Source organism: Triticum urartu, chromosome 2 (assembly GCF_003073215.2).
Source record: "Triticum urartu cultivar G1812 chromosome 2, Tu2.1, whole genome shotgun sequence".
Taxonomy (NCBI): Eukaryota; Viridiplantae; Streptophyta; class Magnoliopsida; order Poales; family Poaceae; genus Triticum; species Triticum urartu.
The window spans coordinates 80,210,241-80,278,443 of NC_053023.1; the positions used below are offsets into that span (position 1 = coordinate 80,210,241).

General features: G+C 47.1%; 6 protein-coding genes and 1 pseudogene across 7 annotated transcripts; 5 read left to right on the top strand and 2 right to left on the bottom strand.

Annotated features, from left to right (window-relative positions):
* Positions 1-2,172: 2,172 nt before the first annotated feature.
* LOC125541111 lies at positions 2,173-4,337 on the top strand (annotated as a pseudogene).
* Positions 4,338-26,141: 21,804 nt separating this feature from the next.
* LOC125541113 (hydroquinone glucosyltransferase-like) lies at positions 26,142-27,846 on the top strand. The gene has a single exon (XM_048704590.1). The coding sequence runs from the start codon at positions 26,257-26,259 to the stop codon at positions 27,724-27,726; it is 1,470 nt and encodes a 489-aa protein (XP_048560547.1). The 5' UTR covers positions 26,142-26,256; the 3' UTR covers positions 27,727-27,846.
* A 6,065-nt stretch (positions 27,847-33,911) lies between these two features.
* LOC125541114 (hydroquinone glucosyltransferase-like) lies at positions 33,912-35,542 on the top strand. Its single transcript, XM_048704591.1, has one exon. The coding sequence runs from the start codon at positions 33,912-33,914 to the stop codon at positions 35,379-35,381; it is 1,470 nt and encodes a 489-aa protein (XP_048560548.1). The 3' UTR covers positions 35,382-35,542.
* A 1,973-nt stretch (positions 35,543-37,515) lies between these two features.
* LOC125535969 lies at positions 37,516-39,117 on the top strand. Its single transcript, XM_048699050.1, has 3 exons — positions 37,516-37,671; positions 38,594-38,756; positions 38,850-39,117. The coding sequence occupies exons 2-3, from the start codon at positions 38,595-38,597 to the stop codon at positions 38,895-38,897; spliced, it is 210 nt and encodes a 69-aa protein (XP_048555007.1). The 5' UTR covers positions 37,516-37,671; position 38,594; the 3' UTR covers positions 38,898-39,117.
* On the bottom strand, positions 39,018-42,562 carry LOC125535966. Of its 2 annotated transcripts, XM_048699048.1 has the most exons (5): positions 42,065-42,562; positions 41,868-41,953; positions 41,359-41,720; positions 40,486-41,266; positions 39,018-39,839 (listed from the first exon to the last, which is right to left on the bottom strand). In XM_048699048.1, the coding sequence occupies exons 3-5, from the start codon at positions 41,716-41,718 to the stop codon at positions 39,817-39,819; spliced, it is 1,164 nt and encodes a 387-aa protein (XP_048555005.1). In that variant the 5' UTR covers positions 41,719-41,720; positions 41,868-41,953; positions 42,065-42,562; the 3' UTR covers positions 39,018-39,816. The 2 variants fall into 2 exon arrangements, with proteins under 2 accessions (XP_048555005.1, XP_048555004.1); XM_048699047.1 differs by lacking the exon at positions 41,868-41,953.
* A 144-nt stretch (positions 42,563-42,706) lies between these two features.
* On the bottom strand, positions 42,707-48,317 carry LOC125535967 (E3 ubiquitin-protein ligase SP1-like). Its single transcript, XM_048699049.1, has 11 exons — positions 48,079-48,317; positions 47,934-47,986; positions 46,073-46,197; positions 45,890-45,985; positions 45,020-45,157; positions 44,879-44,944; positions 44,658-44,770; positions 44,472-44,582; positions 44,001-44,044; positions 43,819-43,918; positions 42,707-43,209 (listed from the first exon to the last, which is right to left on the bottom strand). The coding sequence occupies exons 1-11, from the start codon at positions 48,153-48,155 to the stop codon at positions 43,107-43,109; spliced, it is 1,026 nt and encodes a 341-aa protein (XP_048555006.1). The 5' UTR covers positions 48,156-48,317; the 3' UTR covers positions 42,707-43,106.
* A 224-nt stretch (positions 48,318-48,541) lies between these two features.
* Positions 48,542-52,263, top strand: LOC125535965 (DEAD-box ATP-dependent RNA helicase 57-like). The gene is made up of 11 exons (XM_048699046.1): positions 48,542-48,883; positions 48,964-49,100; positions 49,386-49,477; positions 49,594-49,690; positions 49,787-49,867; positions 49,946-50,178; positions 50,690-50,884; positions 50,961-51,051; positions 51,335-51,457; positions 51,583-51,733; positions 51,816-52,263. The coding sequence occupies exons 1-11, from the start codon at positions 48,643-48,645 to the stop codon at positions 52,016-52,018; spliced, it is 1,644 nt and encodes a 547-aa protein (XP_048555003.1). The 5' UTR covers positions 48,542-48,642; the 3' UTR covers positions 52,019-52,263.
* The last annotated feature ends 15,940 nt before the right edge of the window (positions 52,264-68,203 follow it).

Genomic DNA, 68,203 nt, shown 5'->3' on the forward strand with positions numbered 1-68,203 from the left:
ACAGTCAGCTGCCATGTGGCCTCTTGACGTTTAGCAAAGCTTTCGGTATGATAATACATGCCAACAAGTGAGCAATAAACAACGTGTTTTTTCTATACTAGGCATGTGAGGCAGAAGAACCGGAAGGGTTTCCATATATGGAGAGAAGTTGAACAGTGCGAAAAGAAGAGAAAAACTGTAAACTAACAAAACGTCATATATTTAGGAACAGAGGGAGTAGGAGCCTGCTACGAAGGGCACAAACATTCTCCATATTCACCATTTAATTTGAAATGTTTTGCATCCGGTTCAAATAAAAATTCGTACGTGTGAGAGTTGGTTTCGCCAGACTATGAGCTCAATATGATTCATTGGATGCCCTTTCTTACTGTGCATAGACACGTGCTGGTGCTGGGAATAGAGAATTTTGGCGGCAACAACACCACCGCACATGCCATGCCCGAGCCATGGACCCCATGTGTTAAACGTGTTGGAAGTAAACCCGACATACCCTCCCAGCTGGCGGTGTTTGGGTCATGTACGAGCATGTATCCAATTAGTATTTGAGTCAGAGTTAGTCTAGGAGTAGTATTACTCTAGATAACTTAGCTTTCGTACTATATATATGTACGTACCCCTGGACTTGTAACACCACCGTGAGATCAATAAAGCAATACACCAGGCTCGAGACGGGCCTGTGGCAATCATCCAAATACTTGTGTGCGTGCGTTTGTTTCCGGCCGGCTGGCCGCCGTGCACGTACGTGTGATTTTGGTGTTGCCTACGGAAAGATTGATTAGGAGCAGACTAGCTAGTACAAGCTAGCTTTGCACTACGGTGTGTATCGACGTAAAGCACTTCGTCGAGATTGTCGGAAAAGTTTGTTCGTCATCGTCCATAGTCGGGTCTGGGCCAACACGGCTGTCTTCATGGTCACTACTCTCGGCCACTGTAGGTTTAGCACTTTGCGACCCTGTCCGCGTCTTGGCGCCTGCCCAGAAGATCTCACTGTTGAGTGGCCGGTCGATTAGGCGGCAGATCGAGCCGTGACACATGACAACTCCACGAGATTTCTAAGCTAGAGATGCCCCTTACGTCGAGTGACCAGTAGATTGGGCGGCCGATCGAGCTCACTGTCAAAGTGTCAAGTGACCAGTCGATTGGGCGGCGGTAAATGCCACACACATGTTTGTCACTTTCTACCTTAAAAATTCTTTGTACGTCAATCGTCGTTAATGCAACAATGATGTGGTACCTGGTTCAATTTTTACCAAGAAGGCAAATTTTACAATAGTATCTCTTAGAGCATCTACAACCGGACCCATCCTCGCTCCAAATGCCCAGATGGGTTGTTAGTGTCTGGACAAAAGATAAGTCATCCAACTGGCTCCCAGAAGATCTACAGCCAGGCACCCAAAACCCTTCATAAATGTCCGGACGGACGGTCCGGCCGATGGCCAGTAAAAAAGCCGGTGTGAGGGTGATGATCGGAGCAGAAGACAAGGGGTACTCAGCCAAAGGATTATGTAAAGCCGAAACGATGGAGAACAACTTAGTGCCACATAAGCAAAATTTGGGGCCAGATATCCACAAGTTGCCTTTATTTAATGAAAATATACCGTGAAACTATTGTTCTACGGTTGGTGCTTCAAAAATAAAATCCACAAGTTGCACATGCTTCAGTAATTCATTGGGGCATGCAGGTGCGGAGGCATGCAAATGCCCAGCCGTGCCGAAAACATGATTGCTTCGTGGTCCGCAAACTCGTTTGGTTTCCTGCATGGTTTTTAAGTTTTACTTTTTAAACCTTGATGAATTTGTCGTCAACTTCCAGCCGTTAAAACTTGGTAAGCTTTTAAAACAACTGTTAAGACGTATTCAAAAATGGTTTATTTCAAAGTTCTCGTCATAACAAACACGAATATACATATGAAACTTTGGGTTTAACAAATATAACCGATTCAAAATTGAAGGTACAAAAAAATGGTGTCGGTGCCTCAAGTCGCCTCCCGCACATGCTTGCCATATATGCTGTCGGTTTGTAAATCGTGTCAGGTTAGCAGCATAGTGTACTCTTGTGATTTGTACTGATCACGATCTCTAATTCATCGCCACCTGATTTCGAGACCGATGACCCATTTATAAATAGAAGAGAAAGCTCAAGGACCAATCACAGCATAGTACATATACGTTTTGTAGCTCCTAGCGCTGAGCTATCGTTGCCAGTACGTGTTCCGGGGTGAGCAAATGGCGCCGGCGGCGACGGCCGGCCGGAGACCAGCCTCGTCTACAACGGCGTCGGAGGCGGAAGCGAAGGACGCCGAGAACCTCCGTCTCATCGAGGAGATGACCTCCAACGTGGACTCCGTGCAAGAGCGAGTCCTGGCCGAGATCCTCTCCCGGAACGCCGCAACGGAGTACCTCAGGGACTGCGGCGGCCCCACCGACCGGGCCACCTTTCGGGACAAGGTGCCGGCGGGACAAGGTGCCGGTGGTGTCGTACGACGCTCTAAAGCCGTACATCCAGCGCATCGCCAACGGAGACAGGTCGCCCATCATGTCGACGCACCCCGTCTCCGACTTCCTCACCAGCTCCGGCACCTCCGGCGGCGAGCGCAAGCTGATTCCCAGCACCGCCGAGGAGGGCCGCCGACGCCAGCTTCCCTTCAGCCTCCTTAAGGCAGTCATGAACTTGTAAGTCCACTGATCTATACTGTAGCCCTCATTTCCATGCAAAAGCAGAGAGTGATGGACGTGCTGAATGTGCAGGCACTTCCCTGGGCTTGACAAGGGAAAGGGGCTCTACTTTCTCTTCGTCAAGTCGGAGAGCAAAACACCGGGCGGGCTCACGGCGTGGCCGATGATGACAAGCATTTACAAGAGCGAGCAGTTCAAGGGCCCCTTGCGCGACCACACGAGCCCGAGGGCGGCCGTGCTCTGCGCCGACACGTCACAAAGCATGTACGCGCAGATGGTGTGCGGCCTGTGCCAGCGCCACGACGTCCTCCGCGTCGGCGCCGCCTTCGCCTCCGGCCTCTTGCGCGCCATCCGCTTCCTCCAGCTCAACTGGGAGCAGCTCCGCGCCGACATCGAGGCACGCACGCTCGCCCCGTGCGTGAGCGGGCGCGGGGGGTCCCCCCCCATCCTCCGCCGCCCGGACCCCGAGCTCGCCCAGCTCGTCCGGGACGAATGCCGCACGGGCGAATGGGCCGGCATCATCCCGCGCATCTGGCCCAACACGAGGTACCTCGATACCATCGTCACCGGCGCCATGGCGCAGTACGTCCCGGCCCTGGAATACTACGGCGGCGGCCTGCCGTTGGTGTCTACCTCCTACGCGTCCTCCGAGTGCTACTTCGGCATCAACCTTCAGCCGTTGTGCAACCCGACCGACGTTTCTTACACCATCATGCCCAACATGGCCTACTTCGAGTTCCTCCCCGTGGACGACACCACCACAGGCGAGGCCGTGGCACCAGAAGGTGACGCGGCCCGGCTGGTAGACCTCGCCCGCGTGGAGGCTGGGCGGGAGTACGAGGTGGTGATCACCACCTACGCCGGGCTCAACCGGTACCGCGTCGGCGACGTGCTCCGCGTGGCGGGCTACCACAACGCCGCTCCGCGGTTCACGTTCGTCCGCCGCAAGAACGTGCTGCTCTCCGTCGAGTCCGACAAAATCGACGAGGTCGAGCTGCAGCGCGCCGTGGAGCGGGCCTCGGAGCTGCTCCGGCCGCACTGCGCGTCCGTGGCGGAGTACACCAGCCACGCGTGCACCAAGCGCATCCCGGGGCACTACGTCATCTACTGGGAGCTGCTGACCACCGGCGACGAGGCTGTGGGCAAGGAGACCCTCGACGGGTGCTGCCTGGAGATGGAGGAGGCCCTGAACGCGGTCTACAGGCAGGAGCGGGTGGCGGATGGGTCGGTCGGGCCGCTCGAGATCCGGGTCGTCCGGCCCGGCACCTTCGAGGAGCTCATGGACTACGCCATCTCTTGCGGCGCGTCCATCAACCAGTACAAGGTGCCCCGCTGCGTCGCTCTCCCGCCCGTCATTGAGCTGCTCGACTCGTGTGTCGTGTCCGCCCACTTCAGCCCTGGCTTACCGCATTGGACCCCAGCACGGCGCAACGACTAGAAGGAGACAGCTCGTCGGGTCATGCTCGCCAATGCTTGGGATGATTGATTTCCTTGGGTATGAAGTGCTTCAGCTGGCCTTGGTCCTAGATTGTTGTTGATCGGATGTGTGGTTTTCACTCCCTTCTTTAATAAATCGTGCTTTGTTTGATATTTCAACTTTGTACGTAGAATTGCTCATACTCAGCTGTCTATGTGTCTCACATTGTTCGTGACGCGGTCTAGGTGTCATGTGCCTCGTCTCCTTGCCTTCCTTGGCTGCAGTTCGAGCTTTTCAACAAAGAGCATTTTTTATTAACTTATAATGTAGCATCAAGCGATATAATCACAACAACACTAGTAGAAAAGGGGGCAAAGGTTCAGGCGGGTAAGCCCATTAGTCCCGGTTCAGTCTAGAACCGGGGACAATGGGTGCATTGGACGGTCGTGAGCCCAGGGGGCCGGCCGGGCCACGTGGGCCATTGGTCTCGGCTCGTCTGGACCTTTTGTCCCGGTTTGTGGGACGAACCGGGACAATGGTCCTGGCTCCTGGCCCACCACCATTGGCCCCCGGTGGAGGCATGAACCGGGACCAAAGGCCCCCCTTTAGTCCCCGTTCATGCCACCAACCGGGACCAATGGTGGTGCCTATATATACCCCCTCACGCAAGAGCAGAGCACACTCTCTCTTTTTTCTGGCCGAGGGGGAGAGGGCTTGGTGGTGCTCTAGCTCACCTCCTATGCACACAAGGTGTTCGATGGAATGCCCGAGCCACACTACTTAAGCTTTCTCCTCTCCAAGCTCGACCTCCAAGCTCCATTTTCCTCAATATTTGTCTAGGTTTAGCGGTCCGTCACGCCCCGCCCCGTCTTCACCGCCGTCGATCACCCGCGCCGATCTCATCACGCACCACCGTGGTGAGCCTCTTATTCTTATCTTCTTTCTGAAAGGAAAAATATTCTTACTTGTATGTTTAGATAGATACTTGTATCATTTTCTTACTTTTATTATTGCATCTTATATAGTGCGATGGTTTTGGTATCCGCCCCCGTCGGCCCTCGTCCTGTCTATGATTCGGATGTGGTATATATTATCTTTATAACTATTGTTCATTTATTGTTTATGAAAATTATGCCGACCAACGTGACATAGATTTTATTTATCTAGGGTATGTGAACCGGAAATTCCAACCGACCCTATTGTTCAGAGGTTAAATTTAGTTGAAGAAGAAAACAATTTCTTGAAGGAAAAAATAAAAAAAATTGAGGAGGAGAAATGATATTGGAGTTGCATGTTGCGGATGTCGTCGATGATCACAAGATCAAGATGGATGCAATGCGCTGAAGATTAGAAAGATTAGAAAATATGCCATTCATACCTGAGGCTTGGTATCATTATGCCGTTGGATCAATTGTTACCTTGGTTGCGATTATGATCGCATTTGTTCGCATTGAAATGCTTTACATAGTTTCAATATATGGTTTAATTAATTAGATGCTCTAGAGAGCTATATGTTGTTAGATGAGAACTATGTATGTACTTTGGTTTTAATGTGATGATGAACTTATATTAATTTGGTCACTTAATTATCTATTCATGATGTTCTGTAATGGGTTTTGACACACTTAATTATATATAACGCACGCAGATAAACCGGCAATGGATGTATGGTGACAGACACACCTCCGAGTACATTAAGGGCGTGCATGAATTTCTCGAAGCGGCTAAGGCAAACAAGCAGAATGGTTTTATGTGTTGTCCATGCCCTAATTGTGGGAATACGAAGTCTTACTCTGACCGGAAAATCCTTCACACCCACCTGCTTTACAAGGGTTTCATGCCACACTATAATGTTTGGACAAGGCACGGAGAAATAGGGGTTATGATGGAAGACGGCGAAGAAGAAGAGTACGATGACAACTATGTGCCCCCTGAATACGGTGATGCTGCAACGGGGGGAGCTGGTGAAGATCAAGAGGAACCAGACGATGTGCCCAATGATGCTGCAACGGGTGAAGCTGCTGAAGATCAAGAGGAACCAGACGATGTGCCCGATGATGATGATCTCCGCCGGGTCATTGTCGATGCAAGGACGCAATGCGAAAGTCAAAAGGAAAAGCTGAAGTTCGATCGCATGTTAGAGGATCACAAAAAAGGGTTGTACCCCAATTGCGAAGATGGCAACACAAAGCTCGGTACCACTGGAATTGCTGCAGTGGAAGGCAGAGAATGCTGTGGCTGACAAAGGATTTGAGAAGCTACTGAAAATATTGAAGAAGAAGCTTCCAAAGGATAACGAATTGCCCGACAGTACATACGCAGCAAAGAAGGTCGTATGCCCTCTAGGATTGGAGGTGGAGAAGATACATGCATGCCCTAATGACTGCATCCTCTACCGCGGTGCGTACAAGGATCTGAACGCATGCCCGGTATGCGGTGCGTTGCGGTATAAGATCAGACGAGATGACCCTGGTGATGTTGACGGCGAGCCCCCCAGGAAGAGGGTTCCTGCGAAGGTGATGCGGTATGCTCCTATAATACCATGGTTGAAACGTCTGTTCAGAAACGGAGAGCATGCCAAATTGATGCGATGGCACAGTGAGGACCGTAAGAAAGACGGGAAGTTGAGAGCACCCGCTGATGGTCGCAATGGAGAAAAATCGAGAGAAAGTACTGGGATGAGTTTGCAAAGGACCCAAGGAACATATGGTTTGCTTTAAGCGCGGATGGCATTAATCCTTTCGGGGAGCAGAGCAGCAATCACAGCACCTAGCCCGTGACTCTATGTATGTATAACCTTCCTCCTTGGATGTGCATGAAGCGGAAGTTCATTATGATGCCAGTTCTCTTATCCAAGGCCCTAAGCAACCCGGCAATGACATTGATGTGTACCTAAGGCCATTAGTTGAAGAACTTTTACAACTGTGGAATGGAAACGGTGTACGTACGTGGGATGAGCACAAACAAGAGGAATTTAACCTAAAGGTGTTGCTGTTCGTGACCATAAACGATTGGCCCGCTCTCAGTAGCCTTTCAGGACAGACAAACAAGGGATACCACGCATGCACGCACTGTTTGGATGACACCGAAAGTATATACCTGGACAAATGCAGGAAAAATGTGTACCTGGGCCATCGTCGATTTCTCCCGACCAACCATCAATGTCGAAAGAAAGGCAAGCATTTCAAAGGCGAGGCAGATCACCGGAAGAAGCCCGCCATGCGTACCGGTGATCACGTACTTGCTATGGTCAATGATTTACACGTAATCTTTGGAAAGGGTCCCGACGGACTAGCTGTTCCGAATGACGCTGAGGGACGCGCACCCATGTGGAAGAAGAAATCTATATTCTTCGACCTACCCTACTGGAAAGAGCTAGAGGTCTGCTCTTCAATCGACGTGATGCACGTGACGAAGAACCTTTGCGTGAACCTGTTAGGCTTCGTGAGCGTGTATGGGAAGACAAAAGATACACCTGAGGCACGGGAGGACCTGCAACGTTTGCACGAAAAAGACGGCATGCCTCCGAAGCAGTATGAAGGTCCTGCCAGCTACGCTCTTACGAAAGAAGAGAAAGAAATTTTCTTTGAATGCCTGCTCAGTATGAAGGTCCGACTGGATTCTCGTCGAATATAAAGGCAATAATAAATATGCCAGAGAAAAAGTTTCAAAACCTAAAGTCTCATGACTGCCACGTGATTATGACGCAACTGCTTCCGGTTGCATTGAGGGGGCTTCTATCGGAAAACGTCCGATTAGCCATTGTGAAGCTATTGTTGGGGAACGTTGCAGAAAACAAAAATTTTCCTACTCGTTTCACCAAGATCCATCTAGGAGTTCATCTAGCAACGAGTCATCGGATGCATCTACATACCTTTGTAGATCGCGCACGGAAGCGTTCAAAGAACGGTGATGATGTAGTCGAACACGACGTGATCCAAATCACCGATGAACCAAGCGCCGAACGGACGGCACCTCCGCGTTCAACACACGTACGGGACGGGAGACGTCTCCTCCTTCTTGATCCAGCAAGGGGGAGAGGAGAGGTTGATGAAGATCCAGCAGCACGATGGTGTGGTGGTGGATGCAGGGCGTCACAGTAGCAGGGCTTCGCCTATACTACGAGGAGAGACGTAACGGGGAGAGAAGGGAGGCGCCAGGGGCTGGGGTATGAAGTCCCTCCTCTCCCCCACTATATATAGGGGTGCAAGGGGGGGCGCCGACCCTAGTAGATGGATCTACTAGGGGGGGCGGCGGCCAAGGGTGGGGGGCTTGCCCCCCAAGCAAGGGGGCGCCCCCTCTTAGGGTTTCCCCTCAACCCTAGCCGCATGGGCCCTAGGGGAGTGGCGCCCCAGCCCACTTTGGGCTGGGTTCCCTCCTACTTCAGCCCATGGGGGCCCCCCAGGATAGGTGGCCCCACCCGGTGGACCCCCGGCACCCTTTCCGGTGGTCCCGGTACAATACCGGTGACCCCGAAACTTGTCCCGATGGCCGAAACAGCACTTCCTATATATAATTCTTTACCTCTGGACCATTCCAGAACTCCTCGTGACGTCCGAGATCTCATCCGGGACTCCGAACAACATTCGGGTTACTGCATATACATATCTTCACAACCCTAGCGTCACCGAACCTTAAGTGTGTAGACTCCTACGGGTTCGGGAGACAAGCAGAATGACCGAGACGATCTCCGGTCAATAACCAACAGCGGGATCTGGATACCCATGTTGGCTCCCACATGCTCCGATGATCTCATCGGATGAACCACGATGTCGAGGATTCAATCAACCCCGTATGCAATTCCCTTTGTCAATCGATAATGTTACTTGCCCGAGATTCGATCGTCGGTATCCCAATACCTCGTTCAATCTCGTTACCGGCAAGTCACTTTACTCGTACCGTAATGCATGATCCCGTGACCAGACACTTGGTCACTTTGAGCTCATTATGATGATGCATTACCGAGTGGGCCCAGTGATACCTCTCCGTCATACGGAGTGACAAATCCCAGTCTTGATCCATGTCAACCCAACATACACTTTTGGAGATACCCGTAGTCTACCTTTATAGTCACCCAGTTACGTTGTGACGTTTGGTACACCCAAAGCACTCCTACGGTATCCGGGAGTTACACGATCTCATGGTCTAAGGAAAAGATACTTGACATTGGAAAAACTCTAGCAAACGAACTATACGATCTTGTGCTATGTTTAGGATTGGGTCTTGTCCATCACATCATTCTCCTAATGATGTGATCTCGTTATCAATGACATCCAATGTCCATAGTCAGGAAACCATGACTATCTGTTGATCAACGAGCTAGTCAACTAGAGGCTTACTAGGGACATGTTGGTGTCTGTTATTCACACATGTATTACGATTTCCGGATAACACAATTATAGCATGAATAAAGACAATTATCATGAATAAGGAAATATAATAATAATGCTTTTATTATTGCCTCTAGGGCATATTTCCAACAGTCTCCCACTTGCACTAGAGTCAATAATCTAGTTACATTGTGATGAATCGAACACCCATGGAATTCTGGTGTTGATCATGTTTTGCTCTAGGGAGAGGTTTAGTCAACGGATCTGCTACATTCAGGTCCGTATGTACTTTACAAATATCTATGTCTCCATCTTGAACATTTTCACGAATGGAGTTGAAGCGACGCTTGATGTGCCTTGTCTTCTTGTGAAACCTGGGCTCCTTGGCAAGTGCAATAGCTCCAGTGTTGTCACAGAAAAGTTTGATTGGCCCCGACGCATTGGGTATGACTCCTAGGTCGGTGATGAACTCCTTCACCCATATTGCTTCATGTGCTGCCTCCGAGGCTGCCATGTACTCCGCTTCACATGTAGATCCCGCCACGACGCTTTGCTTGCAACTGCACCAGCTTACTGCCCCACCATTCAAAATATACACATATCCGGTTTGTGACTTAGAGTCATCCAGATCTGTGTCGAAGCTAGCGTCGACGTAACCCTTTACGACGACCTCTTCGTCACCTCCATAAACGAGAAACATTTCCTTAGTCCTTTTCAGGTACTTCAGGATATTCTTGACCGCTGTCCAGTGTTCCTTGCCGGGATTACTTTGGTACCTTCCTACCAAACTTACGGCAAGGTTTACATCAGGTCTGGTACACAGCATGGCATACATAATAGAACCTATGGCTGATGCATAGGGGATGACGCTCATCTCTTCTATATCTTCTGCCGTGGTCGGACATTGAGCTGAGCTCAATTTCATACCTTGTAACACAGGCAAGAACCCCTTCTTAGATTGATCCATATTGAACTTCTTCAATATCTTATCAAGGTATGTGCTTTGTGAAAGACCTATGAGGCGTCTCGATCTATCTCTTTAGATTTTGATGCCTAATATATAAGCAGCTTCTCCAAGGTCCTTCATTGAAAAACTCTTATTCAAGTAGGCCTTGATGCTGTCCAAGAGTTCTATATCATTTCCCATCAATAGTATGTCATCCACATATAATATGAGAAATGCTACAGAGCTCTCACTCACTTTCTTGTAAACGCAGGCTTCTCCATAAGTCTGCGTAAACCCAAACGCTTTGATCATCTCATCAAAGCGAATGTTCCAACTCCGAGATGCTTGCACCAGCCCATAAATCGAGCATTGCAGCTTGCACACCTTGTCAGCATTCTTAGGATCGACAAAACCTTCCGGCTGCATCATATACAATTCTTCCTTAAGGAAACCATTAAGGAATGCCGTTTTGACGTCCATTTGCCATATCTCATAATCGTAGAATGCGGCAATTGCCAACATGATTCGGACGGACTTTAGCTTCGCTACCGGTGAGAAAGTCTCATCGTAGTCAACCCCTTGAACTTGTCGATAACCCTTAGCGACAAGTCGAGCTTTATAGATGGTCACATTACCATCCGCGTCTGTCTTCTTCTTAAAGATCCATTTATTTTCTATGGCTCGCCGTTCAACGGGCAAGTCAGTCAAAGTCCATACTTCATTTTCATACATGGATCCTATCTCGGATTTCATGGCTTCTAGCCATTTGTCGGAATCCGGGCCCGCCATCGCTTCTTCATAGTTCGAAGGTTCACCATTGTCTAACAACATGATTTCCAAGACAGGGTTGCCGTACTACTCTGGTGCGGAACGTGTCCTTGTGGACCTTCGAATTTCAGTAGGAGCTTGATCAGAAGTATCTTGATCATTATCATTAACTTCCTCTCTAGTCGGTGCAGGCACCTCAGGAACATTTTCTTGAGTTGCGCCATTTTCCGGTTCAAGAGGTAATACTTCATCAAGCTCTACTTTCCTCCCACTTACTTCTTTCGAGAGAAACTCTTTCTCTAGAAAGGACCCATTCTTGGCAACAAAGATCTTGCCTTCGGATCTGAGGTAGAAGGTGTACCCAATAGTTTCTTTTGGGTATCCTATGAAGACGCATTTTTCCGACTTGGGTTCGAGCTTTTCAGGTTGAAGTTTCTTGACATAAGCATCGCATCCCCAAACTTTTAGAAACGATAGCTTAGGTTTCTTCCCAAACCATAATTCATACGGTGTCGTCTCAACGGATTTCGACGGAGCCCTATTTAAAGTGAATGCGGCAGTCTCTAAAGCATAGCCCCAAAAAGATAGCGGTAAATCGGTAAGAGACATCATAGATCGCACCATATCTAATAGAGTGCGATTACGATGTTCGGACACACCGTTACGCTGAGGTGTTCCAGGCGGCGTGAGTTGTGAAACTATTCCACATTTTCTTAAGTGTGTGCCAAATTCGTGACTCAAGTATTCTCCTCCACGATTTGATCGTAGAAACTTGATTTTCCTGTCACGTTGATTTTCAACCTCACTCTAAAATTCCTTGAACTTTTCAAAGGTTTCAGACTTGTGTTTCATTAAGTAGATATACCCATATCTACTTAAATCATCAGTGAGCGTGAGAACATAACGATAGCCACCGCGAGCCTCAACACTCATTGGACCGCACACATCAGTATGTATGATTTCCAATAAGTTGGTTGCTCGCTCCATTGTTCCTGAGAACGGAGTCTTGGTCATCTTACCCATGAGGCATGGTTCGCACGTGTCAAATGATTCATAATCAAGAGACTCTAAAAGTCCATCTGCATGGAGCTTCTTCATGCGTTTGACACCTATGTGACCAAGGCGGCAGTGCCACAAGTATGTGGGACTATCATTATCAACCTTACATCTTTTGGTACTCACATTATGAACATGTGTAGTATTACGTTCGAGATTCATAAAGAATAAACCATTCACCATAGGAGCATGACCATAAAACATATCTCTCATATAAATAGAACAACCATTATTCTCGGATTTAAATGAGTAGCCATCTCGAATTAAACGAGATCCCGATACAATGTTCATGCTCAAAGCTGGCACTAAATAACAATTATTAAGGTTTAAAACTAATCTCGAAGGTAGATATAGAGGTAGCGTGCCGACGGCGATCACATTGACCTTGGAACCATTCCCGACGCGCATCGTCACCTCGTCCTTTGCCAGTTTCCGCTTATTCCGCAGCCCCTGCTTTGAGTTACAAATGTGAGCAACTGCACCGGTATCAAATACCCAGGAGCTACTACGGACACTAGTAAGGTACACATCAATTACATGTATATCACATATACCTTTTGTTTTGCCGGCCTTCTTGTCTGCTAAGTATTTAGGGCAGTTCCGCTTCCAGTGACCGCTTCCCTTGCAATAAAAGCACTCAGTCTCGGGCTTGGGTCCATTCTTTGGCTTCTTCCCGGCAGCTTGCTTGCCGGGCGCGGCAACCTCCTTGCCGTCCTTCTTGAAGTTCTTCTTACCCTTGCCTTTCTTGAACTTAGTGGCTTTATTGACCATCAACACTTGATGTTCCTTCTTGACTTCTACCTCCGCTGATTTAAGCATTGAGAACAACTCAGGAATGGTCTTTTGCATCCCCTGCATGTTGAAGTTCATCACAAAGCTCTTGTAGCTTGGTGGAAGCGACTGGAGGATTCTGTCAATGACCACATCATCCGGGAGATTAACTCCCAGCTGAGACAAGCGGTTATGTAACCCAGACATAGTGAGTATGTGCTCACTGACAGAACTATTTTCCTCCATCTTACAGCTGAAGAACTTATCGGAGACTTCATATCTCTCGATCCGGGCATGAGCTTGAAAAACCATTTTCAGCTCTTCGAACATCTCATATGCTCCATGTCTCTCAAAACGCTTTTGGAGCCCCGGCTCTAAGCTGTAAAGCATGCCGCACTGAACGAGGGAGTAGTCGTCAACACGTGTCTGCCAAGCGTTCATAACGTCTTGGTTCTGTGGGACGGGAGCTTCACCTAGCGGTGCTTGTAGGACATAATCTTTCTTGGCAGCTATGAGGATGATCCTCAGGTTCCGGACCCAGTCCGTATAGTTGCTGCCATCGTCTTTCAGCTTGGTTTTCTCTAGGAACGCGTTGAAGTTGAGGACTACGTGGGCCATTTGATCTACAAGACATATTGTAAAATATTTTAGACTAAGTTCATGATAATTAAGTTCATCTAATCAAATTATTAATGAACTCCCACTTAGATTAGACATCCCTCTAGTCATCTAAGTATTACATGATCTGAGTTAACTAGGCCGTGTCCGATCATCACGTGAGACGGACTAGTCAACATCGGTGAACATCTTCATGTTGATCGTATCTTCTATACGACTCATGCTCGACCTTTCGGTCTTCTGTGTTCCGAGGCCATGTCTGTACATGCTAGGCTCGTCAAGTCAACCTAAGTGTTTGCATGTGTAAATCTGTCTTACACCCGTTGTATGTGAACGTCTGAATAAAACACCCGATCATCACGTGGTGTTTTGAAACAGCAAACTGTCGCAACGGTGCACAGTTAGGGGGAACACTTCTTGAAATTATTATGAGGGATCATCCTATTTACTACCGTCGTTCTAAGTAAACAAGATGCAAAACATGATAAACATCACATGCAATCAAATAATAAACGTGACATGATATGGCCAATATCACATAGCTCCTTTGATCTCCATCTTGGGGCTCCATGATCATCTTGTCACCGGCTTGACACCATGATCTCCATCATCATGATCTCCATCATCGTGTCTCCATGAAGTTGCTCGCCAACTATTACTTCTACTACTATGGCTAACGCGTTTAGCAATAAAGTAAAGTAATTTACATGGCGTTTCTTAATGACACGCAGGTCATATAAAAGAATAAAGACAACTCCTATGGCTCCTGCCGGTTGTCATACTCATCGACATGCAAGTCGTGATTTCTATTACAATAGCATGAACATCTCATACATCACATATAGATCATTCATCATTCATCACAACTTTGGCCATATCATATCACAAACCACTTGCTGCAAAAAACAAGTTAGACGTCCTCTAATTGATGTTGCAAGTTTTACGTGGCTGAATTTAGGGTTCTAGCAAGAACGACTTCTTACCTACGTTAAAGCCACAACGTGATTTGTCAACTTCTATTTACCCTTCATAAGGACCCTGTTCATCGAATCCGCTCCAACTAAAGTGGGAGAGACAGACACCCGCCAGCCACCTTATGCAACTAGTGCATGTTAGTCGGTGGAACCGGTCTCACGTAAGCGTACGTGTAAGGTTGGTCCGGGCCGCTTCATCCCACAATGCCGCTGAAGCAAGAAAAGACTAGTAGCGGCAAGAAAGTTGAAAAATCTACGCCCACAACAAATTGTGTTCTACTCGCGCAAGAACTACGCATAGACCTAGCTCATGATGCCACTGTTGGGGAACATTGCAGAAAACAAAATTTTCCTACTCGTTTCACCAAGATCCATCTAGGAGTTCATCTAGCAACGAGACATCGGATGCATCTACATACCTTTGTAGATCGCGTGCGGAAGCGTTCAAAGAACGGTGATGATGTAGTCGAACACGACGTGATCCAAATCACCGATGACCAAGCGCCGAACGGACGGCACCTCCGCGTTCAACACACGTACGGGACGGGAGACGTCTCCTCCTTCTTGATCCAGCAAGGGGAAAGGAGAGGTTGATGAAGATCCAGCAGCACGACGGCGTGGTGGTGGATGCAGGGCGTCACAGTAGCAGGGCTTCGCCTATACTACGAGAGAGAGACGTAACGGGGAGAGAGGGAGGCGCCAGGGGCTGGTGTATGAAGTCCCTCCTCTCCCCCACTATATATAGGGGTGCTAGGGGGGGCGCCGGCCCTAGGAGATGGAATCTACTAGGGGGGCGGCGGCCAAGGGTGGGGGGCTTGCCCCCCAAGCAAGGGGGCGCCCCCTTTAGGGTTTCCCCTCAACCCTAGCCGCATGGGCCCTAGGGGAGTGGCGCCCCAGCCCACTTTGGGCTGGGTTCCCTCCCACTTCAGCCCATGGGGCCCCCCGGGATAGGTGGCCCCACCCGGTGGACCCCGGGACCCTTCCGGTGGTCCCGGTACAATACCGGTGACTCCGAAACTTGTCCCGATGGCCGAAACAGCACTTCCTATATATAATTCTTTACCTCCGGACCATTCCAGAACTCCTCGTGACGTCCGGGATCTCATCCGGGACTCCGAACAACATTCAGGTTACTGCATATACATATCTTCACAACCCTAGCGTCACCGAACCTTAAGTGTGTAGACCCTACGGGTTCGGGAGACAAGCATACATGACCGAGACGACTCTCCGGTCAATAACCAACAGCGGGATCTGGATACCCATGTTGGCTCCCACATGCTCCACGATGTCGAGGATTCAATCAACCCCGTATGCAATTCCCTTTGTCAATCGATATGTTACTTGCCCGAGATTCGATCGTCGGTATCCCAATACCTCGTTCAATCTCGTTACCGGCAAGTCACTTTACTCGTACCGTAATGCATGATCCCGTGACCAGACACTTGGTCACTTTGAGCTCATTATGATGATGCATTACCGAGTGGGCCCAGTGATACCTCTCCGTCATACGGAGTGACAAATCCCAGTCTTGGATCCATGTCAACCCAACAGACACTTTCGGAGATACCGTAGTCACCTTTATAGTCACCCAGTTACGTTGTGACGTTTGGTACACCCAAAGCACTCCTACGGTATCCGGGAGTTAACACGATCTCATGGTCTAAAGGAAAAGATACTTGACATTGGAAAAGCTCTAGCAAACGAACTATAACGATCCTTGTGCTATTTAGGATTGGGTCTTGTCCATCACATCATTCTCCTAATGAATGGTGATCTCGTCATCAATGACATCCAATGTCCATAGTCAGGAAACCATGACTATCTGTTTGATCAACGAGCTAGTCAACTAGAGGCTTACTAGGGACATATTATGGTCTATGTATTCACACGTGTATTACGATTTCCGGATAATATAGTTATAGCATGAATAAAGACAATTATCATGAACAAAGAAATATAATAATAATACTTTTATTATTGCCTCTAGGGCATATTTCCAACAATCGCCATTCATCACCAACGCTCCTCTCATCGGGAGGGGGTCAATCTCCATCAACATCTTCACCAGCACCATCTCCTCTCAAACCCTAGTTCATCTCTTGTATCCAATTCTTGTCTCAAGTCTGGGATTGGTACCTGTGGGTTGCTAGTAGTGTTAATTACTCCTGTAGTTGATGCTAGTTGGTTTATTTGGTGGAAGATCATATGTTCAGATCCTATATGCATATTAATACCCCTCTATTATGAACATGAATATGCTTTGTGAGTAGTTACGTTTGTTTCCTGAGGACATGGGAGAAGTCTTGCTATTAGTAGTCATGTGAATTTGGTATTCGTTCGATATTTTGATGAGATGTATGTTGTCTCTCCTCTAGTGGTGTCATGTGAACGTCGACTACATGACACTTCACCATATTTGGGCCTAGAGGAAGGCATTGGGAAGTAATAAGTAGATGATGGGTTGCTAGAGTGACAGAAGCTTAAACCCTAATTTATGCATTGCTTCGTAAGGGGCTGATTTGGATCCATATGTTTCATGCTATGATTATGTTTACCTTAATACTTTTGTTGTAGTTGCGGATGCTTGCAAAAGAGGTTAATCATAAGTGGGATACTTGTCCAAGTAAGGACAGCACCCAAGCATCGGTCCACCCACATACCAAATTATCAAAGTACCGAACGCGAATCATATGAACGTGATGAAAACTAGCTTGACGATATTCCCATGTGTCCTCGGGAGCACTTTTATCTATATAAGAGTTTGTCCAGACTTGTCCTTTGCTACAAAAAGGATTATGCCACCTTGCTGCACTTTATTTACTTTTGTTACTTGTTGCTTGTTACAAATTATCTTATCACAAAACTATTTGTCACCTATAATTTCAGTGCTTGCAGAGAATACCTTACTGAAAACCGCTTATCATTTCCTTCTGCTCCTCATTGGGTTCGACACTCTTACTTATTGAAAGGACTACGATAGATCTCATATACTTGTGGGTCATCATATAACAAGGCGCACGTCGTCCGTGTACGGTTAACATTTGAGAAAGCATAGGCTTTGGTACATCCCCTTATCTAGGCATCTATTTCTGCATCGCGATTCGTGCTAGCACTTTTGTCTTTTTGTTTCTTTCAAATAAAACAACATATGAATTTTAAACTTTGCAGGACAACAAAACATTCTAACTACAATGTGAGAAAAAACTTTTAGATTTTTTCCTGAATCATATATACTAAAAAAATATTTTTTTACTCAAAAGTCTCATTTTCTATATTTATGTCGGACGAAAAGAATCTGAATTCCCTCCCCCCCAGGAACAAACGTAACTACTCACAAAGCATATTCATGTTCATAATTAGAGGAGTATTAATATGCATATAGGATCTGAACATATGATCTTCCACCAAATAAACCAACTAGTATCAATTACAAGGACATGGGAGAAGTCTTGCTATTAGTAGTCATGTAAATTTGGTATTCGTTCGATATTTTGATGAGATGTATGTTTGTCTCTCCTCTAGTGGTGTTATGTGAACGTCGACTACATGACACTTCACCATTATTTAGGCCTAGAGGAAGGCTGGGAAGTAATAAGTAGATGATGGGTTGCTAGAGTGACAGAAGCTTAAACCCTAGTTTATGCGTTGCTTCGTAAGGGGCTGATTTGGATCCATATGTTTCATGTTATGGTTAGGTTTACCTTAATACTTTTTTTGTAGTTGCGGATGCTTGCAATAGAGGTTAATCATAATTGGGATGCTTGTCCAAGTAGGACAGCACCCAAGCATCGGTCCACCCCACATACCAAATTATCAAAGTACCGAACGCGAATCATATGAACGTGATGAAAACTAGCTTGACGATATTCCCATGTGTCCTCGGGAGCACTTTTATCTATATAAGAGTTTGTCCAGACTTGTCCTTTGCTACAAAAAGGATTATGCCACCTTGCTGCACTTTATTTACTTTTGTTACTTGTTGCTTGTTACAAATTATCTTATCACAAAACTATTTGTCACCTATAATTTCAGTGCTTGCAGAGAATACCTTACTGAAAACCGCTTATCATTTCCTTCTGCTCCTCATTGGGTTCGACACTCTTACTTATTGAAAGGACTACGATAGATCTCATATACTTGTGGGTCATCATATAACAAGGCGCACGTCGTCCGTGTACGGTTAACATTTGAGAAAGCATAGGCTTTGGTACATCCCCTTATCTAGGCATCTATTTCTGCATCGCGATTCGTGCTAGCACTTTTGTCTTTTTGTTTCTTTCAAATAAAACAACATATGAATTTTAAACTTTGCAGGACAACAAAACATTCTAACTACAATGTGAGAAAAAACTTTTAGATTTTTTCCTGAATCATATATACTAAAAAAATATTTTTTTACTCAAAAGTCTCATTTTCTATATTTATGTCGGACGAAAAGAATCTGAATTCCCTCCCCCCCCCAGGAACAAACGTAACTACTCACAAAGCATATTCATGTTCATAATTAGAGGAGTATTAATATGCATATAGGATCTGAACATATGATCTTCCACCAAATAAACCAACTAGTATCAATTACAAGGACATGGGAGAAGTCTTGCTATTAGTAGTCATGTAAATTTGGTATTCGTTCGATATTTTGATGAGATGTATGTTTGTCTCTCCTCTAGTGGTGTCATGTGAACGTCGACTACATGACACTTCACCATTATTTAGGCCTAGAGGAAGGCATTGGGAAGTAATAAGTAGATGATGGGTTGCTAGAGTGACAGAAGCTTAAACCCTAATTTATGCATTGCTTCGTAAGGGGCTGATTTGGATCCATATGTTTCATGCTATGATTATGTTTACCTTAATACTTTTGTTGTAGTTGCGGATGCTTGCAAAAGAGGTTAATCATAAGTGGGATACTTGTCCAAGTAAGGACAGCACCCAAGCATCGGTCCACCCACATACCAAATTATCAAAGTACCGAACGCGAATCATATGAACGTGATGAAAACTAGCTTGACGATATTCCCATGTGTCCTCGGGAGCACTTTTATCTATATAAGAGTTTGTCCAGACTTGTCCTTTGCTACAAAAAGGATTATGCCACCTTGCTGCACTTTATTTACTTTTGTTACTTGTTGCTTGTTACAAATTATCTTATCACAAAACTATTTGTCACCTATAATTTCAGTGCTTGCAGAGAATACCTTACTGAAAACCGCTTATCATTTCCTTCTGCTCCTCATTGGGTTCGACACTCTTACTTATTGAAAGGACTACGATAGATCTCATATACTTGTGGGTCATCATATAACAAGGCGCACGTCGTCCGTGTACGGTTAACATTTGAGAAAGCATAGGCTTTGGTACATCCCCTTATCTAGGCATCTATTTCTGCATCGCGATTCGTGCTAGCACTTTTGTCTTTTTGTTTCTTTCAAATAAAACAACATATGAATTTTAAACTTTGCAGGACAACAAAACATTCTAACTACAATGTGAGAAAAAACTTTCAGATTTTTTCCTGAATCATATATACTAAAAAAATATTTTTTTACTCAAAAGTCTCATTTTCTATATTTATGTCGGACGAAAAGAATCTGAATTCCCTCCCCCCCCCCCCATATTGTGATGAGAATGTTTTGTTGTCTTGCAAAATTTGAAGCTCGCATGTTGTTTTGTTTCGAAGAGACAAAAAAAGGAAAAATACATGTAGTAAGTTACTTGTGTAACATAGATTTCAAAGCAATATTATAGGGTAAGGATAAAAGGTGTCCGGAAGCCTGAGCTTCAAAAATCCACGTCCGTCCGTGCACGCTCCTAGGCGAGTGGTCGCCAATGAATAATGATGGAAAACGCGATGCTCGAGGGGCTCCTGATGTGCACGATCGCATCGGCCAGTAGCACACAACCGACAACGCCATAGCAGGGGGCTCCATCATTTACCCGTGCCACTCCATCGGCTACTCGTACGTGCACGATGACACTCGCGGCTCTGCCCCCGCCGCCGGTTTCTCGAGCTTCATCACGAGTCGGCAGTAGCGGCAAGCCATTTACGGGCTCGACGCTATGGTGGTTGAGGCGTTTCCACCATGCAGTACGCGGAGGCCAAGCTGCTGCATGTAGGGCCGCTCAGTGCTGAAGTGGCAGTTATTTATTTGGCCAGTCAGCAATCCGGATCTCCCAATGCAACATCATCAAATTCACTCCTAAAAATGTCTGAAGGTCGAAAAAGGACCGGGATCGGTGTGGTCAGCGATAATACTACACATACTAAACTTTTTACGCAGCTTTACGTAATCCTTCCAACCAATTAATCTTTCCCCCTGATTTTCGAGAGGTGGGGGGCTCTCCCTCTCTCTACACCCAATAATAACCCCCAACGTTGGACAGCCTGTTAGCTTACGTACCTTTTTTTACATAGGTACAGTATTGCCCGTGTGGTTAGAGTACCTACGCAGCCATCTACTCCCTCCGTCTGATGAAGAGTATACGTTTAACTTTAAAATTTGTTCATAAAAATAGTATACTTCTATCTTCTCAATGCATTTTAAAGTAGAAAAAAATGCTTCTCCCTCATCACACGGTAATTAAGACCAATACATCCTACATATGGTCTTCTTAATTTTTACATGCACTTAGGTGGTGTTTCTAGTCCCAACTAAAAAGTCCCTAATCCCTAAAAAGTCCCTCCCGTTTGTTTTTAGAGACTAAAAAGTCCTTAGTATCTTCCTAAACGTTATTAAATGACCATGTTGCCCCTGGTATATAAAAAAAATAACAATCAAACAACACCATGGGGTGGCGGGCCAATGGGTGCATGAAAGAGCATTGTTGGAAAAGTGCCAAAAAGTCCCAAAAAGACTCTCCTTGAGAGTCTTTTTCATTTAGTTCCAAATGCCTAATTTAGTCCCTACACAAAAAAGTCCCTAGAAACAAACACCCCCTTAGCTTATTGGAGGTTGGGTAATTAAAAAGAAAAGATGATGACTTGTACCTTTTCAATGTATTTTTACTTCACTTTATAATTTGTCCTAAAATTCTATATGTATGTACTTTTCACCGGACGAAGAAAAGACGTAAGCCTACGAAGCTTTCCTTCCCACTAATAAAACTTTGCCCACCGGATTTTTAGGATGGGCTCATGTCCTTTTTTTTCAACACAGTACAAATGCAACTATTAATTAAAACTTTGCCCATTGATAAAATATAAACATACACATCTTACCATCAGGACTTGAACCCTGATAAGCTGAGAATACCACAATCCTTCTAATTATTCAATCACAGGTTGGTTCGCGTGGGCTTATGCCCCTGCTAATCATCAATATGACAAGTCTTTCCGTAACCCTTCTCACCTCATAGAAAACCGTAGGTATAAAAGCATCTTCAGCCACGCCTCCAGAAAGGCCTCCCCAAGCATTTTTTCCGCGCCGGCGCATAAAAATCGGCCCAGTCGCGCCCCCAAGAGCCCGATTTTCGCTGGCCTGGGCCGAATTTAGCGCTGGCGGACCCAGACCGAACCCGGCGCGCTGGGGCGCTCGGGGGCGCCGGGGCGAGCGGTTTTGGAGAGCCGCGGGCCCGCTGCGTCAGTGACACCGCGCTTCTTCGTTCTCGAACGCCTCGGTTTCCCGCGGGAAATCAATGGCAAGGCTGCCGCCGGTCAGCCTTACCATTGATTCCTCATGGGCGGCGCGTCACGGGGCGGCGCGCCGACGCCTCCCCTCCCTCGCACGCGTACACACGGGACGGCGCCGCTATATAAGCCGGTGGCCTCCCTCGCCTCTGGCCACACCAGCCACACCAGCCCTAGCCCGCCGTCTACCTTTCCCGAGCGCCGCCACCGAGCCCTCCCTCTCCCGAGCGCCGCCGCCGAGCCCTCCCTCTCCTCCCTCCCTTTCCCGATTCCCCGGAGATGAGGCCGCGACCAACGGCTTCGGCCGCCGCTCGCTCCGCGAACAGGAGTCTTGGCTCCTGTTCCAGACGAACATCCCGGCGCCGCCGGACATGCGCGCCGGGCCAACGGGGTGGAGACTCAGCAACGGGGGAGTGCCTATTCCCCCGTTGCCCGACGCCGTGGCGAAATCGGGCTACTTCACCGACGAGGTCGACGTCGTGCGCGCCTCCCTCACCGACGCCCAGTTCGTCCTCCCCGAGTACGCCGCCGACAACATAGCGGCGTGGACGGCGTACTTCCAGCGCCGGCAACAGCAGAGGATGGCGTCCATCAACAGCGCGCCGGTGGTGGGCGGACCGAAACAAAAAAGAGAAAAAAAATCATGTAATAAGTTAGTTGTGTAATACAGTTCTTAAAGCAATATTGGAGGATAACGATAAGACGTGTCCGGAAATCTAAGCTTCAAAAATCCATGTCTGTCCGTGCACGCTCCTAGGCGCGTGGTTGCCAATGAATAATGATGGAACATGCGCTGCTTGAGGGGATCCTAATGTGCACAACCGCGTCGACCAGTAGCACGCAGCCAACGATACCATAGTAGGGGGCTCCATCATTTACCTGTGCCATTCCATCGACTACTCGTACGCGTACATCGACACTCGCGACTCTGCCCCCGCCGCCGGCTTCTTGAGCTTAATCACAACTCGGCAGTAGTAGCAAGCCATGCACGGGCTCGACGCTATGGTGGTTGAGGCGTTTCCACCATGCAGTGCGCGGAGGCCAAGCTGCTGCATGTGAGACCGCTTAGTGCTGAAGTGGCAGTTATTTATTTTATTTTTTATCTTTTTTGAGAACTAGTGGCAGTTATTTATTTGGTCAGTCAGCAATCCGGATCTCCCAATGCAACATTATCAAATTCACTCCTAAAAACGCCTGAAGGTCGAAAAAGGACCGGGATCGATGTGGTCAGCGATAATACTACACCTACGAAACTTTACGTAATCCTTCCAACCAATTAATCCCCCCCGGGCCGGGCCCTCCCCCTCTCTCTACGCCCAATACTAACCCCACATGTTTAACGTACCTTTTTTACGTATTGCCCGTGTGGTTAGAGTATGTACTTCATGATTCATTTGTATCGCCAAAAATGCTACAGCTACGCAGCCATCTACTCCCTCCGTCCGGTGAAAAGTGTACATTTGACTTTAAAATTTATCCATAAAAAAAGTATATTTCTATCTTCTCAATGCATTTTAAAATAGAAAAAAAATGCTTCTCTCTCATCACACGGTAATTAAGACCAATACATGCTACACATGGTCTTTTTAATCTTTACATGCACTTAGCTCGTTGAAGGTTGGGTAATTAAAAAGAAGAGCGATGATGGCCTGTACTTTTCCAATGCATTTACACTTCACTTCATAATTTGTCCTAAAATTCTATATGTATACTTTTCACTGGACAGAGAGATGACGTAAGCCTACGAAGTTTTCCTTCCCACTAATAAAACTTTGCCCACCAGATTTTTAAGATGGGCTCGTGTCCTTCTTTTCAACACAGTACAGATGCAACCACTAATTAAAACTTTGCCTACTAATAAAACATACACATGCACACCTTACCATCAGGACTTAACCCTGATGAGCTGAGAATACCACAGTCCCTCTAATCATTCAATTACAGGTTGGTTCGCGTGGGCTTATGCCCCTGCTAATCACCAATATGACAAGTCTTTCCGTAACCCTTCTCACCTCATAGAAAATAGTAGGTATAAAAGCATCTCCAGCCGTGCCCCCAGAAAGGCTTCCCAGGCGTTTTTTTCACGCCGGCGCAGAAAAATTGGCCCAGTCGCGCCCCATCAGCCTGATTTTCGCCGCCTGGGCCGAATTTAGCGCCGGCGGACCCAGGCCGAACCCGGCGCGCTGGGGCGCTCGGGGGTGTCGGGGCGAGCGGTTTTGGCGCGAAAGAGCCGCGGGCCCGCCGCGTCAGCGACACCGCGCGTCTTCGTCCCCGAATGCTTCGGTTTCCCGCGGGAAATCAATGGCAAGGCTACCGTCGGTCAGCCTTATCATTGATTCCTCACGGGCGGCGCGTCACGGGGCGGCGCGCCGACGCCTCCCCTCCCTCGCACACATACACTCGCGGCGGCGCCGCTATATAAGCCGGTGGCCTCCCTCGCCTCTGGCCACACCAGCCACACCAGCCCTAGCCCGCCGTCTACCTCTCCCGAGCGCCGCCGCCGAGCCCTCCCTCTCCTCCCTCCCTCTCCCGATAGCCGAGCGATTCCCCGGAGATGAGGCCACGGCCAACGGCTTCGGCCGCCGCTCGCTCCACGAACAGGAGTCTTGGCTCCTGTTCCAGGTGAACATCCCGACGCCGCCGGACATGCACGTCGGGCCAACGGGGTGGAGACTCAGCAACGGGAGAGTGCCCATTCCCCCGTTGCCCGACGCCGTGGCTAAATCGGGCTACTTCGCCGACGAAGTCGACGTCGTGCACGCCTCCCTCATCGACGCCCAGCTTGCCCCCCCCCCCGAGTACGCCGCCGACAACATAGCGGCGTGGACGGCGTACTTCCAGCGCCGGCAGCAGCAGAGGATGGCGTCCATCAACGATGCGCCGGTGGTGGGCGGACCGAAGAACAGCGAGGGACGCCACCTGTGGTGGGGTGTCCCCGGCGGACCCTCGAGGGCGTTCTGACGTACCTCGAGGGCGACAACGACCCGCCGTTGGCATACCCCCGGGAGGGCGGCCCCCACGGCCACGGCTCACCGCCGACGCGACGGGCAATGGTTGCCCAGGAGGTTCGGCGCCTCCTCTTCTTCTTCCTCCTCCCGCTCTTCCTCACACTCGTCCGGCGCTCCGGCGCTACTCGGCGTCAAGGCGGAGCCCGCGGCGGAGACGCCGCTCGGCCAGCGCACTCGCAGCGCCGACATCGTCATCAATGAGGGCGGCCGGCGCGCCCCCTCGTCGGCTCCTCCTCGCTTCGTCAAGCCCAAGACGGAGCCGAGCCTGACGCCGGTGAAGACGGAGCCGGCCTCCCCACGGTGAAGACGGAGCACGGCGGCGACGTCGAGCTCAACGACGACGTGGCCCTAGAATGGGCGCGCGCGGACTCCCTGAAGATGGCGTGGGAGCGCCAGTGCGCCGCCGGGGCCGCGACGAAGGAGGAATCGTCGTCATCGAGGACGACGACGACGACGCCGCGCCGCCGCCACCAGCCCGTATAGGCGACGCCGGTCAGGGGTCCACCAGGGACGGCCGCGTCAAGGAGGAGAAGCCGGACGACAACGACGACGGCGGCGACTACTCCGCTTTTAGCCAGTTCTTTTTTTAATTATATATATTATGTAATAAAAACCCGCTTTTTAAATATAATATATGCCGAACTTCGAACTTTGCTATATTTTTTAATTTTTTTGAACGCGTCTGGGGACGGCCCTGGGGCCGACGGCTAGGACCAACTCAGCTCCAGGCCGATTTTTTGCGTCGGCTCATCTCCGGAGGACGATTTTAGGCGCTCTTGATAAACCAACGGCTGGAGATGCTCTAATACAGCTCTTGCAGCGTGGCTCTCTACAAACTCAAGATTTAAATCAGACTTCCCTCGCAGTGCTGTGACTGCGAGGCTCTGACCAGGCATGTGGGATTAATCCTGGCACCTCCGCAGCACGCTCCCAAAATACTGTATATTACTACCTCGTAAAATGCCGAATGGGATCACACCTTGGATTCCAGATCCACAAGACCACAACCAGCATCCCGCTCACGGACGCACGGTGCACTGCAAGAATTAACCCGTTGGCGGGATGGGGTCGTTGACCAGCACTGGCCCCGCGCCACCCAGAGCGCGGCCGCACGTCGTGCTTCTGGCCAGCCCCGGCGCCGGCCACCTCATTCCAATGGCCGAGCTGGCGCGGCGGCTCGTGGAGCTCCACGGCTTCGCGGCCACGATCGTCACCTTCACCAACCTCTGCGGCCCGGCAGGCCAGCTTCTCCCGCGCCTCCCCACCTCCGTCGCCACCGCCGCGCTCCCCGCCGTCCGGATGGACGACCTCCCCGCCGACGCCCACGACGGGTTCGTGCTCCTGGAGCTCGTCCGCCGCTCCGTCCCCAACATCCGCGCCCTCCTCCGCTCCATCAACGACGGCTCCAGTGCCGCCCCGCTCGCCGCGCTGGTGCCCGACTTCCTCTGCTCCGTGGCGCTGCCCGTCGCCGCCGAGCTCGGCGTCCCGGGGTACCTCTTCATCCCTAGCAACCTGGCCTTGGTCGCCCTCACGCGCCACATCCTCGAGCTCCACGAGGACGCCGCCCCGGGCGAGTACCGCGACCTCCCGGTGCCTCTCGAGCTTCTCGGCGGCGTCTCGCTGTGCCGCGAGGACCTCCCCGACGGGTGCGGCAGTTCCAGGCACCCGGGTTACGAGCAGGTTGTCGAGTTGGGCCGGAGGATCCGCGCTGCCGATGGCATACTGGTTAACACGTTCTACGAGATGGAACCTGGCACCGCGGAAGCGTTCAAGCGGCTGGCCGTGCCAGAGCAAGCTGCGGGCGCGTTCCTCTTCCCGCCGGTGTTCCCGGTGGGGCCATTCGTCCGGGGGCCAGATCCCGACGAAGCCGCCGTGGGCGCGTCGTCGCCATGCTTGGAGTGGCTCGACCGTCAGCCGGTCGGTTCTGTGGTGTACGTCGCCTTCGGGAGCGGCGGGGCACTTTCCGTGGAGCAGACGGCCGAGCTCGCGGGTGGTCTCGAGGCGAGCGGCCAAAGGTTTCTTTGGGTCGTGCGGATGCCAAGAACCGACGGCGGCGACGACGAGGACGATCCATTGGCGTGGCTCCCCGAGGGCTTCTTGGGGAGGACGCGGGGCAGGGGCCTGGCCGTCGCGGCGTGGGCGCCTCAGGTGCGCGTGCTGTCCCACCCCGCGACCGCCGTGTTCGTGTCGCACTGCGGGTGGAACTCAACGCTGGAGAGCGTGGGGTGCGGCGTGCCCATGCTCGCGTGGCCGCTGTATGCAGAGCAGAGGATGAACGCCGTCATTCTGGAAGAGAGGCTTGGAGTGGCATTGCGAGTGGCGCCGGACGTCGGATGCTTGGTGACCCGCCATGAGATCGCCACCGTCGTGAAGGAGCTCGTGGAGGGGGATCAGAAGCTGCGGCGCCGGGCCGAGGACCTGCAGAAAGCGGCAGCACGTGCGTGGTCGCCGGAGGGGCCGTCGCGCCGTGCGCTCGAGGAGGTCGCCATCAAGTGGAAGGCGGCGCTTGGCAAAAAAAAGCAACCCATGTAGTGCACGATCCTCCAAAAATGCTCTCATCGTACTTCATTTTGCTGTTACTTCGTGACTTTGTATAATGGTCATTTGGTGTGAAGTGATCCAACGGCTACTCAGGCCCGCCTTATACGCCTGGTAATTGTCGGTCTAAAAAAAGCAATGCAGAGTGACTCCTCGCACCGACCGGCACCTCTCATATTCAGTCCAAATCTTGAACGGATATGAGGAGGCCCGACGCACTCCAGCGTCTTTGCCATGTCGGACAAGACAGGCAGACTGTACCCCAAATTGCACCAACCCTCCTACCCCCATCTAGCCAATTTCAATTATTTCTCCTCTCTCTTCTTCCTCCTTCTTGCAGGCCACCCTAGCTCTGCCACCATTCTCCGTCGCCGTACTGAGCCCTCAGCACCGCAGTGCCGCCCCAATAGTCCGCCCATCCGTTCTTGCCGCCACGGACTTCATCGTCGGCCCGGATGCAATCAGGGTACATCCAACAACTCTCGGACTGCACCTTGCCCTCTATTGTGTTCGACACATCGTCTGACCAGTGTTTTTAATCGTTTCTTAGGCAAAATGATGAATTCAGATGGTTCATCAGACGAGGAGTATGGGTCGACAGAGCTTGATGAAATGATTCATAATGAGTTATTCAATTCATCGAATTCAGACGAAGAAGCCGAGATGATCATGATCATGAGCATCCAACAGGAAATGAATCAGGAGGTGAAGCACATTCTCAACTTCAAAGGCTTGATCAAAGGGAGAAGAGGTTTGAACCAGGATCGGGTCTTTGGAGCTCGGCTACCGTACAATGACTACTTTGCTCCCAACCCAATATTCACTGGTGATCCATGGTTTCCTCAACGGTTCCTTATGCGTAAACTATTGGTCTTGCGCATGGTGGAGGGAGTGGAGGCACACTATCCCTACTTCAGACTCATCAGGGATTGTTGCGGACAACTATCATTTTCTGCTAAGCAGAAATGCACAACTTCTCTGAGGATGCTTGCACTTGGTGCCGCCATTGATGCCGTTGGTGAGATAGTCTGGATGGGGATAGCACATGACTGAAGACCAATGTCAATTTTTCCCGCACCATGGTGCAGGTGTTTGGACCATAGTATCTGAGAGAACCAAATGTGTAAGATACAGAAAAGTTGTATGATATTGGAGAGGCAAAAGATTTTTCCATGTATGCTCGGTTCAATTGATTGCATGCATTGACGATGGAAAAAATGTCCAAAGGTTTGCGCGAAATATATCAAGGTCACACCAAAAAGGCCATCATCATATTTGAAGCAGTTGCATCACATGATTTGTGGATTTGGCATGCTATCTTTGAAATGCCTAGCTCTCAAAACGGCTTCAGTGTGCTTCAGCGATCTCCCATGTCCAGGAGATTTGTAATGAGGAATCGTCATTGTGTAACTACAATGTCAACGGTCGTGACTATAACATGGGGTACTATCTTGCGATGGTATCTATTCTCAGTAGGCGGCCTTGTGACCATATCCGAACACCAAGGCAACAAACAAAGCCACTTTCCAACAATGCAAGAAGCAGCTAGGAAGGTTGTGGAGAAGGCATTCGGAGTGCTCCAAACTCGTTACGGAATTGTTTGTGAAGCTGCAATGATGGGGAATCAGAGACTTGGTGGCAGCTGATGACATGTTGTGTTAACACGATATGATTGTCGTGGACGAGGGTGACGGGTAGCCCAAACCAATGATTTCGAGACGCCTGGAGAACAAGTCTGCATTCCGGAACAACACGATGCAGATCAACTTATGAATTTTCTGCAAATGCATCAGAATCTTCGAGATCATTAGGTGCATGCGCAACTATGATCTTATGGAGAATATGTGCACCTATAATGAAAAGAAAAAAAAGTTCATTTTACTACCTGAGCAAAGTGGATGGTTCACATAACGCCCTGATCATTTTTCCTGCTCTCTTAAACCCCTGATCTACCCAATACAGTTCAAAAATGGTCTTAGGTGGGTTCATTTAGGCGGTTTGCTGGTGTGGATGAGGTCAAAGTGGTATTTGACCGTGGGGCCATGCCATCGGGTGGGGATTTTGTACGGTGCCGCTGCTGAGAAGAAACTGGAAAATGGGGTGACCCCCCGTCGCCGCCGCTGCGGACATCACCCACCAATCCGTTTGTCGTCGTGTCGCTCGGGATGCTCTGCTGCTGCATGCGCCGTAGTGTAAAGCCATACGGGCTTTAATTTCTCTCCCTGCTGCCTTCTTCGTCTCCGGCAGACGGGCAGAGGACACCCGAGCCCCTCGACCTTATCCTTGCTAGAGACCGCCTTGAGCCATCCTGAACACGTCATTCCTTTCTACTGATCCCCTAGCGCAGCTACACATCATTGAATCACTCATAGACCATTAAAATCGTTGCTGCCGACGGCGGAAGTATCCGGCGATCCTCGGTCGATTCCGAGCTATTTTGTGTGGATTTCTCCAATTGATTTGGCCAGTAGAGCGAATGACATGAGAGGAATGCGAGGGTGTCCTCGAAGCAAAGCTTTGCGAGTTGTGGCGTCGGTATCGACCTCGCGCGCCCATGAAAGGCGTGGCGCTGCTGCTGTCCCTTGCCGAACATGCTCTTGTGCGCGTGGTGCGGTGCAGCCAAGCGTGTTCTCTGCCGTAGGAGGAGCCTCCCATCACCAGTACAATGTGTTTCTCTGCTTCCACCGCCCTATGTCCCGTTCTTGCGCAAGGTTTGGCCATCGTAGCCGGAACGTGCCCCTACCGGCCGGGCCCTGGCCCTGCGGCGTGTGGCCCTGTGGAACTCCGGACGAGCCCCGCGTGGCCATGGCCAAACGAATTGGACCAGGGCGTCAATCTTCTCCATCGACGGCCATGTTGCATTTTCCTCGCTCGACACAGCTCGCCATATTCCCCGAGCGAGTGCGTGCATGCGTCTTCTTGAGCGCTAGCGTGTGCGTGCGTTGTGCTTGGGAAAGGCCGGGTGAGCTTTCGGAGCGAACGTCGAGGAGCGCGTATGTAGCCGTGGATTTTTGCCATCGATGAGTGCGCTCTCCACGGTCAACCCTAGCAGTGACCCCGAGCCGACGCCCCTAGCCGTGCTTCCAGCTACTCCACGAAGCTCCGTCCCTGTTGCAACAGGCTATACTGCCTTCGCGCGTGCAGGTCCTCCCCTACTTGCTCGCACTCGCTCCCGATCCAGAGCAGCCGTGGTCGTAGCCGGCAGGCATCAACATGCCCGTATACGAACGAACTAAGCGCTTCGAGTGCGGGCCATGGAGGCATGGAGGCCCAGTCGAGGAGCATGGTGGCCTGCAATCGCAGTCTGTCGGGGAGCTCTATCTGAGCCCAGCCTGACGAGGGAGGCCCACCCACAGGTCAAAACCATCGTTGACCATTGACACATCAGCACCCAGTGGAGGAAAACCACACAAGGACTGATTTTGGCAGGTATGGGATTCTTTAGGAGGTTAAGGGTGAACCACCAACTTTCTTCAGGTAGTAAAATGAATTTTTTTTCTAATGGAAACCAAAGAGGTGATATTTGAAACTGTGCACTTAAAATAAATTTTATGTTTGAGCTATGTATTTTCGCTGCCAACATATGTTATTTTACGTGCAACATTCACGTGTATGATGGAGATGAACGTGCATGGATTTGTATGAATTTGAGAGCTCGGATTTGAGGTGTGTGACTGCCGGGCACGACATATGACGGGCTGTCCGGCGCCGTCAAGAGGCCTACCTCAGCGTGTCTGCAGATATATAGGAGGAGGAATTTGCCAAGTCCGGCTGTAGATGCTCTTACATCTCGACATGTGTGAATCTGTGTCATAGAGGGCTATCAACCTTTTCATCTTTATTCTTATAAAACTAGGGTAAAAAACTGATGTCAGTTCTTTTTGCCTTTTTTGGGTGAACATCTTCTGGACCGTTGGATGAGGCGCACAAATCTTGAAGGGGGTGAGGAGGCCGCATCAGATTCAAGGATCATTCGTTGGGAAATGGTTGACGCGGATGAATCCTCACCAGGACACCACTCTCTTCCTTCTATCATCTCCGCCCCCACTCCATCGACGATACACACCACTCACACCACATACAAGTGCGCCATCGCCATCGCCACTAAGTTCATGGAGAAACGAAGTAATGCAATAAGAACGATGACATGATGTAGACAAGATCTATTTATGTAGAAATAGACCCCATCTTGTTATCCCTAATGGTAATGATACATTCATGTCGGTTTCCCTTCTGTCACTAGGATCAAGCACCGTAAGATCGAACCCATCACAAAGCACCTCTTCCCATTGCAAGATAAATATTTCAAGTTGGCCAAACAAAACCAAAATATCGGAGAATAAATATGAGGCTATAAGCAATCATGCATATAAGAGATCAAAGAAGACTCAAATAACTTTCATGGATAAAAAGATAGATCTGATCATAAACTCAAAGTTTATCGGATCCCAACAAACACACCGCAAAAAGAGTTACATCATATGGATCTCCAAGAGACCATTGTATTGAGAATCAAGAGAGAGAGAGAGAGAGAGAGAGAGGAAGCCATCTAGCTACTAACTACGGACCCGAAGGTCTACAAAGATCTACTCACACATCATCGGAGAGGCACCAATGTACATGATGAACCCCTCCATGATGGTGTCTAGATTGAATCTGGTGGTTCTGAAACTTGCGGCGGCTGGAATTGATTTTCGTCGACTCCCCTAGGGTTTCTAAAATATTGCGATATTTATAAAGCAAAGGGGCGGTCCGAGAGGCCACCGAGGTGTGCACAACCCACCAGCGCGCGACTGGGCCTCCAGACGCACCCTCGTGTCTTGTGCTCACCTCGGGCTCCATCTTCGGTACTTTTTTGGCTCACTGGATGTCTTCTGGTCAGAAAAAATTGACAAAAAGTTTCGCTGCGTTTGGACTCCGTTTGATATTGATTTCCTGCAATGTACAAAATATGCAGAAAACAGCAACTGACACTTGGCACTATGTTAATAGGTTAGTACCAAAAAATGATATAAAATGACTATAAAATGATTGTAAAACATTCAAGATTGATAATATAACAGCATGGAACAATAAAAAATTACAGATACGTTAGAGACGTATCAATCCCCATCAAGTAGCTACGTTAGAGACGTATCAATCCCCATCAAGTAGCGGCTCCCCTTGGGCCTCCTCCCCACAGATCGATGACGACATGCGTAGGGTTTGAGGGCATAGGGGTGGAATCAGGCGTCATGCCTACTAGCTCCACCTGGCAGGAGATGGACGGACTGCAGCTTTGTTGGAGCCACGCGTGCGGAGCTCTGGCGGTACCTCGCGCCTCAGAGATGGAGGACGCAGTGAAGAGAGCGAGGAGGAGGGGAATGGAGACGATGAGCGAGTGCAGCGAGTGGGTTGAGGAAGTGCGCGAGTGGGTGCATTCGCCGTGTTCCTCACCCCAGCGAACGAGATCATGTTGCCGACGTGGCAGATAGAGTTGCACCATGATTCATGCGGCCCATCCAACCAGAAAGTAGTTTTGCGCGGTAATGGTATGTAGTGTTTCATTTGCTACCACATCTCTTGTTTTGTCGTTTTGCGCGTTAACGGTATGTAGTGTTTCATTTGCTATCACACATCTTGTTTTGTGATTCGTGCTAGCTATGACCCATCCAACGTGAGTTAGGGTGTTACGGGGAACATAAAAAATCTGACGTTTCTAGATAAGATTTGCGTCAAATTTAAAATTTAGAAAAATGTATGTATCTTATGAAAACGATTTTTTTTTATGTGTGTGTGGGTGGGGAGGGAGAGGGAGGGGGTAATCGAATGGAGTAGATTTAACACAAATGACAATATAGGTATGGATGGTCAGCAGTGGCACAATGCTACATCTACAAAGGTTTTACATACAAACTGATGCGAAAAATTGTGATTGGTAATAGGTGGACGAGGGGGCCCACTCCCACTTAAAATCAGGGGAGAAAAAGAATTACTAGTTTGGAAGGTTAAATAAATCTTTGTAGGTTTAGCATCATTGATGGCACAAAACGCATACATAATTGCACACTAGTGCACTGATGCCCAAGTGCATGTCGGCATTGGTATCACGAGTAACACACATTCGTATCACGCGTAACACGCGGTGTGCTCCTTCCTATATGTACACGGCATGCAGGTCGCACAATCATAGCCGGCGGATGGCGTCGTTGAGCAGCATGGGCTCCGCCTCCGCGGCCGCAGCGCCACCTGCAGAGCGGCTGGCGGCGCGCCCGCACGTCATACTTCTGGCTAGCCCCGGCGCCGGCCACCTCATCCCCCTGGCCGAGCTGGCGCGGCGGCTCGTCGAGCTCCATGGCTTCGCGGCCACGATTGTCACGTTCACCAACTTCTCCGCCCCAGAACTACTTGCTTGCCTCCCCGCCTCCGTCGCCACCGTCGCGCTCCCCGCCGTCCAGATGGACGACCTCCCCAAGAACGGCGGCGTGCTCGTGGAGCTCACCCGCCGGTCCCTCCCCAATATCCGCGCCCTCGTCCGCTCCATCAGCAACTCCACCAGTACAGCCCCGCTCGCGGCGCTGGTGGCGGACTTCATGTGCTCCACCGCGCTGCCCATCGCCGCCGAGCTCGGCGTCCCGGGATACCTCTTCGTCCCTAGCAACCTGGCTCATGTCGCCCTCACGCGCTACGTCATTGAGATCAACGAAGGCGTCGCTCCCGGCGAATACCGCGATCTTGCGGTGCCTCTCGAGCTTCCCGGCGGCGTCTCGCTACGCCACGCGGACCTCCCGGACGGGTACCGTTCCAAGCACGAGGGTTATGTGCAAACTGTGGAGTGGAGCCGGTGCCACTGCCTCGGCGATGGCGTGCTGGTGAACACGTTCTACGAGATGGAACCTGCTACCGTGGAAGCGTTCAAGCAGTTGGCGGTACCGGAACAAGGTTCAGGCGCGTTCTTCTTCCCGCCGGTGTTCCCCGTGGGGCCATCCGTCAGGCGACCAGACCGCCACGAACCCACCGCCGGCGAGTTTTCGCCGTGCTTGGAGTGGCTTGATCGTCAGCCGGCCGGTTCTGTGGTGTACGTCGCCTTCGGGAGCCGCGGGGCACTTTCTGTGGAGCAGACGGCCGAGCTCGCGGCTGGTCTCGAGACGAGCGGCCAAAGGTTTCTTTGGGTTGTACGGATGCCAAGCACCGCCGGCGGCGACGATCCGTTGGCGTGGCTCCCGGAGGGCTTCTTGGCGAGGACAAGTGGCAGGGGCCTAGCCGTGGCGGCGTGGGCGCCTCAGGTGCGCGTGCTGGCTCACCCTGCGACGGCCGCCTTCGTGTCACACTGCGGGTGGAACTCGACGCTGGAGAGCGTGGGGTGCGGCGTGCCCATGCTCGCGTGGCCGCTGTACGCGGAGCAGAGGATGAACGCCCTTCTCCTGGAACAGAATCTCGGGATGGCGCTGCGGGTGCCGCCATCACGAGAGGACGGCCGATGCTTGGTGACGCGCCACGAGATCGCCAAAGCTGTGAAGGAACTCATGGAGGGCGATCAGAAGGTGCGCCGCCGGGCCGAGGACCTGCAGAAAGCGGCAGCACGTGCGTGGTTGCCGGAGGGGCCGTCGCGCCGGGCGCTCGAGGAGGTCGCCGTCAAGTGGAAGGCGGCGCTCGGCACAGCGAAGTAAAAGCACATGCAGGGGGGATGGGCGTGCGCATGCATGTAGTGCATGGTGCTCATCGTATTTATTTGCAGTCTAGTGCATGAAGTACTTTATTTTGTTGTCGCCTTGTGGTCATCTCGTCTGAAGTTATATAACGTGTGTTAAATCTACGAATACGTGACATATGGGTCTGGTAATCCTTCTTTTATTCTAAAAAACCCCGACTCTAAGTGTCACATGTAGTAAGCAATCCCAAGGAAAGACCGGCCTCTCTGCATCATCATGATGCACGCTGCAAAACACAATGTGCTAAATACAAACATCAGAAGCAACCCTAAGATATAGCATTAGAGTAAATAAGGACACATGTGCTGCATCCCTATTGTAAATGAGTTCATCTCCTATAATAAAACAACAAAAGACTCTGAAAAAAAAGGAAAGATCACAACCAAGTTTATCTCCGACGCCAATCCAATTCCATTTTGTGTCGTCTGACGCATCACTCGGTCACCCAAGTGGATGAATGTGAATAAAATGGTGGCAAAGTCGCGTCACTGACCAAGAGAGGACCATGCGTTAGCCACTAGTAGTGAAAAAGTGACAAAAAGACAAATAAAAACACTAATCACTTGCATTGGTATTGATATAAAAACAGGGTTCACTTTTATGTCGCATGGCAGAGCTCCTACCCGGTTTGAGCTAAATATTCAGTTGGATTTCTTTTAGGGAACCAAAAGTTTTAGTTACATTTTTTTGAGATAATAATTTCAATTAGAAGAGCTAAAATACTGGAAAGCACGCAAAAATTGTCCTAATAACCTAGTTCGTCCCACACTCTTCACTGGTTTCTTCCTAGGTTGGGCGGGCCATAACCCGGTTTTTGCCCCTATGTAGCTCCGCCACTACCTACGTCGGTTGTCACCGCCGAGAGGAGAAAAACACTAGCGCGAGGGAAAATGGAGTATGAGCTTAGGATGCAAGTGAAGTTTCATTGACCTTTAACCGCCTGCTGAATCTATGAACATGAAAAAACAACCTAGCAAACTGAAACATTCTAGTAGCTAGGAAAAAGAAAGCAGAAGCTTTTGCTTGGAAACTCGCAACAAATTCGTTGGTTATGATGGAGAATCAAGTGATTCACAAGCTTGCAAGATCTAGTGCTTACTATGTGAAATGAGCCAAGAGGGTACACTCTATGCTTTTTGTATATGCCCTCTAGCTGTCCAACTATGGCGAGCTATGAGGAAAGAATTTCATATGACAAATGTCAAAGACGTTATCAACATTGGGGCAGACTGGTTGGTCCACCTGATGGACAACTGCGATGAACAAGAGCGTCTCCCTTTGCCAATGACGCTCTGGAGGATACAACATGTGAGAAATGAGATCGACCATCACAAGCAACCGCCGACTGTGGAATCCTCCAACCAAATTTTATGCAGTGACATCGAGTCCCTCTTGTGCATACAACAGAACCCCACCGGGAATATTGGTCGAGGGAAAATGGTGGTCACATAGGATAAATGGGGCAAGAAACAAATAGTGGTCACATACGATAATGGTTGTCACATGCACACTTGCAATAGCCTGCTAGAGGTAGAGCTGGATGCATGTATTGCCTTGGACTACGACTCGAGCACAAAACCATTAATTGTCGAAACCGACTCCGAGGTGGCTGCTAAATGATCAAGAAGCTGGACGCGAATCTATCCCCGAATGCCTCCATCGTCGGCGAGATAAAGAGTCTTCTTCAGCAAGATAGACAACTACTCCCTCCGATCCATAATATAAGAACGTTTTTGTCACTAGTGTAGTGGCAAAAACGTTCTTATATTATGGGACGGAGGGAGTATTACATTGGTATAGCGTGTCATTGCTGGTAACAGTGTTACCCACTGTCTTGCTCGATTTAGGTCAGCATAACATGCGAATTGATGTGTGGCTGAGAGCAGGCCCCCATGAGATTGATTTTCTGTATGAAAACGATTGTAATCCCCAAGGTTAAGCATTGAAATATAAGTATTTGTCTTGAAAAAGGAAAGAAAAGAAAGCAAAAAATCCTTGCATTCTTTAAAAAGAAAAGAAAAACTCCATGCATTCTTTACGACCCACCATAAATTCCCAGGCCCTTTGATGGGCCGACGAAGAGGCCCAACTGACCCAACAACCCCCGGCACCCGCTCGACCCCTTCTTCCCTTCCCTTCCTCCTCCCTTCCAGGTCACAACGCTACCCCCAATCCCCAGCCTCCAGATCCACCCGCCGCCGCCGGCCTCCCCGTCGCTTCCCGTCCCCCGCGCGCCCCAGCCAGCCAGGTAAGCGGCGATCTCCCTTCTCCCCTCCTACCCCGATCTCCCCACGATCTCTCGTAACCCAGCACGAGGGGACGAGGGCCCCCGCGTCCTCGACGCGACGTCAGGCGAACGAGCCGTCGTACGCGTTCGTGCGATTTCTTAGATTCACGAGTATGCGTGGGGGGTCTAGTCGTTGGTCCGCGACGCGCCGGTGACCTCCTCGATGCGTTTTACTGGCCCGGGAGATTCGCCTGGCGGCGCGGACATTTCGATGAGTATGCTCTTGCGCTTTAGGATGGGTGGTTGTCTCCTCGGGCCTGGGTCTCGGTCCGATGTGGTCTACTGGCGTTTGTTTAGCCTAGGTTGAGATTGGGTTATCTGTTTGAAATTCCTTTCTTTGGAAGCATTATGTTGTTGCTAGGTTAGTAATGCTGTGCGAGTTCATCGATATCTCTTTGGTTTATTATTAGATCTGCTGTAACGTGGTGAACGCACATGAATTTTTTGGGTTCCTGATTCGCTGGTATGCGGGAGGTACTGGTCACGATCAATGATAGCCTAGAAAGTGTCATGTTACTGGTAGAAGATATACAATACTTTGAATTTGCTTATCATTGAAATGTTGTGTTAATGTGCTAAATTCAAGTACGTTGAGCTGCTCAGAAAGAATCCTTGGACTCAAAATGCCTGGTAGATGAAGTAACGTAGTGGATTGTACATTAAGTAATCATTCCCCATTTCGGTAGTTGCTGATGAGAGTAGCTGAACAACTGTTAGAAACCTGCATCTGGAGTTGGATCAGTTTCATGAATTCAAAGTTTGTTGTTGCTGAATCTTAAGATGCTTACAGCTGTAATGCAATTATTATACTACTATAGAACTATCTATGGCAATTGCTCTTCCATCTAAGGGTTAGGATTGAAAGAGTAGTTTTTGTATGCAGGATGACGCTAGAAGAAGCACCATTTTACCCACGCGAGAAGCTCGTTCAGAAGCAGCAGTATTTCCAGAAGCTGAGCAAGCATATCCACCTTAAAGGCCGCTATGATGTGGTCACCTCCGTTGCCATTCCCCTTGCGCTTGCTGGCACCAGCTTGTTCATGATTGTAAGTTGAAAATCTCATCTGATGCCTTGGTTACTTGTGCTCTTTGATATTGCGTCCGCTCAGTCATTGACATGTATCGTGGCTAACAAACAGGGTCGTGGGATCTACAACATGTCTAACGGGATTGGGAAAAAGGAGTGAAATTCTGTGGGTTTTGCTAGTATCTCAGTACGCCGCGGCATGGCAGGGATACCGTCCAAGCTATGACGTCTTCTTCGTATGCAAATAATATTGTCAGAGAAAGACTCAGTTCATTTCCAGTTCCCTTTTGTTGGTATTTGTGGATATTTGATGTCAGCAAATTGATGTTAAACTGGCAATGATGATTCTATAACATCGGCATCATTATCCTTTCAGTTAATTGCGACGTTTTTTTTCTACGGTTTCCTTTCAACTGATGCCTTTTGTGCTCTCCATGCGCGCATTCATGACATAATTTCTTGCCTGTGTGAATTCACCAGTTTGTTTGTATGGTATTTAGCAAGTTCCTACACAGTTTGAGGTTGAAATCCTGATTAGTTGCATCTCAAAATATATTGAGTAACTTGAGATCATCGAGCTTATATATTGCAAGGCTTTGTTGTTTTCTAGCGGCATTGTGTGAACTTTCTTGACAAAGCAAGTGACACAATTAGCTCAAGCTACCAGTATGACTTCCTAAAAGAAAAACATCAGGATACTGAACAGTTCTTTTTAGAAAGAGAGAGTAATTTTCTTGGGCTCCATTGTAAACCATTTCATTTCCTCGCTACGTGTCTGACGAACCACAGTTTTAGGTGGCTGTTGTTTTGCTCAGAATGTGACGTCAGAGTCGTTCGGAATGCTGTTGGAATCGGACAGGTTGCCCATTACCCTTTGGCCGTACAATTTTCCACCGAGTCCGGTGCAAGGAAAGGAATGCCAAGGCTACTCTCACTAACACAGCGCATTAGAACACTTCAGAGGGACGCTAGATATATAACCATTTACAAATGTACTAGTACCAAAATTTCAACTGCCATTGCTGCAACTAGGCTGAATTAGAACTTCTAGAGCTTCTCTCCTCCCATGTCGCTTTAAGCTAAAAATGGAGAGATTGCCCACCTGAAGAAGGGGATGAGACATGAATCAGCTTCACTGGACAAAGCATAACATTTCAGATCATTTGATTATGTTATGTCTGAACAATAAGATTGGCAGAAAATATAAACAAAACGAGGAAAAACCCTATGCACAGAATGAGAGTCTTGACAAACAGACACATGCCATTTAACCCCTTCTAGACAAGCACAGAGTTATCAGATGGCACGTTTTAAATCCGTGCAAGCGGGTGACGATGCTATCTACGCTTAAGAACAAGCAAGACAGAGTGTGTTCTTGCTGATAGCATACACATACACAGATACCGTCATAGTAGAAACTAGCACGAATGTTGCTTATGGTAGTTGTTCAGCAGTTCCAAGGCATGAGCTTGTACAGAGATTGATAATTGTCCTTAAATACTAGTAAAAGGAATGTTCATTGACAAACATGAATAAATATGCAGGCCTAGAACAAAAGCTAATAGCTCATCTATTTCCAAAATCGATATACTAATTGTCTAATTCATAGGAATGTAGGCTACAGGTTCTGCTTTATTGTATCCAAAATGCCAATGTTGGACACGGACATTCAGAATAACCAAGCCTTAAACATTTCTTATAATGAAGTGCAATGCGCCCATACAAGATTCGAGGATCAGTAAACATACCATTGAGCATCTTGAGTATGTACTCCCTCCTGTAGATTTCGGGGAGTGCTAAAAACATGCCCATTTGGTCCGGTTCCTTTGCGAAAACACTCGCAGCGCTGACCACTTCGCTTCCGGTAAACCCAAGCTTTTGCATCTCGGCAATGGCTCTTACCCTGGCATCCTGTTGGGGCACCTCAGGCGACAATCTTTCTCGCAGATCAGCATGAGGCTCAATAACTGCTTCAGTTGCGCTGCCATTCTGGGTGATACTTCGAAACTGATCATGTGCATCCTTGAACTGCTCCATGGCTGTTGCGGCGGTGCTCACATTCTGAACAACACTCTGAAACTGATCGTGTGCATCCTTGAACGCCTCCATTGCCGCTGCCATTGCACCGGCATGCTGAACAACACTCTGGAAGTGACGGTGCACATCCTTGAACAGCTCCATCGCTTCTGCCATCGTGTCGACATGCTGGCTGGCGCGTTGATAGTGACCACGCACATCCTTCAACGTGTCTGGAGACAGGCAATTTGATTCAGTCCTCTTCCTTTTACCGCCATTCTTACATCTCTCCTGTTTTTTATAGGTTGATGTAGCATCCAAGGATCGGCCGGACGGTCCATTGGACGTCCGATCTTCCTCCGCTTCACTCGTATTCCCATTCTCCATGTCGGCGGTTACTTCCTCGGACACTTCCACCACTTCCCTAGCGGCTCTATCCTTGCCATACACCGCATCAAATACATCGAAATGCGGAAATGGAACACCGTACATCCCCCTGGCTCTAGGATTATCCTGCAGAGGCGAAACAAGTCAGTGCAAACTACAAAGACACATCACAAAAGAAAGACTCACAATGCCAACAACACCAACTAAAACCGGCTCACTTTGCAGTACTCGTCGTATCGCTGCTTCTCGCACCGGAAGACCTTCCTGGAGCCGTCCCAGGAGAACCCCGGCGACGCGAGCATCTCCTTGATCGCGTGGAACTTGCGCTTGAGCACCTTGAGCCGGGAGTCGATGTGAGGGCTGGCTTTTATGCCGCGGCCGGGCAGCCGCTGCGCGAGCAGGCTCTCTATCCCCTGGGTGTAGCAGTTCTTGAAGCCCCCTCCTTCGGCCCTGAACCTGGGGTCGGTGGACACCTCGCAGAGGGCCCTGACCAGCTCCTCGTCCTCGTCCATTGTCCACTTCCTCTTGTTCCTGCCTCTGCCTCGCACGATCCTAGCGGAGCCCTCGCCCTGATCCATCACTACAACATACATGAAAGACGAGAAACTTAATTTGACTGATTGATGTGCAGCAGAGTGATGAACTTGTGGAAACAAACGTGGATCGCTAGTCACACAGCAGAGCAGAGCAATGTGGAATCACTGAGTGCTGCGAAGTGGATGCAGACCCGTAGGTGGAGGACGGATTGCGCGCCGCAATGAGATGAGATGTGACGGCGAGCTCTAGGGTGCGAGCGGAGACCGGAGAGGTAATCTGAAGCAGGACGCGGAAGAGATCGGTACGAACCCGCGGCGGAAGAAAGTGTTATAGTGTTTCAGACGCCGTCGTCTGTCTGAGGAGTGAGGGAGGGGACGGGGGTGATACCTGACGGGCGGCGGAGCAGGCGGTGGCTCGGAGAGACGGCGGGGGCGGGGGCGGGGCGGCGGGGGCAGATGGGATTGGGATTGGGAATCCAGGGCAGGGGAGGGGGGAGGAGTACCGGACTAGGGTTACACGCGCAGCTGGGACTGGGAGTCTTCACTCTACAGACCGGCTATTCCCGATGTACCTCATGTCCTCATCCACGTCGCCACGCGGTGTGTGAGGGTATGGGCTTTGGATTAGGATTTGCCCGTGAGGTTGTTTGGCAATGGTGGTAATCCCAATCCCTGATGCACCAAAGCCTGTAAGCCTGTAGCCACAGCGAACTCTTTTGAACGCTCAATCTAATTCGATCTTAACCATGGCACAATGTTGAAGGAGAGCTGCTGGAGTTGAAGAAAATTCAAGGGAAAATCCTTTTACAAGCGTCTCCATATGCGATACAGGAGAGATACTCGAGAGGCACCGTTGGATTTGCCCTAATCCTTCTCATCAAAAAAAAAAGTTGTCAAGAATCTTGACCGTTGATAACAGTACCGAGTTTATGCATACAAGAAAGCAAGCTTGAGAAAGCACCGACATTTTTACATATTTTTTTCTTATGTGGCTAGACAAAATCAAACGAGCAGCGAGCACACAAGAACATCAAAACAGACGGTGTCCAATATATATCAGAAGAAATGATTATCCTTTACAATGTCAAACAACATAGCATTTCCATTGGATAGAATCAATCGATCCACCAGTAAATACTACTACTAAGCATCCATGCTGTCAATCAGAGCGCTGTTAGAAACAAGGCGCTACACAAGAACACTCTGTACACAACTGTAAAGTACAAGGAAGATCAGCAACTGGCACCGCGTACCGTGAAGTTTCGACAGTGAAGCAAAACTCCAATTCACAAGCTCCAGCTCAGTTCCGCGTTCCAGATATCGGCACACACTGGCAGCCACGGCGATCAGAACTTGAAGTATCAGGTGGTTTTGAAAGATGTGGTTCACCTGGTGTTATCAGGCGCAGGATCTTGCACCATGCAGTGCCATCAGTGACGGAATGTTCTGACAGCTTGGTCTATTCTTCGTCGGCAGAGTGGACAGTTTGTTACGTGAGAAGAGCAGTTCATACAGCAACACATGTGGCCACACCTGCATAATGGTCGGTTATGACTCACTCATGAACATTTTGGTGGCAACAATATAATACGGGCATAGGTAACAGGGAAAGATGCTTATCAACAAGCATAGGTGGAGATGATTCAGGAGAAAAACATCTTCGTAATGAACAGAGCTAAAAAAAATGCTAAATGAAGCCTGGAATGTCAAAGGCAAAACAACCCATGGTTTATTAAATTCCAGATAAAATTAAATGCATAACTTAATATCATGTTTACTAACATGCTTAATCATTTAGAGTGGTAGGCAAGTTAAATGCAAGGTATTAAACACAAAAAAAACATTCCACCAAAAAAATAGACCCACATGCAATCCCTGTGGCTTTTTAAATAGGGGGAGACAACCATGAGGCACCCTGTGTGGAGCACAGAAGCTCAAACGAGCAGGCTGCACTCACACCCAGGTGCCTCTAGCCAACTGGTCAAGGTCCAGTTCTTGACCAAAATGAAACAGTAAACAGTACAGATGTTTACTACATATATGCTCAGGATTATCCACAATGAAAATGTCAAACAAGAAACAGCTTCATTATTAACATGTAAAATCATATGATGAAATGTGAGTATAAAATAAGGTACTTACGGCACAAAAACTGCATTATACTCCTGTTCAAGGCATATGACACATATTTCTAATACCAATTGATCCTTCTTAGGCTCTCCGTCTGATGTGCCATTGCCTCCTTCATATAATAATAGTAAAAGATATCATAAGACAGGAACTAGTATTTACAAGAGAGACTAATCAATCTATAAGAAAATCACCTTCAGCGTCCCTAGCCTGCCTTTGTGCTGCAGCAGCACGAGCCCTGTATGTACAAAATGAATACATAAGTTTACATAACACCAATGTTCTGAAATTCCAAATTAAGAAAATGTTTGGTGCTTCCAAAGTATCTTGGTATTCAGTCCCATGCATGATTGCTAATTTGTGGTACTGACTGAAAATAAAAATAGTTCCATGAGTAAAACATTTCACATACAGCGTCTTCAGTCATTTTTTTCAACTGCATGTGATCTTTAGAGAAATATATTAGCTGCAGGTGAACAATGCAGTTTTTGCAAGACATCAAAATACTACTCGGTGATCAAGATAAAAAGGGGCATAATTCTAATGATGTCAAGCACAGATGAATGAACCCCCTGAACAATTGAACAGAAAAAGAACGAGATTGCTTTCCAAGGAACCTCCCCTGTTAATCATTCTAAATAAAAGAAACTGATGTTTGTCCATACTTCTTGTGAAATTCACGCTGGCGCTTTCTTTGTAGAAAATGATCAAGTGCACGCTTAGCAAGAAGAAATACACCAAAAGCTGCAAAGCCCATGGAAGCAAGTTGGTATAACCTGTTGTACAAAGACATGCAATTAGCAGCAAGATCCCTAAACAAAGACACAGAATGTTGTACATAATCTCCCTACTTGGCCCATTTCCCGAGATTCAAGATAAGTTGATCGATGCTTTTTGGAGATGCATAAAATGGTCCTTTGTGTGGCCGCTGAATCCGAATAGTTCCAACATCATCTTTAATGGCCTGGTCATACAGCATAAGAATGCAGAACAAAAGTAAGGGACTAAACATTTAGTTATGTCAACAAAAATTCACAGTACCTTGAAACTCAATGAAATCTACGGTTATTACCTCACCAACAACAGTCAATGAAGTTCCAGTTGGAAGAACCCTTTCAGTTCGCTTTACTCCGAGCATCTACAATGATTAATGCTAAATTATGAATAGCAATCCTATAAGCATTGGTCTTGCTCAAAACGTGATTAGACAAACCTTCAGTCCTTGTAAATAATCCAGAGTTCCACGTACAAGAGTCCGCCCTGACTCCTCAAAAACCTCACTGGCAACAGTTAAAATTAACCCTGCCGCAGAACGAGCGCCAACAATATAGACACGCCCAGTGCCATCATCCTGGCGATGAATTATATGTTAGAGAAGAACTGAACTTGCAAGGTATCACAAAATCACAAGATATTATCAAACTAGAAAAACAAATAGTGAATTTAGAACTACAATTTATCTTTCTTTTATGAGCAGTCACTTCGTTTACGTTTATATAACAACTTCGTGTGGTTTAAGCTTATGCATATTCTTCTGTTAAACAAGTATAGGCATATCATCAATACATTAACAATGCCTAAGCTAAGGATTTAACGGCTAAAGTGGGTACTGAGTGCACGTTTTTTTTCAAAATAATACTGTTAGCTGCTCTCGCCATGAGCCATCCAAGCACATAGGACCGCATATAGGTGCTAATTGATACCAAATATTTTACAGTTTCGTTTTATCCGTGAAGAATAGATGATTTAACATCACCAGCCAAGCTTAGTTTTGTGCTATATATACTAGACTTAGCAACCATGCCCACAGTTTTGGCCATTCATTCTAACACATTTTCTCACCTATAGCACTATCTTAGCAGGTAGGGATGCATATGCTCTTCTTTGCTATAAATCTGGTCTACAAACAGAGAAGGTAGTCTAGACTCCAGAGTACAAACAGAGGGAGGTTATAACCCAAGCTTTGCAGAAATAAACTTCTAGATAATTCCAAGTTTGGACACATAATAGGAATAATCAAACTAAGGCTAAATTAAACTGCATGTATTGACAGAGCAACAACAAAAAAACTAGAACACATTACCAGGTACCATGGAACCTCTTTGCTAACAGAAAGCATCACAGCAGAATCTTGAATCCAGGATCCAGCATCATTGTGCTTCAGGAAGTGTTGCTCTGCCTACAAAGAACAAAAAGTTAGCATAGTGCCACAATTACCAACAACAAACCCATCTACTAATAACAGAAACAACAAATCAGTAGCTACCGTTTCCTCGACTATTACACCTCTCATACCACTTTGTTGGCATATAAGTGGTGTATCTGAACTAACTCGCCCAGAAACCGCCACTACAAGTGGCAGGACTTTACTTGCAGTGTCCAAGATAGCAGCTGTTCAAGAGAGAGAAGAAATGTTAAAACATATCCCCTTTTTGCGTATTTAACCAAGTATACCAAATGATAATCTCCGTAGAAAGTATATATCACATGTAAAGCATGCTGATAAGAAAGGTCTAGCTCTTGACCATATCTGAAGTAAATGCTGGACTTTAACCATATTAAAGCCATAGTTAAAAAAGGCAAGCCTAGATGTGCGCTTTTGAATGCCTAGGTGCTGGGCAAAAGCAGTACGCTTAGCGCTTAATCACACTAGGCATGCCTATGCGCTTGTGCGTCAGCAGAACACCTAGCTCGTATTCATGCTAAGCATGCACTTAGGCGATATAGGCACTAGACAGAGGCAAAACTAGGAATTGCGCCAATCGCTTTTTTGAACTTTGTTTAAAGCCAACAAGATAAATCCAGCACTCTTGGATTTTGCAGAAGAACAAATTATGCTGCCGTGGAGACAGTGGTGACAAACATGGGCGGAGCCAGCAGGTATTCATGTTGGTCTCACGAGTCATGACCAGCCAGCTCATTTGCCAAAAACATCCAGAGTAGTTCGGCGGCCCAATGAAAATTAGCAAAAGCCTACATAAAGCAAAACTCGGTCTAAAAACGCAGGCCTGCACCGGCTAGACCCAGGACCTGCTACATGTGTCTATGTCCTGCTTCTTCCGAGCAGCACAGAGGTGATCAAGCCATCAATGGAAAAAACTATTGGGACCTTCCCATGTTTCTCTTGCTCAAACAGCCTCACATTCTCACCTGATGCCTGCTCTGAACCTGAAAACGGAGCCACGGCGGCCAGCGGACATGGCAACGGGCAAAGGGAGGCAGTCACAGCAGGCAAGCAGGAAGCAAGCTGAGCAGGTGACACGGCGGCTGGGCGAGCAATGCGGGGGCGAAGCGCAGTGCACATTCACGGTTTCCAGCGGCTGGTCAGTCGGCCGCACGGCAGCTGGGCAGCAACACTGCAGCAATGGGCAGGGCCATGGTGCCAGCCGCTGAGGGCGACAGGACGGTGGCAGGTAGTAAGCACTAGCAACCAATGCCTACGTTAGTATATCTCAGTGAGTTCATGCAAGGGTAAGGATAAAAAATTTAATTACTAGCTCCCTTGCTAGCTGATACTTGCTAATTTGGGTTGTCTTCACTGTTGTGCACCCCCAACAAATTTAGGCAATCAATTTAATTTTGAAAATTGTCAATTTCAATTTATCTACTGAACTTATGATAACATGAGGCTTTCTTAAGCATATATAGTGCCTCTGGACAAATATTGCCGTTGATATTAAAAGAAGAAGTTGTTAAGTGTAAACGCCCAATGAAAATTTCCTGGCTCCACCACTGGCGACAGTGGTCAATTTGAACTGCAAAAACGTCTTACATTTCAGGACAGAGGTAGTACTTATCTACCTACAAACCCAAAGAAACCACCAATGATCCAAACCAGGTACTCCCTCCGATGCAAAAAAAAATAAGTGTCGTGGCTTTAGTTCAGGTTTGAACTAAAGCTGAACTAAAGCCACGGCACTTTTTTGGATCGGAGGAAGTGCCATTTTACCAACAGATGCACAAAATATCACCACGAGCTGCAAACCAAATCACCGACATGGGAGGCTAGGATCAGATTAGCTCAGAGCAGTAGCACCCGCCGAAAACTAGAGCTCAAGTAATTGCTACTCCTGAAGCCAATCAAACAACCTACAACAGAGTGACAGACCAAACCCTAGCTCACCCACCCAAATCCTTCAGGCTGCCGGTCCTCGCCACCGATCGCAGCACCTCCGCGTCCCTGAGTCAGCAGCAAAGCCACCACCAATCAGCACCCCAGAAATCGCCAAGAAGGAAACGATTTCTCTCTATACAAAAAAAAATATTCCTCACCTCCCGCTGCTCCTCCCGAGGAGATACAGCGCCGCGGCGCTGAGGCAGCACCCGACCCCTCCCCACGGGACCAACATCTCGCGCGGAGAAATCGTCCCGCGAGCGGCAGATCCGGCGCGCGGGAACGGACGGCGGGCCGGCGGGCGGGATTCCGGCGAAGCTGCAGCTACGGATTTTTATTTTAGGGCAAGGATTACGGCGAGGTGGGCAAGGCACTGGATACCATACCGGAAGCGGAAGCAGACGGCAATGGTCATGGTCATGGTCTGTGGGTCCCACCTGTCATTCACTGCTTTGCTGAGACGTGGGGCAGACGGTCGGATAAGCGCGCCAGCGTGGAGCCCACGGCGACCGACGCGCCGGATGGCGTCCGTGGTCAGATCTGAGCCGTCTAATTTTTGATCGTGGAAACTGCCCAAGCTCTTTGGCTTACATGTGGGGCCAGGCAAGGAAACCAGGTTCATTTCGCTGCTCGTGGGTCCGTGCTAGGGTTTAACGTTTAAGACGAGGAGGAGGAGGTTTCCCCGGCGGCGGCGGCGGCGGCGGCGAAATCCAAACCCAGCCATGGAGGAGAAGCCGAGCCTCTCGTCGGCGCTGTTCGCCGGCACCCGCTTCGACCGCAAGCGCTTCGCGGGGGACATCGCACGGTTCCGGACGGGCGCGCAGCCTGCTGCCCCCGCTCCCACGACCCCCGACGCGGCGCCGCCGGGCCCGGAGAAGAAGCGGAAGCGCAAGAGCAAGGCCAACGCGAAGAAGAACAGCAAGAAGAAGAAGAAGCGCGCCGACGGGGCCGCCTCCGCGTCCGGTGAGGCTTCGATTCCTGCCTGTTTGGTGCTTGGAGTGGCTGCGCTCGTGGTTTGAGTCCGGTTGGGTTTGTTTCTGCAGATGCTGTGGAGGGGTTCAGCGTGTTCAAAGGGGCGGAGGCGAAGGAGGCTGCGGAGGAGTCTGTGGAGGTTGAGGTTAGGGAGGACGAGGACTCGGCCGTCGTGAGGCGGCGGAAGGAGGCAGAGAGGGAAATCGAGGTAACGGTGTTTTGCAATGCACCAATGTTCGTAATCATGGTTCAGTAGTATATGTTTTTATTTTGGTAAGAAAATTCTGTTGAGCTGAATTAGTAATCATTATAGGTTATTTTGCAACACAAAGCTCTGTATATGTAAATATCTGGTGAGCAAAGTGGTTTTGTTATGATTCCAGCACGGTCTTGATTGAATTGAAAATAGTGGTAGAGTTTGACTTATGATTGGTTTGTTTGCAAACTGTAACCACTGAACTGTTGTATTTTAATATTTTGTGTTTGTTTCTAGAGAGCTGCCATTCTTCGGAAGAGGTATGACATCCACATTTCGGGACATAATGTTCCAGCACCACTGGAGAGCTTTGAAGAACTGGTTTCAAGGTTAGCATTTTTGTCACTGTGGATTATTGACATGCTGCACTGCAGCAACATCAAAATCAGGTCTTTAAGTAATCATTTGAAGCTGTTAAGCTGAGCCTCTTTTACTTGTGCACTAGGTATGACTGTGATTCATATTTGGTTGGGAACTTGTCAAAACTTGGGTTTCAAGAACCTACACCTATCCAGAGGCAGGCCATTTCTATTCTTCTTTCAGTGAGTGATTGTTTGCTCTCTTTTGGACTTAGTCCCCTTGGCATGGAAAAATATACGTAGTTGTTTACACTAATTATTTTGTATTGCTTGCTTCAGGGCAGGGAGTGCTTTGCTTGTGCACCTACAGGCTCTGGCAAGACACTGGCATTCCTGCTCCCGATGCTTATGAAAATCAAGGTATTAATCTTCATGGTATTGTGTAATGTTGTTTAGATTTGTTGGACATGCTTTATGATGAGTATATTGTTCTAATAGCCAGGGTCTAAAGGATGTGTGAAGGCTGTTATTCTTTGCCCGACAAGGGAATTGGCAGCACAGACTACGAGAGAGTGCAAGAAGTTGGCAAAAGGGAGGAAGTTTGGTGTCAAACTAATGACCAAAGATCTGTCACAAGATGGCAATTTCAAGGATATGCACTGCGACATCCTTGTATCCACCCCACTTCGTTTGGACCATGCTATACGAAAGAGAGACCTTGACTTAAGTAGGTCTGTGATCATGTTATGATTTTTTCTGTTTAGCTATTTAGCATATTACAATTATTTTGATATAAATATAATGTTTTAATTGCACTCCAGATATATTGTGATCCTTTTTTTGTTTGATCATAATTGTTACTTGGGGTTCCAATTAATAACATTTTCATCGACACTAAATGATTGTATGGGTACACAGATAGTACTTACATTACAAATGGTAAATTTTAGCGAAATGAAAAGAAATTAAGTTGATCAGAAAAACTGTGGCTGTTAAGTGATTTCATTTGTCAAGAAATACTGAATAACCTGCATTACGTTCATTTCTAGTGAATTTGTTTCAGAATCAAAACATAACAAGACCAAATCAGCTACCTTTATTGATTTATTCTCTGTTCCATACCATCTTGGTCATTTGTGTTGTCATGTGATTTACCGAGGAGCCATGAATTTGCATTTTGCTTAAGCATTTTCTTTCAGATCTGCGCAAAGTTCAGCAATAACACATAACTGCCTCATGCAGGGTGGAGTACCTTGTGTTGGATGAATCTGATAAACTTTTTGAGCTTGGATTCGTCGAAGTAATTGATTCAATTGTCAAAGCATGCTCAAACCCTTCAATAATTCGTTCTTTGTTTAGTGCCACATTGCCTGAAACAATAGAGGCTCTTGCACGTACAATAATGCATGATGCTGTTCGGATCATTGTGGGACGAAAGTGAGTATCCTATTCTTGTGAACTAGCAGATCTATTTTGCATGAGATATTTTCATAATGTAATTTTCAACTTGCAGGAATTCAGCTTCCTCAATGATCAAGCAAAGGTTGATTTTTGCTGGAACGGAGAGGGGGAAGTTGATAGCTCTTCGCCAAAGCTTTGCAGAAGTATGTGTGATCTTTCACTCGCAGTTTCTTTCTCCTGGTTTCCATGCATTGTGTTGTTTTAGAACTGGTATGTACTGGCCATGCCAAACCAGCAGACTGCAGCCTAATGCATACCCACATATAAGTAGCAAAACTAAGCCCTATTGTGTTGCTCGTAGCTGTAAACTCACTATGTGCAAAGTACTTAAAATGTCGAACACTTGAACTGCACATTGTCCTTATTAAAAAGGAGTCTGTGTGTGTGTTTTGAAACTTACTGTTGTTGTATTGTCTTCAATTGCAGTCTCTGAATCCTCCGGTATTGGTCTTTGTTCAAAGCAAAGAGAGGGCAAAAGAGCTCTACAGGGAGCTGGTATATGACGACATTAGAGTTGATGTAATTCATGGAGACCTTACTGAAGAGCAGGTATTACTTTTGCATAATTTACCGATACTTATTTTGATTACTGTTCCTGTAGCTTTCTGTTATCACTGGTTTAATACTGTTGACATCAGGCTCGCTGACTGAATTCTGTATTTCCTTGCTTTTAGCGTCAAGATGCTGTTGACAACTTGAGAGCTGGAAAAAGCTGGGTGCTAATAGCAACAGAGGTTCTTGCGCGGGGAATGGATTTCAAAGGTGTCAACTGTGTAATCAACTATGATTTCCCTGAGTCCGCGTCTGCCTACATTCACAGAATAGGTAAGAAAGATATTGTGCTCTCTTCCGCCTGGACACCGTCGTTGCAATAAGTTTCTAAATCCCTTCCATTGTTATATTCTAGGACGGTCTGGAAGAGCAGGCAGATCAGGGGAGGCGATCACGTTCTTCACTGAGGAGGACAAGCCTTTCCTGCGGAACATCGCCAACGTGCTGGTATCTTCGGGCTGCGAGGTCCCTTCGTGGATGGTGGCGTTGCCCAAGCTCAAGAGCAGGAAGCACAGGGTGGACAGGGACCGCATCTCCTTTTTAACCGACGAAGATTGAGAGTGATCTTGTGTAACCGTAACAATTTTGTAGAGATGACACGTTTGGCCTCGGTTTTCCCCGTTTGAATGCCTGGTGCGTGCATCATTCAGCTTTCCTGACTAAAACCTGATATGGGCGTATGCATCCGAGCATATCTTTTGTGATTTGCTACAGTTTTAGTGCACTGGCTGTACGACTGTCATTTCACTCCTAATCACAACTCGTCGGCTGATTTTTCAACATCAGAGGACACCATTGATGCAATAATCCTACATCTATGGGCAGACAAATTTGACCTGTGGATGAAAAGAATTCACAAAATGAACTCCTTGAAAATTTTTGAACAATTAGACGTCATATCATATTATGCAGCGCCTGGTTGACAGGCGCTACACGCCTGGCTACGTCACATTTCAGGCTGCCTAAAAATTACTAAATTAGTGTGCAATGGCTGAGTGTTTAGGCGCTGCACTAACTAATTTTTTGACGAAAAACAGCTGGAGCTGATTTAATTAATTAAGCGAAGAGCCAAAGATGGCTGCACTAATGTCTAGTGCAGTGTGCGACCCGACGCGCTCGTTCTTGTCGTGGTTTGATGGATTCGTTTCCCAACCGACCGTCTCTGGTCTGGTCACGTGTGCGGCGCTGCAAATGCATGTTTTTCTCTTGTACTACAAAATCAAGCACTTCGCTGTGATCACTTTGATTCATGAAGTGATGATAGGATAGGTGAAAAGGCTGGAGCAAAGGAGCAGCCCGTCAGCCACCAGTACAATCAAACGACGATAAGAACGTTGCGGTCACTAGTGTGTCTAGGCGCTACACTGACTTAGCAATGTTTAAGCAGTTCGCGATGCGACGCTGACCAAGCATGTAGCGTGTGGTAGTCATACGCTGCACAGTGTAGTGTGGCGTCTAACTGTCGGACGTTATATTAAAGTGTCAGTTAGATGATTTTTTTCGTCAACAACAGTTCACTTTGTGAATTCTTTTCGTCCACAGGTCAAATATATCGTTTTTGCCCCTCTACCCCCCACCGCACACACAACCCACACCACCCACCTGAACTTCATTCGGGGGGCCCCTTCCCTCCCCCTATTTTCATTCCTAAGCCTCCATGTTACCATGTGCGTTTGTAGATATATTTTTTTGTAGAGTTGTCGACGGAAACGTCCCCTCCCACTGAATGCGTATTGTCGGAAATCCTGAAATAAATTTATAAATAAAATGCGAGCACCAAATCTTAAATCCTGGTGGACTGAAGGTAGCACAGTCCCTCTAACCATCCAACCATAGGTTGGTTTGCCAGATGATGTATTTTTATTTGGTCCAAATGTTGCAAATTTCCCCGCAAAACCAAAAATCCGCCTCGCTGAAGTTTCCCGGCAACCACACGCTGATTCCGGCTGGATCTCGCAATTGTTTCCCCGCAACCACCCGTCGCTGTTTCCGTACCTAATCGACAGTGAGCTATTCAGACAGGTCGCAAGCGCTAACATACAGTGGCTGAGAGAACTTGTGCACAGTAGCTAGTGACGACGACGAAAACAACCGAGCCTCCTGTCAACAGGTAGAGTCAGTTCTTTATCTTACACATGCGTACAGACCCCTTCGATCTCTCCTGCCTCACATGCCTAAACTATAAAAACACGCTGGTTCATATTCCCTTGCCTACTTGTTGGCATGTACTAGTATTGAAAGCTTTACTGAACGCCAAAGCCACTTGGTAGCACTAAGTTTTTTTTTGAGGGGTTTGCCAAATCTTTATTGATCCACATGAATGTTTAGAGGATACAAATTGGGTCATGAGGCGAAGTAAGCCACAAATAGTGAGCTTGATCGAGCGAGAAAGCGATTTTGGTAAGTTTGTGAGCTTCATAATTTTGCCTTCAAAGACAAAGCTACAACATTTTGGTCACAAGAACACGGCGACTGACATGGAAGGACCATCTCAAGCCGATCAAGGGAAAGCCCTCCAAGCACGACTGACGGCTCCCCAGATCTACAACCCGACACACGGGGGAAGCTGATAGCGTCAACGACTACCTACTTGAAGCCACCCTTTCACAAAGGAAGGGGACCGAAGAACAGAATAGCTACCTATTAGCATTTGCATGTGCACCTCTCCTTCCTCTCAAACCCTGGATTCACCCTTATTCTGAGTGGTTCTTGTATCGGATATGTGTTGTTGTCTAGTGTATCGCTGGAGAATTTCAATTGTCTGGCACTTTTCTTATGATTGCATTGGTGGAACCGTCCAACCTAACAACGACGTGTTAGGGCTTTTTGTATCCCTCCTTGGTCTGCCTTCACCGTACCATTTCTTGGTTGCTCAGTTCTCTATTTGCATCATTCAAGCTAGGAAACTGAAGGAAATATGTCCTAGAGGCAATAATAAAGTTATTATTTATTTCCTTATATCATGATAAATGTTTATTATTCATGCTAGAATTGTATTAACCGGAAACATGATACATGTGTGAATACATAGACAAACAGAGTGTCACTAGTATGCCTCTACTTGACTAGCTCGTTGATCAAAGATGGTCATGTTTCCTAGCCATAGACAAAGAGTTGTCATTTGATTAACGGGATCACATCATTAGGAGAATGATGTGATTGACTTGACCCATTCCGTTAGCATAGCACTTGATCGTTTAGTTTATTGCTATTGCTTTCTTCATGACTTATACATGTTCCTATGACTATGAGATTATGCAACTCCTGTTTACCGGAGGAACACTTTGTGTGCTACCAAACGTCACAACGTAACTGGGTGATTATAAAGGTGCTGTACAGGTGTCTCCGAAGGTACTTGTTGGGTTGGCGTATTTCGAGATTAGGATTTGTCACTCCGATTGTCGGAGAGGTATCTCTGGGCCCACTCGGTAATGCACATCACTATAAGCCTTGCAAGCATTGCAACTAATGAGTTAGTTGCGGGATGATGTATTACGGAACGAGTAAAGAGACTTGCCAGTAACGAGATTGAACTAGGTATTGAGATATCGACGATCGAATCTCGGGCAAGTAACATTACCGATGACAAAGGGAACAACGTATGTTGTTATGCGGTTTGACCGATAAAGATCTTCGTAGAATATGTAGGAGCCAATATGAGCATCTAGGTTCCGCTATTGGTTATTGACCGGAGACGTGTCTCGGTCATGTCTACATAGTTCTCGAACCCGTAGGGTCCGCACGCTTAAAGTTCGATGATGGTTATATTATGAGTTTATGTGTTTTGATGTACCGAAGGAGTTCGGAGTCCCGGATGAGATCGAGTACATGACGAGGAGTCTCGAAATGGTCGATATGTAAAGATCGATATATTGGACGACTATATTCGGACATCGGAAAGGTTCCGAGTGATTTGGGTATTTTCGGGAGTTACGGGAATTCGTATTGGGCCTTAATGGGCCATACGGGAAAGGAGAGAAAGGCCTCAAAGGGTGGCCGCACCCCTCCCCATGGGCTGGTCCGAATTGGACTAGGGAGGGGGGCGCCCCCTTCCTTCCTTCTCCTTTTCCCTTCCCTTTCCTTCCCTCCTACTCCTACTACTTGGAAGGGCTCCTAGTTCTACTAGGAAAGGGGGAATCCTACTCCCGGTGGGAGTAGGACGCCCCTAGGGCGCGCCATAGAGAGGGCCGGCCCTCCCCCTCCTCCACTCCTTTATATACGGGGGCAGGGGGCATCCCAAAGACACACAAGTTGATCTTCGTGATCGTTCCTTAGCCGTGTGCGGTGCCCCCTTCCACCATATTCCACCTCGGTCATATCGTAGCGGTGCTTCGGCGAAGCCCTGCGTCGGTAGAACATCATCACCATCATCACGCCGTCGTGCTGACGAAACTCTCCCTCAACACTCGGCTGGATCGGAGTTCGAGGGACGTCACCAAGTTGAACGTGTGCGGAACTCGGAGGTGCCGTACGTTCGGTACTTGGATCGGTCGGATCGGGAAGACGTACGACTACTTCCTCTACGTTGTGTCAACACTTCTGTTGCCGGTCTACGAGGGTATGTAGACAACACTCTCCCCTCTCGTTGCTATGCATCACCATGATCTTGTGTGTGCGTAGGAATTTTTTTTGAAATTACTATGTTCCCCAACAGTGGCATTTGAGCCAGGTTTTATGCGTTGATGTAATATGCACGAGTAGAACACAAGTGAGTTGTGGGCGATATAAGTCATACTGCTCACCAGCATGTCACACTTTGGTTCGGCGGTATTGTTGGATGAAGCGGCCCGGACCGACATTAGGCGTACGCTTACGTGAGACTGGTTCTACCGACGTGCTTTGCACACAGGTGGCTGGCGGGTGTCAGTTTCTCCAATTTTAGTTGAACCGAGTGTGGCTACGCCCGGTCCTTGCGAAGGTTAAAACAGCAACAACTTGACAAACTATCGTTGTGGTTTTGATGCGTAGGTAAGAACGGTTCTTGCTAAGCCCGTAGCAGCCACGTAAAACTTGCAACAACAAAGTAGAGGACGTCTAACTTGTTTTGCAGGGCATGTTGTGATGTGATATGGTCAAGACATGATACTAAATTTTATTGTAAGAGATGATCATGTTATGTAACCGAGTTATCGGCAACTGGCAGGAGCCATATGGTTGTCGCTTTATTGTATGCAATGCAATCACCCTGTAATGCTTTACTTTATCACTAAGCGGTAGCGATAGTCATAGAAGCATAAGATTGGCGAAACGACAACGATGCTACGATGGAGATCAAGGTGTCGCGCCGGTGACGATGGTGATCATGGAGGTGCTTCGGAGATGGAGATCACAAGCACAAGATGATGATGGCCATATCATATCACTTATATTAATTGCATGTGATGTTTATCTTTTATGCATCTTATCTTGCTTTGATTGACGGTAGCATTATAAGATGACCCCTCACTAAATTATCAAAATATAAGTGTTCTCCCTGAGTATGCACCGTTGTGAAAGTTCTTCGTGCTGAGACACCACATGATGATGGGGTGTGATAGGCTCTACGTTCAAATACAACGGATGCAAAATAGTTGCACACGCGGAATACTCAGGTTAAACTTGACGAGCCTAGCATATAACAGATATGGCCTTGGAACACGGAGACCGAAAGGTCGAGCGTGAATCATATAGTAGATATGATCAACATAGTGATGTTCACCATTGAAACTACTCCATCTCACGTGATGATCAGACATGGTTTAGTTGATTTGGATCACGTGATCACTTAGAGGATTAGAGGGATGTCTAAGTGGGAGTTCTTAAGTAATATGATTAATTGAACTTTAATTTATCATGAACTTAGTCCTGGTAGTATTAGCATATCTATGTTGTAGATCAATTGCTCGCGATATTGCTCCCCGTTTAATTTTTTATATATTCCTAGAGAAAACTATGTTGAAAAATGTTAGTAGCAATGATGCGGATTAGATCCGTGATCTGAGGATTATCCTCATTGCTGCATAGAAGAATTATGTCCTTAATGCACCGCTAGGTGACAAACCTATTGCAGGAGTAGATGCAGACGTTATGAACGTTTGGCTAGCTCAATATGATGACTACTTGATAGTTTAGTGCACCATGCTTAAACAGCTTAGAATCGGGACTTCAAAGACATTTTGAACGTCATGGACCATATGAGATGTTCCAGGAGTTGAAGTTAATATTTCAAGAAAATACCCGAGTTGAGAGATATGAAGTCTCCAACAAGTTCTATAGCTAAAAGATGGAGGAGAATAGCTCAAGCAGTGAGCATGTGCTCAGATCGTCTGGGTAATACAATCGCTTGAATCAAGTGGGAGTTAATCTTCCAGATAAGATAGTGATTGACAGAATTCTCTAGTCACCATCATCAAGTTAGTAGAACTTTGTGATGAACTATGATATGCAAGGAATAACGGAAACGATTCCCAAGCTCTTCGTAATGCTGAAATCAATGAAGGTAGAAATCAAGAAAAATATCAAGTGTTGATGATTGACAAGAACACTAGTTTCAAGAAAAGGGCAAAGGAAAGAAGGGGAACTTCAAGAAGAACGGCAAGCAAGTTGCTGCTCAAGTGAAGAAGCCCAAGTCTGGTCCTAAGCCTGAGACTAAGTGCTTCTACTGCAAAGGGACTGGTCACTGGAAGCGGAACTGCCCCAAGTATTTGGCGGATAAGAAGGATGACAAAGTGAACAAAGGTATATTTGATATACGGATTATTGATGTGTATTTTACTAGTGTTCGTAGCAACCCCCCGGTATTTGATACTGATTCAGTTGCTAAGAGTAGTAACTCAAAACGGGAGTTGCAGAATGAACAGAGACTATTTAAGGGTGAAGTGACGATGTGTGTTGGAAGTGGTTCCAAGATTGATATGATCATCATCGCACACTCCCTATACTTTCGGGATTAGTGTTGAAACTAAATAAGTGTTATTTGGTGTTTGCATTGAGCATGAATATGATTTGATCATGTTTATTGCAATACGGTTATTCATTTAAGTAAGAGAATAAATTGTTGTTCTGTTTACATATATGGTTACACACACAATGAAAATGGTTCATTGGATCTCGATCGTAGTGATACACATATTCATAATATTGAAACCAAAAGATGCAAAGTTAATAATGATAGTGCAACTTATTTGTGGCACTGCCGTTTAGGTCATATTGGTGTAAAGCGCATGAAGAAAATCCATGCTGATGGACTTTTGGAATCACTTGATTATGAATCAGTTGATGCTTGCGAACCATGCCTCATGGGCAAGATGACTAAGACTCTGTTCTCTGGAACAATGCAGCAAGCAACAAATTTGTTGGAAATCATGCATACTGATGTATGTGGTCCGATGAATATTGAAGCTCGCGGCAGGTATCATTATTTTCTGATCTTCACAGATGATTTGAGCAGATATGAGTATATCTACTTGATGAAACACAAGTTTGAAACATTTGAAAAGTTTAAAGAATTTCAGAGTGAAGTGGAGAATCATCGTAACAAAATAAAAGTTTCTACGATATGACCGCAGAAGTAAAATATTTGAGTTACGAGTTTGGCCTTCAGTTAAAACAATGTGAAATAGTTTCACTACTCACGCCACCTGGAACACCACAGTGTAACGGTGTGTCCGAACATCGTAACCGTGCTTTATTAGATATGGTGAGATCTATGACGTCTCTTACTGATTTACCGCTATTGTTTAGGGGTTATGCATTAGAGACAGCTACATTCACGTTAAATAGGGCACCACTAAATCCGTTGAGACGACACCGTATGAACTATGGTTTGGCAAGAAACCTAAGTTGTCGTTTCTTAAAGTTTGAGGTTGCAATGATTATGTGAAAAAGTTTTAACCTGATAAGCTCAAACCCAAATCGGAGAAGTGCGTCTTCATAGGATACCCAAAAGAAAATGTTGGGTACACCTTCTATCACAGATCCGAAGGCAAGATATTCATTGCTGAGAATGGATCCTTTCTAGAGAAGGAGTTTCTCTCGGAAGAAGTGAGTGGGAGGAAAGTAGAACTTGATGAGGTAACTGTACCTGCTCCCTTATTGGAAAGTAGTTCATCACAGAAATATGTTCCTGTGACTACTACACCAATTAGTGAGGAAGCTAATGATGATGATCATGTAACTTCAGATCAAGTTGCTACTGAACCTCGTAGGTAAACCAGAGTGAGATCCGCACCAGAGTGGTACGGTAATCCTGTTATGGAGGTCATGTTACTTGACCATGACGAGCCTATGAACTATGAGGAAGCGATGATGAGCCCAGATTCCGCGAAATGGCTTGAGGTCATGAAATCAGAGATGAGATCCATGTATGAGAACAAAGTATGGACTTTAATTGACTTGCCCATTGATCGGCAAGCCGTTGAGATTAAATGGATCTTCAAGAGGAAGACGGACGCTGATAGTAGTGTTACTATCTACAAAGCTAGAATTGTCGCAAAAAGGTTTTCGACAAGTTCAAGGTGTTGACTACGATGAGAGTTTCTCACTCGTATCTATGCTTAAGTCTGTCCGAATCATGTTAGCAATTGCCGCATTTTATGAAATCTGGCAAATGCATAAACAAAACTGCATTCCTTAATGGATTTATTAAAGAAGAGTTGTATATGATGCAACCATAAGGTTTTGTCAATCCTAAAGGTACTAACAAAATATGCAAGCTCCAGCGATCCATCTATGGACTGGTGCAAGCATCTCGGAGTTGGAATATACGCTTTGATAAGTTGATCAAAGCATATAGTTTATACAGACTTGCGGTGAAGCCTGCATTTATAAGAACGTGAGTGGGAGCACTACAACATTTCTGATAAGTATATGTGAATGACATATTGTTGATCGGAGATAATGTAGAATTATTCTGCAAAGCATAAAGGAATGTTTGAAAGGAGTTTTTCAAAGAAAGACCTCGGTGAAGCTGCTTACATATTGAGCATCAAGATCTATAGAGATAGATCATGATGCTTGATAAGTTTTTCAATGAGTACATACCTTGACAAGATTTTGAAGTAGTTCAAAATGGAATAGACAAAGAAGGAGTTCTTGCCTGTGTTACAAGGTGTGAAGTTGAGTAAGACTCAAAACCCGACCACGGCAGAAGATAGAGAGAGAATGAAAGTCATTCCCTATGCCTTAGCAATAGGTTCTATAAAGTATGCCATGTTGTGTACCAGACCTATTGTATACCCTGCCCTGAGTTTGGCAAGGGAGTACAATAGTGATCTAGGAGTAGATCACTGTACATTGGTCAAAATTATCCTTAGTGGAATAAGGATATGTTTCTCGATTATGGAGGTGACAAAAAGGTTCGTCGTAAAGGGTTACGTCGATGCAAATTTTGACACTGGTCCAGATGACTCTAAATCTCAATCTGGATACATATTGAAAGTGTGAGCAATTAGCTAGAATAGCTCCGTGCAGAGCATTGACATAGAAATTTGCAAAATACTTACGAATCTGAATGTGGCAGAACCGTTGACTAAACTTCTCTCACAAGCAAAACATGATCACACCTTAGTACTCTTTGGTTGTTAATCACATAGAGATGTGAACTAGATTATTGACTATAGTAAACCCTTTGGGTGTTGGTCACATGACGATGTGAACTATGGGTGTTAATGAAGGAAATATGCCCTAGAGGCAATAATAAAGTTATTATTTATTTCCTTATATCATGATAAAGGTTTATTATTCATGCTAGAATTGTATTAACCGGAAACATAATACATGTGTGAATATATAGACAAACAGAGTGTCACTAGTATGCCTCTACTTGACTAGCTCGTTAATCAAAGATGGTTATGTTTCCTAACCATGGACAAAGAGTTGTCATTTGATTAACGGGATCACATCATTAGTTGAATAATCTGATTGACATGACCCATTCCATTAGCTTAGCACCCGATCGTTTAGTATGTTGCTATTGCTTTCTTCATGACTTATACATGTTCCTATGACTATGAGATTATGTAACTCCCGTGTGTCGGAGGAACACCTTGTGTGCTACCAAACGTCACAACGTAACTGGGTGATTATAAAGGTGCTCTACAGGTGTCTCCAAAGGTACATGTTGGGTTGACGTATTTCGAGATTAGGATTTGTCACTCCGATCATCGGAGAGGTATCTCTGGGCCCTCTCGGTAATACACATCACTTAAGCCTTGCAAGCATTGCAGCTAATGAGTTAGTTGCGAGATGATGTATTACAGAACAAGTAAAGAGACTTGCCGGTAACGAGATTGAACTAGGTATTGGATACCGACGATCAAATCTCGGGCAAGTAACATACCGATGACAAAGGGAACAACATATGTAGTTATGCGGTCTGACCGATAAAGATCTTCGTAGAATATGTAGGAGCCAATATGGGCATCCAGGTCCCGCTATTGGTTATTGACCGGAGACGTGTCTCGGTCATGTCTACATTGTTCTCGAACCGTAGGGTCCACACGCTTAAAGTTACGATGACAGTTTCATTATGAGTTTATGTATTTTGATGTACCGAAGGTTGTTCGGAGTCCCGGATGTGATCACGGACATGACGAGGAGTCTCGAAATGGTCGAGACATAAAGATCAATATATTGGAAGCCTATATTTGGACATCGAAATCGTTCCGGGTGAAATCGGCATTTTACCGGAGTACCGGGGGTTACCGGAACCCCCCGGGGGGTTATTGGGCCTACATGGGCCTTGAGGGAGAAGAGAGAAGGAGGCAGGAGGTGGCCGCGCGCCCCTCCCCCTCCTAGTCCGAATAGGACAAGGGAAGGGGGGCGGCGCCCCCCCTTTCCTTCCCCTCTTCCTCCTCTTTCCCCCCTTCTCCTTCTCCAACTAGGAAAGAAGGGAGTCCTACTCCCGGTAGGAGTAGGACTCCCCCCTGGCGCACCTCTCCTTGGCCGGCCGCCCCCTCCCCTTGGCTCCTTTATATACCGGGGCAGGGGGGCACCCTAGGACACACAAGTTGATCTTCGTGATCGTTCCTTAGCCGTGTGCGGTGCCCCCCTCCACGATATTACACCTCGATCATATTGTAGCGGTGCTTAGGCGAAGCCCTGCGACGGTTAAACATCAAGATCGTCACCACGCCGTCGTGCTGACGAAACTCCTCCCCGAAGCTTTGTTGGATCGGAGCCCGGGGTGCGTCATCGAGCTGTACGTGTGTCAAGAACTCGGAGGTGCCAGAGTAACAGTGCTTGGATCGGTTGGACCGGGAAGACGTACGACTACTTCCTCTACGTTGCGTCAACGCTTCCGCTTCAGTCTACGAGGGTACGTAGACAACACTCTCCCCTCTCATTGCTATGCATCACCATGATCTTGCGTGTGCGTAAGAAATTTTTTGAAATTACTACGTTCTCCAACAGTGGTATCCGAGCCTAGGTTTTATGGTTTGATGTTATATGCACGAGTAGAACACAAGTGAGTTGTGGGCGATATAAGTCATACTGCCTACCAGCATGTCATACTTTGGTTCGGCGGTATTGTTGGATGAAGCGGCCCGCACCGACATTACGGGTATGCTTACGCGAGACTGGTTCTACCGCCGTGCTTTGCACACAGGTGGCTGGCGGGTGTCAGTTTCTCCAACTTTAGTTGAACCGAGTGTGGCTACGCCCGGTCCTTGCGAAGGTTAAAACGGCATCAACTTGACAAACTATCGTTGTGGTTTTGATGCGTAGGTAAGATTGGTTCTTGCTTAAGCCCGTAGCAGCCACGTAAAACTTGCAACAAACAAAGTAGAGGACGTCTAACTTATTTTTGCAGGGCATGTTGTGATGTGATATGGTCAAGACATGATGCTAAATTTTATTGTATGAGATGATCATGTTTTGTAACTGAGTTATCGGCAACTGGCAGGAGCCATATGGTTGTCGCTTTATTGTATGCAATGCAATCGCCCTGTAATGCTTTACTTTATCACTAAGCGGTAGCGATAGTCGTAGAAGCATAAGATTGGCGAGACGACAACGATGCTACGATGGAGATCAAGGTGTCGCGCCGGTGATTATGGTGATCATGACGGTGCTTTGGAGATGGAGATCACAAGCACAAGATGATGATGGCCATATCATATCACTTATATTGATTGCATGTGATGTTTATCTTTTATGCATCTTATCTTGCTTTAATTGACGGTAGCATTATAAGATGATCTCTCACTAAATTATCAAGAAGTGTTCTCCTTGAGTATGCACCGTTGCAAAAGTTCGTCGTGCCCAGACACCACGTGATGATCGGGTGTGATAAGCTCTACGTCCATCTACAACGGGTGCAAGCCAGTTTTGCACACGCAGAATACTCAGGTTAAACTTGACGAGCCTAGCATATGCAGATATGGCCTCGGAACACGGAGACCGAAAGGTCGAGCATGAATCATATAGTAGATATGATGAACATAATGATGTTCACCATTGAAAACTAATCCATTTCACGTGATGATCGGTTATGGTTTAGTTGATTTGGATCACGTGATCACTTAGAGGACTAGAGGGATGTCTATCTAAGTGGGAGTTCTTAAGTAATCTGATTAATTGAACTTAAATTTATCATGAACTTAGTACCTGATAGTATCTTGCTTATGTATGTTTGATTGTAGATAGATGGCCCGTGCTGTTGTTCCGTTAAATTTTAATGCGTTCCTTGAGAAAGCAAAGTTGAAAGATGATGGTAGCAATTACACGGACTGGGTCCGTAACTTGAGGATTATCCTCATTGCTGCACAGAAGAATTACGTCCTGGAAGCACCGCTGGGTGCCAGGCCTGCTGCTGGAGCAACGCCAGATGTTATGAACGTCTGGCAGAGCAAAGCTGATGAGTACTCGATAGTTCAGTGTGCCATGCTTTACGGCTTAGAATCGGGACTTCAATGACGTTTTGAACGTCATGGAGCATATGAGATGTTCCAGGAATTGAAGTTAATATTTCAAGCAAATGCCCGGATTGAGAGATATGAAGTCTCCAATAAGTTCTATAGCTGCAAGATGGAGGAGAACAGTTCTGTCAGTGAGCATATACTCAAAATGTCTGGGTATAATAATCACTTGATTCAGATGGGAGTTAATCTTCCAGATGATTGCGTCATTGACAGAATTCTCAAATCACTGCCACCAAGCTACAAGAGCTTTCTGATGAACTATAATATGCAAGGGATGAATAAGACTATTCCCGAGCTCTTCGCAATGCTGAAAGCTGCGGAGGTAGAAATCAAAAAGGAGCATCAAGTGTTGATGGTCAACAAGACCACTAGTTTCAAGAAAAAGGGCAAAGGGAAGAAGAAAGGGAACTTCAAGAAGAACAGCAAGCAAGTTGCTGCTCAAGAGAAGAAACCCAAGTCTGGACCTAAGCCTGAAACTGAGTGCTTCTACTACAAGCAGACTGGTCACTGGAAGCGGAACTGCCCCAAGTATTTGGCGGATAAGAAGGATGGCAAGGTGAACAAAGGTATATGTGATATACATGTTATTGATGTGTACCTTACTAGAGCTCGCAGTAGCACCTGGGTATTTGATACTGGTTCTGTTGCTAATATTTGCAACTCGAAACAGGGACTACGGATTAAGCGAACACTGGCAAAGGACGAGGTGACGATGCGTGTGGGAAATGGTTCCAAAGTCGATGTGATCGCGGTCGGCACGCTACCTCTACATCTACCTTCGGGATTAGTATTAGACCTAAATAATTGTTATTTGGTGCTAGCGTTGAGCATGAACATTATATCTGGATCTTGTTTGATGCGAGACAGTTATTCATTTAAATCAGAGAATAATGGTTGTTCTATTTATATGAGTAATATCTTTTATGGTCATGCACCCTTGAAGAGTGGTCTATTTTTGATGAATCTCGATAGTAGTGATACACATATTCATAATGTTGAAGCCAAAAGATGCAGAGTTGATAATGATAGTGCAACTTATTTGTGGCACTGCCGTTTAGGTCATATCGGTGTAAAGCGCATGAAGAAACTCCATACTGATGGACTTTTGGAATCACTTGATTATGAATCACTTGGTACTTGCGAACCGTGCCTCATGGGCAAGATGACTAAAACGCCGTTCTCCGGTACTATGGAGAGAGCAACAGATTTGTTGGAAATCATACATATAGATGTATGTGGTCCGATGAATATTGAGGCTCGTGGCGGATATCTTTATTTTCTCACCTTCACAGATGACTTAAGCAGATATGGGTATATCTACTTAATGAAACATAAGTCTGAAACATTTGAAAAGTTCAAAGAATTTCAGAGTGAAGTTGAAAATCATCGTAACAAGAAAATAAAGTTTCTACGATCTGATCGTGGAGGAGAATATTTGAGTTACGAGTTTGGTGTACATTTGAAGCAATGCGGAATAGTTTCGCAACTCACGCCACCCGAAACACCACAGCGTAATGGTGTGTCCGAACGTCGTAATCGTACTTTACTAGATATGGTGCGATCCATGATGTCTCTTACTGATTTACCGCTATCGTTTTGGGGTTATGCTTTAGAGACGGCCACATTCACGTTAAATAGGGCACCATCAAAATCCGTTGAGACGACGCCTTATGAACTATGGTTTGGCAAGAAACCAAAGTTGTCGTTTCTTAAAGTTTGGGGCTGCGATGCTTATGTGAAAAAGCTTCAACCTGATAAGCTCGAACCCAAATCGGAGAAATGTGTCTTCATAGGATATCCAAAGGAGACTGTTGGGTACACCTTCTATCACAGATCCGAAGGCAAGACTTTTGTTGCTAAATTCGGAAACTTTCTAGAGAAGGAGTTTCTCTCGAAAGAAGTGAGTGGGAGGAAAGTAGAACTTGATGAAGTAACTGTACCTGCTCCCTTATTGGAAAGTAGTTCATCACAGAAACCGGTTTCTGCGACACCTACACCAATTAGTGAGGAATTTAATGATGATGATCATGAAATTTCAGATCAAGTTACTACTGAGCCTCGTAGATCAACCAGAGTAAGATCCGCACCAGAGTGGTACGGTAATCCTGTTCTGGAAATCATGCTACTAGATCATGATGAACCTACAAACTATGAAGAAGCGATGGTGAGCCCAGATTCCGCAAAGTGGCTTGAAGCCATGAAATCTGAGATGGGATCCATGTATGAGAACAAAGTATGGACTTTGGTTGACTTGCCCGATGATCGGCAAGCAATTGAGAATAAATGGATCTTCAAGAAGAAGACTGACGTTGACGGTATTACTGTCTACAAAGCTCGACTTGTCGCAAAAGGTTTTCGACAAGTTCAAGGTGTTGACTACGATGAGACCTTCTCACCCGTAGCGATGCTTAAGTCTGTCCGAATCATGTTAGCAATTGCCGCATTTTATGATTATGAAATTTGGCAGATGGATGTCAAAACTGCATTCCTGAATGGATTTCTGGAAGAAGAGTTGTATATGATGCAACCGGAAGGTTTTGTCGATCCAAAGGGAGCTAACAAAGTGTGCAAGCTCCAGCGATCCATTTATGGACTGGTGCAAGCCTCTCGGAGTTGGAATAAACGCTTTGATAGTGTGATCAAAGCATTTGGTTTTATACAGACTTTCGGAGAAGCCTGTATTTACAAGAAAGTGAGTGGGAGCTCTGTAGCATTTCTGATATTATATGTGGATGACATATTACTGATTGGAAATGATATAGAATTTGTGGATGGCATAAAGGGATACTTGAATAAGAGTTCTTCAATGAAAGACCTCGGTGAAGCTACTTACATATTAGGAATAAAGATCTATAGAGATAGATCAAGACGCTTAATTGGACTTTCACAAAGCACATACCTTGACAAGATTTTGAAGAAGTTCAAAATGGATCAAGCAAAGAAAGGGTTCTTGCCTGTGTTACAAGGTGTGAAGTTGAGTCTGACTCAATGCCCGACCACTGCAGAAGATAGAGAGAAAATGAAAGATGTTCCCTATGCTTCAGCCATAGGCTCTATCATGTATGCAATGCTGTGTACCAGACCTGATGTGTGCCTTGCTATAAGTTTAGCAGGGAGGTACCAAAGTAATCCAGGAGTGGATTACTGGACAGCGGTCAAGAACATCCTGAAATACCTGAAAAGGACTAAGGATATGTTTCTCGTATATGGAGGTGACAAAGAGCTCATCGTAAACGGTTACGTTGATGCAAGCTTTGACACTGATCCGGACGATTCTAAATCGCAAACCGAATACGTGTTTACATTAAACGGTGGAGCTGTCAGTTGGTGCAGTTCTAAACAAAGCGTCGTGGCGGGATCTACATGTGAACCGGAGTACATAGCTGCTTCGGAAGCAGCAAACGAAGGAGTCTGGATGAAGGAGTTCATATCCGATCTAGGTGTCATACCTAGTGCATCGGGTCCAATGAAAATCTTTTGTGACAATACTGGTGCAATTGCCTTGGCAAAGGAATCCAGATTTCACAAGAGAACCAAACACATCAAAAGACGCTTCAATTCCATCCGGGATCTAGTCCAGGTGGGAGACATAGAGATTTGCAAGATACATACGGAGCTGAATGTAGCATACCCGTTGACTAAGCCTCTTCCACGAGCAAACATGATCAGCACCAAAGCTCCATGGGTGTTAGAATCATTACTGTGTAATCTAGATTATTGACTCTAGTGCAAGTGGGAGACTGAAGGAAATATGCCCTAGAGGCAATAATAAAGTTATTATTTATTTCCTTATATCATGATAAAGGTTTATTATTCATGCTAGAATTGTATTAACCGGAAA

Bases quoted from the DNA above. Each gene is read 5' to 3' on its own strand.
- LOC125541113 (XM_048704590.1), top strand. From the start codon at position 26,257: ATGGGGTCGTTGACCAGCACTGGCCCCGCGCCACCCAGAGCGCGGCCG.
- LOC125541114 (XM_048704591.1), top strand. From the start codon at position 33,912: ATGGCGTCGTTGAGCAGCATGGGCTCCGCCTCCGCGGCCGCAGCGCCA.
- LOC125535969 (XM_048699050.1), top strand. From the start codon at position 38,595: ATGACGCTAGAAGAAGCACCATTTTACCCACGCGAGAAGCTCGTTCAG. The intron at 38,757-38,849 runs GTAAGTTGAAAA...GCTAACAAACAG, and splicing joins GCACCAGCTTGTTCATGATT to GGTCGTGGGATCTACAACAT.
- LOC125535966 (XM_048699047.1), bottom strand. From the start codon at position 41,718: ATGGATCAGGGCGAGGGCTCCGCTAGGATCGTGCGAGGCAGAGGCAGG. The intron at 41,267-41,358 runs GTGAGCCGGTTT...TCGCCTCTGCAG, and splicing joins GATACGACGAGTACTGCAAA to GATAATCCTAGAGCCAGGGG. The intron at 39,840-40,485 runs GTATGTTTACTG...CCCCTTCTTCAG, and splicing joins CATACTCAAGATGCTCAATG to GTGGGCAATCTCTCCATTTT.
- LOC125535967 (XM_048699049.1), bottom strand. From the start codon at position 48,155: ATGTTGGTCCCGTGGGGAGGGGTCGGGTGCTGCCTCAGCGCCGCGGCG. The intron at 45,158-45,889 runs GTAATGTGTTCT...ATTCATCGCCAG, and splicing joins AAGAGGTTCCATGGTACCTG to GATGATGGCACTGGGCGTGT. The intron at 43,919-44,000 runs GTGATTTTCTTA...TATTATATGAAG, and splicing joins GCAGGCTAGGGACGCTGAAG to GAGGCAATGGCACATCAGAC.
- LOC125535965 (XM_048699046.1), top strand. From the start codon at position 48,643: ATGGAGGAGAAGCCGAGCCTCTCGTCGGCGCTGTTCGCCGGCACCCGC. The intron at 49,101-49,385 runs GTAACGGTGTTT...GTTTGTTTCTAG, and splicing joins AGGCAGAGAGGGAAATCGAG to AGAGCTGCCATTCTTCGGAA. The intron at 51,052-51,334 runs GTATGTGTGATC...CTTCAATTGCAG, and splicing joins TTCGCCAAAGCTTTGCAGAA to TCTCTGAATCCTCCGGTATT.